The sequence below is a fragment of the Mesocricetus auratus genome, unplaced genomic scaffold, assembly GCF_017639785.1.
Source record: "Mesocricetus auratus isolate SY011 unplaced genomic scaffold, BCM_Maur_2.0 Super-Scaffold_100028, whole genome shotgun sequence".
Taxonomy (NCBI): domain Eukaryota; kingdom Metazoa; phylum Chordata; class Mammalia; order Rodentia; family Cricetidae; genus Mesocricetus; species Mesocricetus auratus.
In genome coordinates, this window is record NW_024429209.1 from 12820060 (window position 1) to 12892148 (window position 72089).

Consider the following 72089-nt stretch of genomic DNA (forward strand, 5'->3'; position numbering starts at 1 on the left):
AAAACAAGTCAAGGTCGTGGGTTGGGGAAGGCCAGGTTCCAAGAGCAGCTCAGCTCCTACAGTAAATAGAAACTTATTAATACAGCATAATGGCTTCTGCCTACAAAATGGAGTCAGGCAGGTTCCTCATGAGCACTCACTCAAGGTCCCCTACAGGGTACTGATGCAGGATGAGCCAGATATGTGTGTGGGGGGGGGGTAACAGTGGAACATGTGACCCAGTCCAGCCAATCACCTGGAAAATTCCCCTGACCCGGAAGTAGATCCCATGAGTAGATGACAGGAGTTGGGTCAAGCAGGTGAATGCGACTCTAGAGTAGAAGGGGCTTGAGTGATGCTGGGGCAGGCGAGGCTGGATGTCCCTTGAATGAGGGACAGTTTCCTGTTTCCTGTCCTTTACAGTGAACTCTTTCTAGTCAGAAGAACCAGAAGAGCATCTGCTGTGGGAAGATGAGAGCTGTGCCTGGCCAGTTGCCTTCCCTGGATGCTGTCCTGTGTCCCGTGTTCCCTGGATGCTGTCATGTGTCCTGTGTTCCCTAGATGCTGTCATGTGTCCTGTGGTCTCTGGATGCTGTCATGTGTCCCATGTTCCCTGAATGCTGTCATGTGTCCTGTGTTCCATAGTGAATTGTGCAAATTCAGGAGTACTTTGTTCCTCTATATTTTTGCACCTGATACATTTATTTATAACAAACTGCATTCTGGCTAAGTGGAACTTCAAGAATGTGTGCCCCTGTCCTGGAAGGGCCCACCCTGAGGGAGGCACAGGCAGGGGACACAGGGAGAGGAGAAATTGAAGCCCTGTACCTGCCAGGTTCAGGGTCACTGCTGTTGCCCCGGCCACTCTTTAGACATTTCTAAGCTGTTCTTGCTTCCTGACTTGCTCTAATTGGGCTTTTGACTGCTCGCTCTATTCCTGTGTCCCATCTGAATTCTTTTTGAAAGCAGAATAATGGAGACAGCTGATGGGGTCGAGACCGGAGGACACCGGAGACCTCCCCACAGCACGGCAGCCTGGTACCCTGCCTCCCACCAGTTCTTTGGGGGTTAGCTGTCTTTCTCACATCAAAACTTCTAACTTCTGCCCAACTACACTGCCCATGAGGAAAAGTAGGACTGACTGGATAGTTCCAGCCTAGCAAAGGAAGGATTTAACACGTTGCAAGGCAATAAGTAAAAGATCTATCAATCAATAGAAAAACGGATAAAGAATATCATGGGAAGACTACAAATAAGAAATACAAACAACCAATAAGCATAAGAAAAGATGAAAATGTGGTTTTTAATTAGACAAGTGAAAATGGCTATTAGATTCGCTTATCGGATTGGCAAGGCACAGCGTGCCAGGCTGAGAGTAAACAGACATTCCCGGGGGTCCTAGCTAAACAGGTACAGACGTTCCGACAGGCACTTGGCAGCAGCCACCAAACTATAACAAGAATTCTCTGTCTTTCATGTAAATCAGCTTCCAGGCAGGAAAATGAAAGCTGCTCTAATACAACAACGAAACAGCCAGACTCAAGCCCAGAAAGATGATGCAGACACACATTCTCTACTCTTGTTATAAATACAACATAATAGGTAATGTTGGTTGTGAGGGATTACCTAGAGTAGGTTAACTGAGATGGGAAGATCGACTTTAGCTGTGAGCGGCACCATCCCGTGATCTGGGATCCCTGACTGGACAGAAATAGAGAAAGAAATAGAAACAGAAATGAGCTGTGAACACCAGCATTCATTCTCTCTGCTTCCTGACTGCAGTGCGACATGACCAGCTGCCTCACACTCCTGCCACAGTGGCTCCCCCACCATGATAGACGGTACTCTCAACCCAAAAGCCAAGTAAGTCAGCCTGCCTGCCTGCCCGCCTTCCTTCCTTCCTTCCTCCCTCCCTTCCTTCCTTCCTTCCTTTCTTCCTTCCTTCCTTCTTCCCGTCCTTTCTTCCTTCTTTCCGTCCTTCCTTCATTCATTTTTGTTTGTTTTTATTTGTTTTTTTTTTTGAGACAGGGTTTCTCTGTGTACACCTAGCTGTCCTAGAACTCACTCTGTAGACCAGGCTGGCCTCAAATTCAGAGATCTGCCTGCCTCTGCCTCCCAAGTGCTGGAATTAAAGACATGCACCACATGCCAGGCTAAACCTGTTTCTTAAGTTGCTTCAGTCAGGGGGTTTTGTTACAGCGACAAGAAAACTAAGTAATACAAGCTAAGTCCCCTGAAAATGAGGCCTTGGAGGAAAAAAAAACAAGACTCAGAAAGTGAGAAGAAGGCAGACTGGCAGGGATCTGAGGTAGGAGCCCATATCCAAACAAGGCCCAAAACTACCAGATAATACCATGTGCTTATGTTCAACACACCGAAGGCCACAGTTCTATGCACCCACTCCAACAAAGCCCAAGGGAGGAACCTGGACTTCTCTCTCTACCTTGAGCACCCAAGAAGCCACCAGCATGATAGCAGGGAGGCCCGATGGGCATCCTGGCTGCGTATCAGCCCAAGCCAGGAATGAAGCTGTAAGGAGACACATCTGACCCTCCAACCGTAAGCTGTCCACAGAGACACAGTAGAAGCTGAGTCCCCAACCCTGCTCCACAGCACTCAGACACTCCTGGCCCTCAGTGGAGCCAGAGGAGAAACCAGGACCTCATCCTGGCTATGACTGGACATTGTTACCCTTCTCCCCAGCATGACACAACAGGAGGAGTAACAACGCTAGAGGCCGTAAGACCCAGACCCTACCTCCCAAGCACAACAGCTAGCACATGAAAGATTCCACTGAAAATTGTTCATCTTTCTAGGAGCCAGGAAAACAAAAACAAGAACTGGAAATGCCCCCCCCCAAAAAGCTAACACAAACAACACAGATGTCACATGATTTCACTAGTCTTCAGTGAGCAACTGCCACTCTGGAATAAAATGACAGAGCAGTCTCAGCAAGGAAATGGGAAGTTCAGCAGAAAATAGAAGGCGCAGTACTCGGAAGATGGCCGAGTTGACAAAGTACCTGCATGCAAGCATGAGGACCTGAGCTTGGCTCCCACCACCCAGGTAAAAGCCAGATGTGTGGTGATGAGCACCTGTAACCCCAGCACTGGGGGAGACAGAGGCACATGGATACTTGAAGCTTGCAGGCCAGCCGTCTAGTTGAACTGATGGGCTATGGGTTCAGTGAGAGACTCTGTGTGGTGCTTTGAATGAAAACGGCCTCCATAGGCTCATAGGCAGTGGCATCCATGGAGGTGTGGCCCTGTTGGAGTAGGCGTGGCCTTGTTGGAGGAGGTGTGTCCTTGGGAGCAGTCTTTGAGATTTCAGAAACTCAAGCCAGGCCCAGTGCCTCTCTCTTCCTGCTGCCTGTGGATAGAGATGTAGAACTCTTGGTTCTTTCTCCAACACCATGCTACCTGTGTGCCACCATGCCTCCTACCATGATGATAATGGACCAAACCTCTAAACGTGTAAACTGCCCTCGATTAAATGCTTTCTTTTATAAGAGTTGCCCTGGTCATGACTTCTGTCTTAGGGTTTCTATTGCTGTGAAGAGACACCATGACCATGGCAACGCTTATAAAGAAAACAATTGATTGGAGTGGCTCACTTACAGTTTCTGAGGTTCAGTCCATTGTCATCGTAACAGAGAACATGGCAGCATACAGGCAGACATGGTACTAGAGTAGTTGCTGAGAGTCCTCCATCTTGGAGGCAGCAGGAAGTTGACTGAGACACTGGGTGGTATCCTCAGCATAAGAAACCTCAAAGCCCACCCCCAAAGTGACACACTTCCTCCATGAAAGCCACAGCTCCTAGAAGCACCACTCCCTATGAGATTATGGGGTTCAATTACATTCAAACTGCCACAGTGACTCTTCACAGCCATGGAACACTGACAAAGACACCTGTCTCAAAAATTAAGGTGCCAAGTGATGGAGAAAGACACTTTATGTTGACCTCTGACCTTCACAGTCACATTCAGCTGCACACACAATCGCATACATGAACATTCACATGCACCACACACACAAACAGATAACACACAGAAGAAACCAACTAGAAATTTTAGAACCAAATAAAAATGTAACCACTAAAACTGGACAATTCCTGGGTAGTTGGGCTCAAGGGTAGAATGGGACAAACAAAGAAAAACATCAACCACACCACTGCCTGGTGGGAACACAGTAGAAATGTCCCGCTCCAAACAAGAGGGCAGATACCGCACTAACGGAATCGGCAGAGCCCAGCGCCCACCCACCATTCCTTCTGCTGGCATCAGAAGCAGCCCTCTTGTCATACCTCGAGAGTGTTGTTCTGTCTCTATAGATGGAAATAATGTGCCTGTCGTCACTACTGTATTTCTGTGTTAAACTTTCCCTGTCCCCTGACTTGTGTGACACGATGGCAGGGCTCACCTGCCACCTACTCTTCCCCCTGGTAGAACCACATGGACTCCAGGCCAAGTTCATGGAACTGGGGAGAGAGTGCTCCCAAGTGGCCCAGGCAGTGTAGACATCTGCCTCACTTCTGCAGTTTGCGCGATTCTCTGGAAACAAGGCTATTCACTCCCCTTGCTTAGTTTCCTCCATTCCCTTCCCTAAGTTCTCTCCCCGCCTGTAACCCACCTCTCCACCACCCACTCGGGAAGAGGATGGTTTCCTGTCTTCCTTGGGAACACCCTGGGGAAGGGCTGCTCTCATCTCTGCCTCAGAGCTGCACCTGGAGATTTCACACATGTGTGTGTCAGTCCTTAAGACTGTGTCCTGAGTCTGGGATCCCACAGTGTCCTCTTTAGGACAACTTCTCCTCCCACGGCTTACTGAGAAAGGCCTCTGCCACCCTTCGGGTCTGCAGTGACCTCGCCTGACCTCACCCTCGACCTCCAGCAGGCTCTGCAGTCTACTAGGAAGCATGAGCCCTGCTTACTTCCGGCTTCCGGCTTGTCCTGTCAGTCCTGGTCCTGGTTGGAGCTCAGCTCCTTCCCTCTGGAGCTGCCCGCGTTTTCCAGTTCCCCCAGATCCTCATGAGATCGTGGCGATGTTCCCAGAGCTGTGTCTTTCTATTTTAATTACTTAAGGATCTTAAGGGGCCCAGGACATGCATCCCCTGTGAGTGAAGTCATGAAACTTAGTTGTAAAATGCCCAAACTGTCAGGAAGAAAAGGAGACCCATGTTGTCCCACGTTGGTTCTTTCCGTCGAGTGATGTGACCCTGGCGTGGCAGGTTCGTCGTCATCAGCACCTCCCTGGATGGGACTCAGGACCTGGAGCCACTGTGCGGAGAGCTCTCTTACTGCTCCTCCAACCCCAGTGGGCTCCCAGGAGACTCTCAGACCCCTGGCCCTGTCACCTGCACGGGGTGAGGCAGGCCAGGCCAGCACTCCCAGGACACTGAAGCCTCTGCCTCAGGTGACCTCACAGGAGCAGCCCTGGAGACCTGGGATCCAGCCAGCCCCTCAATCGTCACAGGAGGACCTCGCAGCCCCCACAAGCCCTTGCACCCCTTTTGGCTTGGAACATCCCTGTTTTCCCTTCACTCCTGAGGGCAGGGAGCCCTCCAACAGCCTGGAGCCAGGACCAACCTATTGCTGCCATCTCTGAAACCACAGTCTCTGTGGGACAGACAGCCATGTGCCTTCTGTGTCCAACAGGAGTCGGCCCCAGCAGGGATTTGGGATCCAGATGACCGAAGCGATTGGGAGTCTTTGGATCCACAGGCAGACGAGGCTCCTTCTCCTGCTGCCTCAGCCCTGTCTTGAACTCTTCTTGCTTGAACCGCAGAACTGAGTAAACACAGAATGTGTGGATGGATCCCTGACTCCAGTTGGTCTGAGCCCCAGTTGCCAAGATCTACAGAGTTAAGATCTTGGCAGGAGGACAGCCAAGACCTCTACCAGGGTAACTGGAGAAAGCATAGGTCACTCGCTGAAGGCATTTATTTTACAATTTCTTACCTTGCATTAACCACCTAGTTGCTGAGCTCTGGGCTCCATAGTATCACTTTCAACTTCTGACTTACTCCCTGAGCACTCCATGTGATAGGCTATTGTCTCTCAAAGGCAGGTCTGGAGCGTCCTAAAAGTGCAGACTCTCAGGGCTGGAGAGATAGCTCAGTTGGTGGAGTGCCTGCTATGCAAGCGCCAGGACCTGACTTTTATCCCCGCACACACAGAACAGCCCAGGGGAGCAATGCATCCCTGTGATCCCACCACTGAGATGGGGAAGCACGAAGACCCAGGGCCTTTCCATCCAGGCAGTCTAGTTGATCGGTGAGCTCCGGTTTCAGTGAGAGACCCTGTGTCAAAAAATAAGGAAGAAAGAGATTGGAGAAGATACTCAATACAAAGCTCTGACCTGCAACACCCATCTTTTTTAAAAAGCTACCACTTCCACAAGCAAAGTTATTTTTTAATTCCCTAGAATTATGTGACCTGGATATTGTATTATTTGTGCCAAATAATTTGACTCTCTATGTAATAGTACTATAGACAAAGCTAACCCTTATTACTGATTCATGTATTCATGTTTAAATTTCCCATATACACAGGACACATATATATATACCACACACACACCATACATATACACCTAGAACACATATACACGAAACACACACACACAGCACATACACACCAATGCTCTTGCACACACACATGCCACAGACAGACACACATCCTTTCTATTCATTTGTCATGTGTCATCTCATTGACAGCCATTTTTCCTTCTGCCACAAAGCTCCACTTACTGTTTATTTATGCAAATCTGCTGGCTATGAATGTTCTAGCTTTGCTTGTATGAAAGCATTTATTTCTTATTCACTCTCCAATGAGATTAGAGGAGAGCTGTGGGGGTGTGTGCTTATGGAGCCCCGAGGTCAGTCATGGGTGTCATTATCAAAGCATCTCAGGCTGTCTGGGATGCTGGTCAGCAAGTTCTGGCAGTCTGAGTCACTCTCCACTGCTTTCAAATGGGGTCCTCTCCCCCCGCCCCAGCACAGTTATAATTATTCTGTCAGTCTTCCTCGAAGATGTGACTCTTTTTAAAAGCTGCCTTCATGCCTAGCTAACAAACACTAAATCCTCTCCTTATTAGAGTCTCCTGGAAGCACACAATGGGGACCTCCCAGGGAGCAAGCCTTGGAGCAATGCTCCTCAACCTTCCCAATGTTGCAACCCCTTAATACAGTTCTTCATGTTACTGTGCCCCCCCACCATAACATTATTTTGCCGCTGCTTCATAACTGTAACTTTGCTGTTATGAATCATACTGTAAATAACTGTGTTTTCTAATGGTTTTAGGTGACCCCTGTAAAAGGGGTATTCGACTGCCCCACAAAGGAGTTAAGAACTGCTGTCTTGGACCTTTGTTGAGCCTCCAGGTTTTCAGCATGCAAGCTGTATGTTTGCAGAGTATTTTAAACTCAGGCACCTACTTGATGTTGAAATGATGCTTGAAAAGTACAGAAGAATGCCAGAGTATAACCCAGGTGGAAGAGTGCTCACCTAATGAGCAGGCCCTGTGTTCCAAAAAATTCCCAGCACAAAAACAATAAAAACAAAACAAACAAACAAAATCAAAAGCCCCTGAGCTGACAGCATACACCTGTAACTCCAGTGCCCAGGAAATGGAAAAGGAGAATCAGAAGCTCATGGTCATGTTAGGCCACATAGTAAGTTTGAGGCAGTCTAGGCTAGAGACCCTGTCCCAAAAGGAAAGGAAATGGGAGGGAGGGGAAAAAAAGAAAATTAAATTGTTAAGGAATGTAGCATAGATATTAAAGCATACGTTCTAAATCAAGACATTCTGAATTCCCACCCAGTAGGCAGCCTTTTGAAGGTTATCTAGCAAGCCTTGGCCAGAGTTTCCCCATCTGTAAAGTAGTAATGATGGGGTCACCTGTCCCATAGGACAGTTGAGAAAATCTGACAGATATGTACACATGAGACACAGACTCCACTCCCACGTTTGGAAAAGCATTTGTTAAACACAACCGGCTTGCAACACAGCACCCTCCTTTAGCCTGGTTCAGCCCACCGTCACTGTGTCTAATTGTCCATCTGGTCAACCTGCCTTATGCTGCTTGTGAGGTTCAGAAGTGGGTGTGGTCTGCTCAAACACACAGGCAGCCTGGTGGATGTGAAGTGGGTGGAGGACTGGGCTTCTTTTGCGTCCTGCAGCCAAGCAGCTCCTCTCCATGGCAGGCAGAAGGTGAAAGCTCCCTCTGACTATAGAGAAGGTTGTAATTGGCTCCCAGCCCTGACCCCCTTGTAGTCATTAGCAGAGCCCCTCACGCTCTGCCCGTGAGGGAGAGGGCACCCTGACATACCATCCCTCATCTAAATGTTTAATAATGCCCCACCCTCAGCTCACAGGGTAACCAAACCCAAGCCAGCGGATCCTCAAAGCCACAGACTAACGAGGCCATGAAAGGGAAGATGCTTCTGTAATGAAAATTTCATCAATGCAGATTTCACATTGAATATCAAGGTCTCGGCATGAAGACAGCATCAGAGTGGACGCTGCTGTGACATTGACCTTCATCCCTGGAGACAAGAAAAGAGTAGGGCTGCTTCGATCTTTTGTGACAACATAGCCACAGAAAGGAGGCTGTGGGGTGGGGGCGTCAGCGAGGCCCCATCCCATTCCTCCTGAAGGAGCCTCTGCTGGTAGCGTCTTGGCTTCTCCCCCTGCCCTGTCTGCTCCTCCTGGGTGCCCCCACCCTCCATGAAGAGACCTGGGTTCTTGCAGCTGATCAAATCCCTAGGCATCCTCTCTGCTTTATTCACGTTCTTCTTCCTACCTGAAGTAATTACTTTTCTCATTGCTGTGACAAAATACCTGAGGAGGAGCAGTTAAGGACGGAGAAGGTTTCTTTTGGCAGTTGGAGGGGTCTGGTGGGGAAGGCATGGCAGTAGAAGTGTGAAGCTGCTGGCCCTGCTGTGTCCGCTCAGTCCCTATCCTAGGGTGTCTCCCCCTCTCTTAGAAAGCCTGCCATCCTGTTCTCACACTTAAGATCCCCACTGGTTCCCCCAGCGAAAGTGTATTGTGCACAGAGGATGTGTTTATGGATTCTGCGTCCCCCCCAACTGGAAACAACACTGGAGGAACATTTTCAATGGCACTGAACCCCTGAAGTGTCTTGTTCAGCTCACTCTAGACGAGGCATCCCATGGAGTTAAAGCTAGTCTCAAAAGGGACAGAAAAAAAATCTGGACTGGACCTAACTTTGGATCTCATGGTAAAGGAGAGAGGATCTGGGGACTTGTTCCCTCACTTGTTTGCTTGTTGAGACCAAGGGTGGCCGTGGTGGCGCACACCTATCTGCCACCACAGTCCAGGAGGATTGGGAGTTCAAGGCCAGACTCTGCTGCAGATGGAGTCTTCGTTTCAAAAATCCCAAGCCACAGAGTCTAGACATAACAATATCTGTGTTGACGTTTCAAACAACGAAGATTTTCATCTGTATCCTCTGCCAAATAGTAATAACTAAACACATAATATTTATCATGTGCATATTGTATTAATAACCGTATGCACAATATTTACTTTTTGCCTTCGAGGACTAGATGAGTGAGGATGAGACTAATCACTTCCAGGTGTGGCCCAGCTTCTGGGGACTCCATAGTCACAGTGGGGCATTAATTCAGATCTGTGCAAAGTCAGAGGTTCATCTAGCTAGCTCACCGTCATCCAGACCGCAGTCCACAGACATGAGAACACCACCAAGACAAGGCCCTCTTGGTCCCAGGCAAGAGACAGTGTTCTGCCTGACCAGAGCAGATGTTCTCTGTGGGGACCTCCACGCCGGACTCTTTCATTAGTAAGCTAGCATCAGTGAACGCATCTCAGACCTTGACTGGAGTAATCATGGTAATCTATCTGTCCTGACTGCAACTGGCAGACAAAATTAAAATTACTATGAAGAAAGGTGGAAGGAAGAACCGGTACCTTGTGTGGCTAAGAAGTCCAAAGGTAAGGTACAGTATCAGGAAGCAAGCCCTCCCCGCTCCCCCCCCCCCCCCCCAGCCCACTCTGCCCTCAGTGGTTCCCCTCACAGGTTAGTTCTTCTGTTCTTGTACCTGCTTCCGTTTTCAGGGTCCCTGGGAGAAAGACATTTTTTTTTCTACCACATAGTTTAAACCTAAACCCCAAATATAAATCTTACATGTTTGTTCCTAACCCAGTCTCTGAAGGCAAGAGCATGGCATCTACCAAGGGCTCGAACTCTTTGCTATTGTCCAGAGAAAACCCAAATTCAAACTCTTGCAACAAACAGTCTAGAAGGAGGAAGGAGGAGAGACAGCTGGCCAGGTTCCATGTGCCCTTTGATGATCTGGCCTTGGAGGTGACATGGGTCCCACAGATTGAAGGAAAGAGGATACACGCCCCTTTCATGGGAGGCATATCGAAAGCATTCCCTAGAATCGCAGTCTGCGGTGTCAGCTCAAAGCGTGTCCTGATTGACCCTTCGGTTTGCTCCCTTTCGTGCAGGATTTGTTGCGGTTCATGATCTCCGCAGTCATCCTGGCAGGGAAGGCATGGTGCAACCCATCCGTGGTGGGACCCTCCAGGCTCCTCACGTGCCGCTGATTCGGATGGAGATGAGTTCTAGGCTGAGCCTGCTGCGGCTTTGTGATTTGGAAAGAGAAGGAAAGCCACATGAGCCGAGCTCTGGTGACCATGTGCCCTCTGCTTTTCTCCCCAGGGCGGCCGCTGCCTCACCCACCACAGACTGCTCTCCGCCACTGGGGCTGCAGCCTTCCCTGGACCCTGCACCATTTGGAAACGCTTTTTAATTGCTTTTAACTCCTCTCTGAATTTTCTGATCCAACGGCATGTGTGAAAGGAAGATGAAAATGGCCCCCTCTTTTTACTTCATAATCCTCTCATTCCCACTCGGCAGGCTCTGGTTTCACTCAAACCCCCTGCATCTGAGCAGGCCCCATTAAAAGGAAGTCCCCCGGGAGACTGGATTGGCCGTCTGGGTTGTGAGCCACTCCATCCCTGCCCACCTCAATCATGTGACATCCAAACTGCACACTGGTTTCTTTCAAAGTATTGGCAGGTGACAGGGGTCACTCCGGGGCTCTGGTTTTTCTCTCTTTTCTGAAAGATTCAGTCAGTGACGTTTTTGCCTTCAGGGACATTGAGCTTACTTGAAATCTCCACTGACTTAGAAATGACTTTAAAAACATCCTCTGGTGGATTAAACATGTCTTATTCAGGAGAAACAATTTTTCATAAGTTAATGATAGTGTAATCACCACCCCACCCCACCCCCATCACAAAGACCCCAAGAACTCCCAAGTGAACAGTTAAGGCACAGATACATGTCACCATGCTAGCTAGACAACTACACAGCCTCGGAATGGCCCTGTGAGCTGAGAGAGTTCAACAGTCTTCGTGTCAACACAATGAGTGTATCGTCCATGTAAAGGGGAAGACACTCTCTGAGTGTACACGGTCTCCTCCCAGTTTCCTCCCATGTAGCCCTCCCAGTTTCCTCCAAGGAAGGTCCTGTTCTCATCCACCACAAGCACCAACAGGGAAACTGAGTCCCAGAAGTCCCGTGTCACTGGCCGGAGTGTAAGCTCACCCTGAGCTCCAGCTACGCAACTCAGAGCAGTATTGGACTCAGTGAAATGGAGAAAGCATGCTAGACACCGGCATTTACCTGTCTGCTCTCTGGCTGCAGAGAAGGTGACCAGCTGCCTCATACCCCAGCCACCATGCTCTTCCCACGGTGATGGGCTGCACTCTCAAGCCCCTCCTTCCTTAAGTCCTTTCTTGTCAGGCCTTTTGTCACAGCAATGAGAAAATTAACCAGCACCACACGTGTCTGACGTGGCCACGTTGAAACCAAGCAAGACCAAGGACAGAAGGCCCCGCTCGGAATGCATGGCCACTTCTGGGAGGAAAATGGTGACCATGGCCCTGTGAGGAGGGCCCCAGATACTCAGTCCATGCCACGTTTTCTTAGAGTTCAGGAAGCAGCTTCAAAAGCTGTCTCAAAACTTCTGCCTTATTCATGCTTTTTGTGTGCTATTTACTTACATTTTTTTCTTTGACTGTTTTTACATAAGAAAGGTCTTCAAACAGAAAACTTGACTCGCATCTGTGCAAGTAAAAACTAATATGTCACAGTGGATGGGCAACATGCTTCAGAGACTGTTGATTAAAAAAAGATGTTAGGTAAAGTAGTCCTTGCTAATGGTTATAAAACATGCTTTCTACACTTTAATATCATCTGCCTATAATTGCAACTTCTGAGTTATTTTTAAGTACTCACTAAATCTTGGTGCTGAGCGTGGCACTCGGGGGGGGGGGCACCTAGGGGATGGCAGACAGGGGATGGCAGTCAGCGGATGACACCCAGGACCTTAGACACTGCTAGGCAAGATCCCCTAAGCTACACCTCTACCCTTAGGTTTTTGTTTACTTGTTTGTTTTTTGAAACAGAGACTCACTATGTAGCCCAGGCTGACCCCAGATTCATGGTCCTGGGCCTCTGTCTCCCAAATGCTGATAGTGCAAGCATGCACCCTCATGCTCATCTACCTAAATTTTTAATTGAAAAGACTTAACCAGCTGGAAACACCCAAATACAGACCAGCCCTGACAAAGCAATATGGCACTTGGATCTTTGTTGGGTTCTAATTGGTGGGTGCCTTAGGCATGTGCCTTTCTGGGATGTTACCACAGATGTGGCTCATGTGTGACTGTATTTGAGAAAACCACTTCCTGGGAAGACACACATGTGCATGGGGGTCTGTGGTCTATTAGATCATTGGTACTGATCTTGCATTCTGTGATACATTTGTAGGCTGAGCCTCTCCATCTCTAACCTTCTGGGGCCCCACAGGGACATCCTGCCCACTCACTTCAAAATTACTTTGACCAATGAGAAGACTCAGAAGAGCAGAGCAGAGCGTCTATACCACGGCAGGACCTTGCGATCAGGCCTGCAGTATTTGCATCCTGGCCGTTGCAGCTCTTCCAGGCTCCACCTCAGCACGGCTGACTCTGAGATCCCAAGTGAACCCACTCCATTGCTGGAGCTAAGCTCAGCCACTCTCCACCCACAGCCACAGCTAACCAGACAAAGCCAGCCGGGATCTGCTGGCCCACAGTGTGTACTGAAGACCCTTGAGTGTGGCAATTCATGCTTACTGTTCCAATCATTTCAGACTGGTCTGTGAGACATCACCATAGGGACAAAATCAAATATAAGCTCCCTACTCAGATTCCCACTCTTTTCTTGTCTGTCCTAATGGAAGACTGGTTCCCAGGACCCCCTCTCAGGCCATGCTGACTCGGGGGTGTGCAGTGAAGATTTCCTCTGGCTGTCAAAAGGAGAAATCAGTGCCAGAGAGATGGCCCACTGGCTAAGGGGCTTGTGGACAAGCCTGGTGAACCAAGCTCAATGCCCAGAGCACACGGTAGGAGAGAACCGGCTCCCCAAAGCTGTCCTCTAGCCTTCACTCACATTCCTATGGTACTGGCACATACACGTGCGCACACACACACACACACACAGGTGCACGAGCACACACACATACACACGCGTGCACGCACACACACATACACACACACGCAGGTACTAAATAAAAATTTTTTAAAAAGTTAAAGGGGTGTAGTGCGTAGAAAATAAAAACAAAGAAAAAATGAAAACGAAAAAAAAAGAACCCACAGGTGTGTTCACTGTTTAACATTGCTCTGACCTGACAAGCAACCGCTTAAGGATAGAAGTGTTATTTTAGCTCACAGACTGAGTGGGTGCCATCTACCGTGGTGGGGAAGGCATGATGGCGGGGTCACAAGGCAGCTGGTGAGTTGCTTATACAGTTAGGAAACAGGAAGTGGGGCCAAGGTATAATCTCCAGGCCCACCCTAAGGCAGCCCACTTCCTCCAGCTAGGCTCTGCCTCCTGAACATTCCACCCCGTTCCGAAACAGTGCCCCCAGCTGGAGAGCAAATGTACAGACATCCAAGCTGTTCAAATTGCAGCAACACGCTTTCCTGGTTTTTACATCAAAGCCGGCCTCTCAAATTCACAGACCAAATGTCCCTTGAGGCAGACAGCGTCCAGCAGGCTGCCCGTAGGTGGACAACCACATCAGAGGAGATGGAGGAAGGGCAGGTCCCCGCTCGCTCCTTCCATCTCCGTGCTCTTAGATTTCAGAATAAATAACTCATGAACACTTTCATCTGGGCTGCCCGAGACGAGGTGGAGAGGAGGGTGTCAAAGAAAATATCGACCAGACACAGCTAGTCTGCACTGCTTCTCTTCTGCGGAGGCTGCAAAGAGGGCCGTGATCATGAAGTCCGTGGAATACTAAATACAGCTGCATCCTCCGGCAACACAATGGCTTCCCAAATAACCCCAAAGGAAACAGATCTTTGATGACACATTTTCTGATTGGCAGCTCTACCTCCAATTTCCAGCTAATTTCCATTCTAGAATTTTCTGTCTCTCCCTTTTCCTTCCCTGTGGCAAGGTGTGCTTACTGCTGGCCTTCCCCCATGCTGAGTTGTCTCTTTTGCATTTGGCTGTTAATTTTAAAGCCAGAATCGATGAGTTCTTCAGTGCTGAGTCACTGCCATGGGAGCAGCCACGTTTTCAGCTTAACCAGGACGGATATTGGTGGCTGGGAGACAGGTGCTCAGCACACCCCTGCGAGGCTGACAGCCCACAGACAATGATTCGGTGGTCTCGGTTCAACTGGCTGCTGTAGCTTTTTCTGAGAGCCGAGACTGACATTTCTGGACACCTTTCAGAATCTAGAGAAGCCAAAAAAACATTTAACGCATGTCCTGGGAACATTTCGGGACTTTTGGAAGAAACACAAGGAAAAAAATCTCTCTCCTTGGGGCACTTGTATGATTTAGACACAGACAGGATTTTGAAACATGTGAAAGATGTGGTATCTTGGGCCAGATGAACATGAGGAAGTTTCAGATTCCTCCGTAAAAGCTGCAGTCGTAAATTGTGTTCTAATGAAGTTTCCTAGCTTCCCCCATGGAGGCCATTAATCCATCCTCATCTATGGCAATCTCCGCAGCATCTACTGATGGGGGATAAGAACCCCCGAGAACGTTTAGTGGACACTTTATGACTCTAGGAAGCCAGAGAAGAAAGATGGAGGATTAAAGAAAAGGAAAACGGGACTGGAGAGATGGCTGAGGGTTAAAGGACTCTTGCTGCTCCTGCCGAGGACGTGGGTTCAGTTCCCAGCACCTGTCTATGACTCCAGTCCCCAGAGGATCTAACGCCATCTTCTCTCCTCTGTGGGCACAGGTACACACATGGTGCACACATGAACATGCGGACAAAACACTCGTACACACCAAACAATAAAAATCAAATCTAAAGGGAAAGAAGGAAGGAAAACCTTTGCACTGTAGAAATCTCTGTGTCACACCATCGAGACGGCTGGTGACGCTGAATGGAAGAGTTTCCTAAAGTCATGAACACAGGGAGGGGAGGAAGAATGTATTCAGACACACAGCGAGGATCAGCCGGTGAGTCCCGGAGAGGAGAGTATGCTTCTAGAGGGTAGGCCTTCTGATATTCTTTAAAGGAAAAAGGGCTTGGTCCTGCGGGAACATTCAAGGGAGAATGCCAGTTTTCCTGCCCTCCACAAGAATGCTAAGGCAGTTTATCAACCTTTACACCACCTCAAGGGGGCGCCCTTACATGTCCATCAGCCGCAAAACTTATTTGTGAAAATGAGCGAGGTCATGGGAGCTTGGGCCCAAATGCACATTCCTTGTTTTAAGGCTCCTCACACAAGGACCAGGCTTCCTCAGACAATAATGTTCTCCATGAACCAACGAGCGAAGTGTGATAAATGCCTGGTGTCAAATCCAAGAGTGACACGAATATAAACTTGAGCTCAGCTTTCAGTCTGCCCCTGGCCACGAGAAGCTGCCCAGTTCCTGATCGTCTGATATGATTTGTGTTCCCACAGAGAGAAGCCTGCAGGAATACGTTAATGCTGATTTTTGGAAGCGTCCACAGGCTCCTGGGCATTCTCCACACTGAACGGATCAGAGCAAAGAGCTCTATCACAATGTGGAAACAAATAAATAGATTCTCCATAGCTGGCTGGGCGATACACAAGCGCCCCAGGCATTTGGTACCAAACAGAACCAAGAATGAAAGCTGATTCCCAAAAATCTAAATTTAAACCAGGTGTGGTGGTGCTTGCCTTTAATCCCAGCACTCAGGAGGCAGAGGCAGGAGGATCTCTGTGAGTCCGAGACCAGCCTGGTCTACAAAGAGAATTCCAAGACAGTCATAGCTGTTACACAGAGAAACCCTGTCTCAAAAAAAAAAAACAAAACAAAACAAAAAAAAACAAAAATTAGATTTAAAAATAAGATTATTAACAGGAATAATCCACATTCAGCTCACACGGCATGGTACCCGTGCACTATCTCCAAGCCACGCCCCCTCTCCCATTTCCCCACTCACAGCCCCCCAGACACACCACCTGCCTCCTCTCCGCCAGCCTTCCTGCCCACTCCTACCATACTCCTAAACCTTGGGCAGGACATAGAAGAAAAGCTGTTCCTAGGCATAAGGTGAGGAGGAAGGCACAGGCCATTTTCCACCTTCCATCTCCACCGAGGTCTCTGCTGGTTCTATCCAGGACCTGGCCCTGATGCCCTGAGAACTGACTCCTGGCCTCCAGCTGGCTCAGTCTGAGAGATCAGAGGAGAAGAGACTGCAATGCCCCAGCCTCTCCCCATGCTGTGTCCTCTGGCCTCAGTCCTACAGCCTGCATTCTGAAAGAACTCCCCACCCCCACCCCAGGGCTCACCAAAAGCTCCCTGAGGCTGCCAGCACCTCCCTGCCATCTTTTTGTTCCTTTTATGTTTAAGCACCTCGGTCCTTGCCTCTGCTAGGGCTGCATCTGATCGACTGCTCAATTCTGAGGGCCAGAAACAATTTGCTGTGATTATGAGGAGCAAAAACCCGGGGGGTTTCTAAACTCACAATTTTGCAAACAGAGGAACAAAGTTTAAAAATTATAGCAAGAGAGGGTATGATTGCTAAAGAGACCAGTGTCCCCCCAAAAAGGCTTTGCTCGGGGACAATGGGTAAGAAGATTTGAAGGCACTTCAGGAATTGGCCAATTCACACAACTCTTCCAGGCTCAAGGGCATGAAAGCATAAATTCCTTCAAAGACTGGTTTGGGAAGAGGCCCAGAATGTCCTGCTGGCTCGGGGATCATTTCCCTCGTGTTTATTTGACTGTGTTCAACCATCCAAACACTCAAAGATCGTGGTAGCCATCGTCCAAACACATCTGGTTGCTGCTGCAACTGATGGGAACTTTGATGTCACTCCTGTAGTGACTGGCTTTGCAAGATGAAGGATGCTAAGAGCCCTGGCGTCACGGAGGCTTCCACCAAGTCTTCCAAGGAGGTCAGGCAGCTTGTGATAGGGCCAAGTGCCCTTTGGGCAGCCCCTGAGAAGGTGATGGGTAAAGCTGTGAGGGGAAAGTCTACGATGAAACAGAGACCCTGGATGCTGGAGATGAAGCCAGAACAGCAAGGAGAACCAGTCCAAGGGAGACACCATGTGGACTGCAGCCATCAGGACTCATCAAGACACTGCCACCCAGGCACTAGACCCAGGCACTAGACACGGAACTGTAAAGTTTAATATCCACCCGTTGGGTTTTGGATTTGCTTTTTAAGCTCTTGTGCCTCCCTGTTTGGATAGAAACGTCTGCCCTGTGTCTGTCTAACCATGGAAGACGAAGTGTGTAACGTGGCTCTTTATTTGATTCCTCACAGCGATTTAGACTTGGACTTTCACAGTGCAGGAACTGTTAAGAGAGGGGTCTTGGCAATGTGCTAGCCTCATCAAAGAATAAATCCACTGATGAGTTCATAGCTAAATAGATTATTGGAAAACACAGGTGCACACACACACACACACACACACACACACACACGCACATGCACTCGCACATGCGCACGTGCGCGCTCACGCACTGAGTTTCCTGTGGGTTTGCCATGTTATTAAGTTGGGAAAACTCTCACAAGGCATGTAGGTTACTCTGCCTATAAAAGAATCTCCCTTTCAAGATGTAGGCAGCCTCTCACATGCCCTCTCTTTGACCCCCACTGGGGAGAAGGAGGATATTGCTTAGAATACGCAGGTTGCCAACAGCAACATGAAAGTCAAGCTGAACTAAACAGTAAAGGGAGTGTATTAGCCTTTGTATGTGGGTAGGAGGACTCCAGGCGTGTATTCAATCAGCAGTGTGTTTTATATTTCTCTGACACTAGACACTTCATTCCTGTTGACTTTCCTCAGAATGGTCACTGCTGCCCCTCACTGTTGTCTGTAACCTCCACTCTCCTAAAGAGAGAAGCTGTTTCCATTCCCCAACTATATTAGTCAGGGTCCTCTAGAGTAACAGAACTTATAGAATGAATGGAGAGAGAGAGAGAGAGAGAGAGAGAGAGAGAGAGAGAGAGAGAGAGAGAGAGAGAGAGAGATGTAAAAAAGGGGCTTATTAGAATGACGTACAGGTTACTGTCTAGCTGCTCCAACAATGGCTGGCTATGAACAGAAAGCCCAAGAATACAGTAGTTGCTCAGTCCACAAGGCTGGATGTCTCATCTGGTCTTCAGTATGTGCTGTAATCCCAGAGAAGCAGACTCTAACTCAAATGAAGGAATGTACCTGCTAGCAAGGCGAGAGCAAGCAGGCGAACGAGAGAACTTCTTTCTTCCATGTCATTATATAGGCTTCCAGCACAGGTTTGACCCAGGTTACAGGTGGGTTTTCCCAGCTCAAAAGATCTGGATTAAAAGTGTGTCTTCCTGCTGGGCAGTGGTGGCACGCTCCTTTAATCCCAGCACTTGGGATACAGAAGCTGACAGATCCCAGAGAGTTCAAGGCCAGCCTCACCTACAAATCAAGTTCCAGAACAGCCAGGACTCCTGCACAGAGAAACCCTGTTTTGAAAGAAAAAAACAACAACTTTCCAACTCGATATCCAGATTAAAGAAGGTGTGCTTTCCTGCTGCAAAGATCTGGGTTAGGAGTGGATCTTCCCACTTCAAACTAAGCAAAAATCCCTCACAGCTGTGCCCTCCAACTTGGGGCTCAGTTAATTCCAGCTGTACTCAGGGTGACAACCAATAATAGCCATCATGCCTGCCAAGTGTTTCCTGTGACTGCATCGGCAGCTGCAATGGAGTGTGATACAGTCCACATCAGTGTCACAAATCCCCGGTCCCTCTTCCCGGGACCCAAGAAGACTGCTAGACTCTGAAAGATGTGCCGAGACACAAGTCTGTCCCCCACAGGGGAGACTGAGTCAAGCTAGAGAGACCCAGGCAGGCATGCCTGAGCATCCAGCAAGTTATGCGCCCCCAGGAGAGGTGATGTCCTGTGGGAACGGGCACTGCCCTTAGCAGGCACCTCAGGACAAAGCCAGCTGTGCCTCTTGCTTTCTGTGAATGAACACATTCTGTGTCTCAGTTTTCTGAGCTGCATAAATGACCCTGGCACCTAATGTTAGACCCTCCTAGCTGCCTCTCTGTCTCTTTCCCAGAGATCAAGCCACACACACACACACACACACACACACACACACACACACACACACACACACTGCAGTCTCTCCCTAGAGATAAGAAAGCCTGCCAAGCTGTCGCCTGGCAGCTCTTGCCCTCCCCTTTGCAACCACAGGATCAGTTCGTAGTCATGCCTAACACCTGGCAAGTAGACTAGGCCACAGTAGGTCACGTGCTGTGGAACCCAGCCCCTGAAAACCTGTAAGACCCTAGAAGCCATGTGGTCCTACAGAACTGAAGGCCTGCTCTCTCCCCTCAAAAAACCCATCATGCTGCCTCTGCTGTGATGATGTTTCTCTTCTAAGCCACACCCCCTTCCAGTCACAGTCATGTCTGCCCTTACCTTGAGGCTCATCTGAAGGGTAATTTTGTCTTAGATTCCTTTCTGTGGATGTGCTTTCTTTTATAAATTATAACGTCTATCATGGAGGTTAGACGGTGCGAGGAGCTCCTGGGATAGGAGCTAAGGTCTCAGAGGGTGCGAGGGAAGACAGCCGCCACAGAAGGCTCTGCTCCTCGTGGCATCTGCTGGGGTTCTCTGGTGCCCAGCAGCCATCAAGTGCATGAGTGTCTGCAAAGAAGGAAGTTTGAAACTAGTTGATCTGAGAAGCAGCCGTCCCTGCAGCGGGCCTCCCTGGGACAGAGGAAAAGCTCTGAGCTCACTGCACTGCACCGCCGGACCGTGCATGCACAGCCCAGGCAAGAGCTCTGTTACCTGCAGAGTGTGGGCAGAGGGAGAGACACGGCCTGATGCCTGATTGGCTGTGGCTGGGGCCTGCCTCTTTAAGGCATCGTGTAATAAGGTGGCTGACTGGGTCTGGCTGAGAGTCAGCTCTGTGTTACAAAAACCGCACTCCTGAGTTAGGTTTCCACTTATTTACCACATTAGGCTATGGGTTGTTGCTTAGCAGCCACAGGGCAAGAAGTCCCATCCCATCCTGTTCCAGGGATGTGGGCTCCGCATGCAGACACAATGCAAGTGTGAGGTGTGTGGCTTCTCTGCGCTGAGCTGTCCCTTCACTGCGAAGAACACTCCATGTGGAGTGGAGTCGACGCAGCACCTCTCCCAGCTGGCTCCTGTCAGTCGGCGAGAGGGCAGATGTTGAAACAAGCAGGAATGAGGAGTCAAATGCTGAAATGCAGTTATGTTGCTATGGTGATATCTGTACAAAAGAGGTATGACCCTCATCCTGAGGCATGTTTTCTATCCAGGGGACACTGGCTATTGTCTATAGACATTCTGGTTGTCACAGCTGGAGTCAAGTGTTCCCAATACTAACTAGGCAAAAACCAAAGAGTCTGTGAATGTCCCCAAAGCACAGCTGTTCCCCTGCGGGCACACTCTGCACCAACTGCCAAAACAAAGGCCAAGGTGGCAGGGCCATCACACTGGGGCTGGCGGAGAGGTGGGGGAAAGGTGTTTACACTCAATCTGGAAGGACATTGGGGTTGAAGGAGCAGAATGGAGTCTGGAGAAGCAGTCACCTCATGCAGAAGGTAAGGAGGGGGGGAAAGCTGCGTGTTAGCAGCCCACTTAGATGGTGGTGTGAGGTTATTCCGTGGGCCTTGTCCCTGCCTCTCAGAGACCCGGACTTACAGACAGGCTCCACTCTGTCCCTGTGGTCACCACAGGACTAGCAGCCAAAGTCAAGCACCTACTCCCAGCCCAGAGTTTACATACCAGCAACACGGGCAGATCCCAATCCAAATCATAGATAGCGACATGAGAACCCAAAGGCAGAAGTGTCAGTTCTGTTCCTCTAGAGAACCCTAACTAATGCACAGAGCTGCCCCACCCTTGCCCTCCATAAGCAACACTAGAGCCCAGAGAAAGTATCCCCCAAAGCAATGCTTTTTCATTGCCTAGTGTGTTCTTCATTGAGTAATACAGTAGGCCAATCTACTAACATGAAGAGCAGACAGAATGCTGGGCTTTCAGCCCCAACCTAGCAGTAGCAACCAGAAGATGGCTGGAAAGTGACCCCCAGGACCATAAACACTTAGGATCACTCAGCATCCAGGAGGCAGCTGAGGAGTTCTAGAGAGTGGCCAAAAGCAAGGACTGTGGAGACCGTGAAGGGCCACAGCACACTATTCTCTGGAACTTCTAGAAGCTTCTTGAAGTCCATATCTTCTGCCTCTTGCTGACTAATGCAAGCTCCTTGACTTCTAATACACTGGGAAGATTTTTGCTCTTCTCCAAAGATGTACATGATCATGATAATGGTGAATATGACAATGATAAGGATAAAACATTGATGATGATGATGACAGTGATAATGTTAATTGTGATTGATGATGAGGGTGACAGTGTTGATGGTCGTGATGATGACAATGTTGATGGTGACAATGATAAAATACTGATGGTGATGATGGTGATAATGTTGATGGTGATGATGGTTAATTAGTGATAAACCCCACAGCACAAACATTGGCAGGGGACATATCTGGATGGTCTCCAGAAAAGATGCTGTAAATAAGATCAGCTTGCTCTTTTTTTAATCTTAATTTGGCAAATGGAGAAAGGACAACTAAAAAATGGAGAGCAAGCCAACATGCAGACATCCAATGGGCTTTCTCTATACCAGAGACCACAGTGGCTTTCACTGTCTAATGACAGAAAAACAAAGCAAAAACACATAGAAACTCTACCCATGCACCACAGCTCGTCCCCTGAGCACAGCCCAGAGGCTTTTGGCCTAAACCCATGGGAACCCATGCCCAAGGGAACCGTTGCCAGGGTGAGCAAGCGAAGTGTGAGAACAAAGTACTGCTGAGCTGAGCCATAGTTCTCAGGAAGAGAAGATAGGAAATAGTCGCTGGCCCCAGTTAACAACTTTGGAGGCTTTTGTGTGCTGTTTTTGCCTGACTCCACCGAGAAAAGCCACACTGACTTTGATGCTAAAATCCCACCCTTGTAGACAATGCCCCGGCCCCTCTGGTCAGTGTTTCCCAGTGCTGAAGGGAGCTGGCTACATAGTCTGCTCTGTGGCTGACGACATCTTGTGTGGGGTGCTGAAAATAAACTCTCATGTCAGCTGCAGACTCTGTTGTGACTTTGGTCACACTCTGGTCAACCAGTTGTCACCGCAGCATCAATGAACACTATTTCAGAACATGATAATCTCAAATGCTGGTGTTGAGTGAGAAACGGTAAGGGAGCAGGGGACCTGCTGAGTGCTCAATCCTGGAAGCTAGAACCGCAACACTTCCAGTCATTTCTGCAGGCCTATTGGAGAGTCTCCGTTGTAAATCTGTGTCCAAAGACACAAGAAGAAGCAGGCGTGTGATGTCCCCAGGCAGTGACAGCAGAGGTGGGTGCGGTGGCCCCCAGAGAGACAGAAAGTGTCCATGTGCTCCCGCTCCCCAGTCTATTGATGGTGTTGCCCATATTCAGGGTGGGCTGTTTCCTCTGTCACTGTCCCACATGTCAGTTTTCTCTGGAAACCCCTCCACAGACACACTCTAGACATCTCTCAGTCCTGCTGGGTTGATAGACAAGCCCACTTTCACAGGTCCCAAAGGTGCTAATTCTAATCTTGGCTTTGACTGAAATCTGACATTCCCGTGACCTTCAGATCCGCACAGGCTAAACTCAGCTTTCTGTCTACTCGATTGTGTGACTGCAGAACCTCCCAGGCTTGGCTTTTTCATCTGGAAAAATGGGAACAATGACCAAAAGGGTCTCCTATGCCCAACAAAGTCACATGAGACATCTCAGGGAGACCCGTCAAGCACAGAGGAGCCCCAGCCAGAGCCCCAATGATACCACTGCAGTCACGCCAGGGAGAGAGGGACACATGAGTGTTCACCTGTACAGAAGGACGTAAGACAAGTCCACGGGTAGACGGGGCCACCTGGGCCAGGAAAAGAACAAAGAACAGTTATCTCAACTCTGTAGACAAGCAAAGACAGTCGCCCTGCCGCCTTAGACCTCCCAACTGCCCTCTCTCTTGGCTACCACAGATAGCTCAACACGGAGCCATGTGCTGAGTCCCAGAACACACAGACTGTCAACACCAGAGCAGCCACCATGCATGAAGCAGAGTCTGCAGAAGCCTAGGGATACTGACTGCTAAAGTAGGGAGACCCAACCACCCAGCAGGAAAAACACCCCAAACCTGAATTTGGTAACATGTCGGACAGGTGCTAGCGTCCTGAGTCTTTAAAGCTAGTTTCTAAGGTGTAGTCACCTGATAAATCTTCCTCCCTGTCCTCTCCTGTCTCCCTCCTCAGCAACTGTAAGTGTCCCAAGTCATTTCCCAATATGTACACAGGCATATACACACCCTGGAAGCCTTGGGCAGGGCTTTGGTAATTCCCAGTGTGTCATGGGTGGGCCACGACAGAAACAGAGATGGACACACATTTTCCATGATGCCCATGTTATGTTGAATATCAGTATATTCAGAAGCTGTGGCATCTGTTGTCTGAAATTCACTAACCCTCCCACCTTCGCTTGGTAGAGCAGGCCTCTTCAGCTTCAGTGACTATATCAACTCTTAGCTTGCACACAGGCTTTTCACACGGGTATCTACATGGTTATCCAATGACTGTGAGAGGGTTAGAGAGGCTGAAGAACTCAGAACACTGTCCTATAATCAGAGGCAAAGAACCTAAACAGAAGGAAATGTCTTCATGACACCCGGTAAGATTTTACTTACCATGGCACAAGATCTCAGGCTCACTGCTGTCCATTGTAGAAACGGGCATGCAATTTCGACTGTCATTTTGAGGTAGGCTGTGTGTCATCAGCATGGAAAACTATTACTTGAGCTAAAGCTTGAAGAAAGACATGGAAGTTCTTTCTTAAGACAATTTTCCCAGACCAAGAGTAACCAAGTGGTGACTTAGTGGGCCTACCACATCTCCCAGTGTGAGGGTTTACATCTGGTACAACTGAGCTCACAGACCTGGTGCATCTGATGCGGTTTTGATGTGCCCACATGTCTGTGTGTTCCTGATTTAACTCAGTAAGCTCATAGGAGGTAAAATTTTATCTATGTAAATAAATTATGCACCATTCAGTACTTCATAGTTTGCATTGAGCAGATAGCAGCTGTTGTTCTTAATTTTTTATATTGCATTTTTATTTATTGATTCAGTGTGTATGCATGCGTGTGTGTGTGTGTGTGTGTGTGTGTGTGTGTGTGTGTGTGTGTGTGGTGGCGTGCCCATGCAAATCAAAGGACAATTTAAGGAGTCAGTTCTTTCCTTCCAATCTGTAAGTCCTAGGAATCAAACTCAGGTCATCATGACTGGCAGCAAGTGCCTTTACCCCATGAGCCCTCTTGCTAGCCCTGATGGCGGTTATTGCCTTGTTATTCTGTCTCAGGATTTGCACTCAGAATGAAGCAAGCTGCTGCTTTACAAATTGGAATCACTTAAGGCAGGGCCCAAACTGATCTCCACCAAGGGCAATGCCTGTCTGCTCTGCTCCTATTGGCTGGTGATGGTGCCACCATCTCAATGCTTCCCATAGGACACACTCAGAAGGCATGGGTTGGGTTCCTGGTCCCCTCAAATATCATTCTAGGAGCCCCAGCCCGGCTCTGAAGCCCATACTCCCCTCAGTGCTCAGCCATTGCCTCGGGAACTTGTGGCTAGGATGGTTGAAGGAGTTTAGGGGAAGCACAGGGCCCCAGAGCTGCCGTGACATTAACAAGCTCCTGGCTGGACTGTGATGTTTGGTAAAGGGATCATTAGCTGCTGGCAAACACCATGTGCTGAGGAAGGGCCTCGGGCTCTGACAAATGATAAATGAGAAAATTAGAGGCTTGGAGAAAATGTAAATATCATCCTTTGTAAGTCTGTCTCTTGGCAGGGAGCGAGAAGATGTTTCCTCAGAGCGCAGAGCTGGTTCTTCTATTCTCTCCTCCAGCGGGAAGACACCACAGCGACTGTTTAACAGGCTTACACACTGTGATCTGTCTTCCCGGACCCCAGCAAAGGCTTCACACTCCATGGAGAAAAGGGATGTCATTTCAACCAATTTCCCTCTTGCTTAGTGTTTCCTGACCTTTATTTGAAGATCACTCACAGGAGTCTCATCAGTCTGCTCCCCTCCTAAGCAGGCTCAAGCCTGCCCGGGGTGCACATTTCAGCTAAAGCCAAACTGGCCAAAACCTTCCAAAGCCGTCCAGAAGCCTCTAGGTCACTCTAGAGGTACAGATGGAACCTGTCCAGGCAGAGAGTGATCTCAGTCGCAGAGGCCACCTTTGCTGAGGCCCTAAAGGCCAGGCCTGGTGGATTTACTACCTGGGACATGTGACCTCTTTCTTACCCTGGTTTCAGGACCGACAGTGCCCAGGCTCCAATTCTGCGTGTGTCTTCACCACACCGGCCAGCTGCCCCTCCCCACTGTAACAACAAGGATTCCGTCACAGCTCGTGCCTCACAGCACGGGTTAGAGAGTATGTGAGATGCAGTCATGTAGACGAGTGCCCAGGACGTGGTGGAGGACTTGCCATGCCCGCTCTGTCCCCCTATGAAGACAGTGTGTCCTGCTCCACCAGCTCTATACGCTCAAGCCTCACTGCTGGGGCCCAGGGTCCTTCTCAGGGTGAACTTAGCCTAACCCATTCCTGACAAAATTTGGACCTAATGGGATGTTTGTTAGTTTCCTTCCATGGATGAACACTCCAGAGACAGCAATCTGAAGTCAAATGCCCCTTTCGGGAGAGAATTGTCCATGTCTGGGATGTTTCAAATGCCCATCCCACATCACCCACCCATGTCTACAATGAGGGACTGCCCTCTTACAATCTGGAATGTCAGGAAATTGGAATCTACCCAGATATCCTGGGACAAGGGAAGGGCATGAACCACAAAGAATCCTCCTGAAGAATGCTAACACGGTGGAGGAGGGAGTCCTGTGTGCACAGACCTGTACAGGGTATGACCATGCATAAACACCGACACATACATGTTCAGTGTTAGACCCACACTAGAGGCCATGCTGCCATGCCTCAGATGTAGTCAGATACACCCATATACACATGTAGTCAGATACACCCATATACACATGTAGTCAGATACACCCATATACACATGTAGTCAGATACACCCATATACACATGTAGTCAGATACACCCATAAACACATGTAGTCAGATACACCCATAAACACATGTAGTCAGATACACCCATATACACATGTAGTCAGATACACCCATTTACACACAATTTCCCGAGTGTCTCTCCAGTCTACTTGGATCCAGCAGGTACTGACATGTCATGCCGGCTGTTCTCTGGCCCTCAGTATTCCTGTGTGCCCCACACACCCACGGTCACGTACATACTGCCCATCATCTGTGCCCTGGACACAAACGGTATTTCACTGCAGGCCTCGCTCCTGCTGTCCCTGCTGTCCTCTAGATGGGCTCAGACACACCGTCTACTCAAAGCCACCTCCTCTGGGATGTCTTCCTGACATTCTGCTCCTCACATCCCCCATTTCTTACCCTGCTCAGGATCACCCAACCAAGCTTTTGCCTTGCAGAGGCTGAGATCAGCGCCCAGTAGGTACTCAGTGAACATCTTCCCAGGAAATCTGTAAAACCCAAACAAGGTTTCCCAGGCAACCTACAGGGACTATGCAGTGACTGCAGGTGGCAGTCTCAGGAGGTGACTTGGGGACTTAAACTCATCCTTTAGGTCCTGGTTTTGCTACAGAGGGATACTCTTGTGTAATGAAAAAAAATAATTTTAATTGAAAATTCAATTTCGTGCAATACTGGTTTCGCAATATTGTGAGAGAATAGTTTGGTTTGTTTAATTGAGATATGGGATGCCGGGTGCTCTGTCATCCTGAAAGAACCAACTCCACGTTAATTTCTTTGGGGGTGTTGAACCATCACAGTAGTTATCACACTGTCCCTCTACCTACAGCAATCAGCTTTGTGGGCCTCAGAACACTGAATGCCCTCTGACCCTCAGGACAACACAACAGAACTGTGGGAAGTGTTGTGATGTCACTTCCCATTTGGCCAAATGAGTCATCAACCCCCCACCCCCACCCCACTATGGGCACCTGGTCCTTCTCCACCTCCCGTCCGACAGTCCCGGGGGCTGACCCCACCCCCGGCCCGAGGAGCAGGCTATGATTGTCCTGGTCCAGTAAGCCAACCCCATTTCCCACTGTTCTTGGTTCCCAGTGTTGACACATCACGGGCTTCACATCCCCACCCCACAGGAAACTCCCAACGGGCAGGAAAACCACTCTGTAAGGAAAAATCATGAACACAACTCAAGTTTCTAGTCACCTAGTGTTATGGCTTTTCTGTACTGAAGCAGAGGGCTTTGGGGAAATTATATTTATTTGGTCCCACCACCTTCAAAGATTGTTGTCACACACACCCATCTTGACAGGATCAAGAATGGAGCTGAGCTCATCAACACACAGCTGACTGTCCCCAGCTGTCACGTCCCCCTGAGTCCTGTTCTGGGTTCTCTCTGTGGTCCTCTCTTCCCACCTCTAAAATAAGGAGATAAGATGGCACTGATGTGCATCATCCCGGCCCCAAAGCCTGGCCACCAGAGAAGCATCCATGGTGGAAGTTTGCAGTGCGCTGTCCAAGGCTGAGCTGGCCTGGCTCAGCGTCCCCTCACTGGGAAACGTTCCATCTTCAGGGACACCTGGTAGCCTCCCTTCCCAGGTGACAGCAAATACTTCAGGCCTGTGATGCTCTCGGGCAAAGAAAATGCTGGAACCAAGAAAATAGCTGCAGTTTGAGGCCACTGTAGAGTGCTGTCTGGTTTCCGCTGAGCTATTATCGGTAAGAGCTCGAATGATGGACACGGCATCGACTCTTTCCATAGCTGCAGCAGCAGCAACAGTCTCTCTCTCACATCTGCTCAGTCAGGACGGGCTAGCACACGCTGGGGTCCTTGGAGGAGACGTCATCTAAACCTAGTTTTTCTTAATGAGACAGAGATGAAAGGCAGCCTCTGAGGTAAACCATGAGAACGACCACCGGGCAGATATGTGTGAAGTCGAGGGGCTTTCAAACCCCAATGACCTGTGTTCAGATTAGGTTCTGCCTTGCACCTTTCGTGGGGCCCTGCGGGAGGACCTCAGCTTAAGACATCCCAAACCTGGCAATGTCACACATCTGAAAGTTAGTGGTCGTTCACCCTACCCACCCACCCAGGGGATTCTCTTATCTGAGGGGTCCCTTGGGAAGACCAAATCATTTCAGGGATCTCACCACTCCCTACAGCAGAGGGAGAACCTGGAGACAGCCCCTTCTAGAATCATCCCCCTGAGGCAGCTGCTCTTTTTCTAGGTGGTAATTTGGGGATCTGGACTTTGGGTGTTGTTGGGGAAGTCCTGTTATTTGCCTGTTATTTGTCAATAAAGTACTGTTGAGCCTATAGGAATCTAGATAGGTGGGGCTAGGAGTCCAGGAGGATTCTGGGAAGGAGAAACACAAGAGAGTCGAGATGTAACGCCATTGGGGTAGGAAGCCCGGAAACCTCTCCGGTAAGAGACATACTTAGATTAACAATTATGGGGTAATTACTTAAAGCAGAGCTAGCCAGTAAGAGACAAGCAAGGCCAACAGCTTCATAATTAATATAGCCTCCTGTGTGTTTATTTGGGACTGATGCGGATCTGGAACCAGGCGGGCAAGAAGGCTTCTCTCAAGGAAAAAGCTTCTCTTAACAGGGTGTGACACAAGGAAGGGCTGGAGAAGCCTGAGCCTGGACCTGTTCCATCTCTGCAAGACCTGGTGAGCAAATCTCCCTCCTGGAGCCCTGGTGTCCCCAGCTGTGAAGGGGGGACTCACAATGGGGGCTGTGATGTTGTAGCAAGATGCAGCACGTCACAGAGCTTGACACTTGGGCCACTGTCCTTCTGGAAGGAAACCAGGAGCTCTGGCCTTCACGATTCACACCTATGACCCAGAGGGCAGCAAGGCCACAAGGGCCACCCCTTACGTCAGCTTACGGTGCCTTTGAGGTCACAGCCCCTTCCCTCCCCTTCCTGCTGCCTGGACTCGGGGTTTCTTAACACAGTGACGACTTGGCAGGGGATGGGGACTGCCTAGGACAGGTCAGTAAGCTAACTGAAGAGACACAGCCCGCAAGAGCAGTCAGCAGCGAAGGGCGAGGTGGTCGAATACTCACGGGCAGTGCCACCAGCAGTGACTCAGGACACCTCACGACGCGCCCTGTCACCTGCCAAAGCCAATTTGAAGAGCTGGCCCTTTGAGTGCCAACGCCCCCAGCTACTTTAATTGAAACTGTCACCCTTCCCAGGGTCGCTCAGTGTCCACCTGTCCTTCCAAGGGGAAGCAATTAAAAGGCGACAGGCGCCATGACACAGCAAAGGAGTGGTCCCAGATGTGATTCTCCTTTACACACAAGGTTGAGCCGCCCTTGCCCAACTCCTGGAAAAGCAGCCAGTAGAAGGCATTTGGGAGCTGCCTGGGGCTCTCCACGACTTAGAGGCCATCAGGATCTTGCAGAGGTCTCAGAAGACAAAGCCTGAGCTCTGGGGTCCACTGTCAAACAGATCCTCAGAGACTAGGGAGAGAGCAGCTGGGCCAATCCTGGTGGCTGTGAATCCAGGCTGTGGGTACATGAGGGTCACCTTGTTCTTCTGGCTGGAATAGTGACTCCTGGTGTCTCACTGTGCTGATTTGTTTGTTTGTTTGGTTGGTTGGTGTTTTTTGTTGTTGTTGTTGTTGTTGTTGTTGTTTGTTTTGAGGCTGCATTTTACTTGAGGAAGTGTCTCTAGACACTGACACAGCATGGGCTACACACCTGCTCACCTAGCTGTCTGCATTGTAACCATCAGGTCAGGGCAGTCACAGGGCCTGGACACACAAGTGTCAATGACGCCAAACCCTGCATGTTCAAGACTCTCCTGCCTCCACGTAGGGCAGGGATTTTATGTGCTGCCACTCACTCGTCACAATAGTCACCAGCTGACGTGCACGGCTGAGCAAAGGCAGTGGGGCCGTCACCAGCCCTGTATCAAAAACCCAGGGCTGCTTCTGAGCAGAAACAATGGCCACCCTGGCTCCTACGGGATGGCGATTTCTTCCTGGAATGGCCTCCAAATGCTGGGGAAGGTGCTGGGCTCTGTAGCCAACAAGGGACTGTGGCACTTCAGCAAGTCTGCTATGGTGGCTACATAGACTGAGATGCTTGGAGCTGGGAGCATGGTGATAGGTACCCCAAATGAGTTGGCCCATGTGTTGTTAGGAGACTGTGTATAGTGGGTGGTGATTTGGGGGTTCCTGCGGCATATGCTGGCTGCTTGGGGTAACGCAAGCCCAGGTGTATTTTTTGGAACGGGAGCTTGTTGTGAAGTGTCCTCCATCACTCAGAAGCACACCTGTCTGGGGAGATGGGCACAAGGTTCTGGATTAACATCTGTACACAGGGAGGTCAGCCAGATTATTAGACTGTGGCAGAAACTGCCATGCTCTACCCATGTGACCTTGTTCCTACCAACAGGACTGTGACGGGCACGGTGGCTCTGTGTGTAATGTCCAGGCTCTTGGCTCCGCTGAGTCATGTGACACAGTTCTAGCCAATGGTGGAAGCAGATGGCTGTTTCTGAAGAAATAGGCTTCCCTCCTTAGCCTCTTCCTTGTCTCTCTCTTCCTCCTTCCTTCTTGAAAGAGGTTGACAAGAGACCAATGGCCTCAGGAGTGGAGGTCATAGGTGACACCAAGAGGCAGCAACTTGGGATGGAGTGGAATGTGAGAAGTCCTTGGACCTGACTGATGTCCTAGGCCTCCCCCATCAATGCCATTCCTGTCATGGTGTCTTGTTCCTTCACCCTGTCTGCCTGCACTTGGCCTGTCCAGGCTCCAACTCTTATCCTGTCACCAGAATGGAATGAGGCCCGGTCTCAATTTAACTACCACATCCATGGCTGCCTTAGTGTGCTTGGAAGCAAAGATGTCCCACAGAACCAGTGTAAGCTTCCCGCCCAGCCCCTCATCATTGCAGGTGACCCCTTTCTAGACCAAGGTCGTGAACACTCGGGGTGGTGAAACTAGGAGAGGTTAGGGAGGGGCTTCAACTGCTCCCCTGACTCCCAGGCCATGAGTTGCTTGCTGGTTCCTCTCCAGGGATGGTGGACAGTTCAGAGGGCAGGTGGAGTCAGGGAGTTTGGGAGATTTCAAGCACAGATGGACAAAAAAGACTCATTCAGGTCTTGTGGGCAAAGGAGACTCAGAGGCCAAGCCTACAACTGTTACTCTGTATCCCATCCATCCATACCCAAGGCTGCAGTTCCGAGAGTCTGAGGACAAGCCCCGCCTGCCTGGAATATTGTTCTCACCCAGATGGCATGAGGTGGGCTCCCTGGCAGAGACACACTCCCCCCAGCAGGAAGAAGACGGACAGAGGAAAAGACTTTTGTTGAAGGGCACAACCTGGTAGTCAGAATGTCCCTTCCTTCCTACTGACCAGAATGAGCCTGTAACCGGCTCAAGTCATGGACAAGGGGGAAGGTGAGCTTCACACTGAGAAGCCTGAGGTTGTTAATGACACCAGATAAGGGCATGCCGAGGGGAATCCGGATGTCTCTGCCCAGAAACATTTAGCTGGGAAACGCTCTCACTACTGGGACACCCAGACCTTGCCAAGTTTAAGGGAAGTTAAAACAAACCTGGCCTGCGGAGGGTCCAGTGTCCCAGGGTTCATCTCAGAGGGCCAGACAGAAGTTGGTTCTTTAGACTCTAAAACTCATCTTGGCACACACCTACGGGGACAGCGTCCCCTTGTGCACCAGGGCGCCATGCTGCTAGTAGAAATGAGGTCTTGCTGAGGAAAAATGCTCTGGGCCAGTTTGGACAATCTCCCGAGACCCCGAAGTCCTCTCTAGATGAAGAGGCAGAGACGTGTCTCCACTCACCTTGGTTGGCAGGCTGTAAGTCATCCTGTTAGGACTATGCACTCATTCTCTGCAGAGTGCCCAACTGTGTGGATCCTGGGTCAACTCCTCAGGTTCCCAGGGCGATCACTGGACACTTCCCTAACCTTGCTTTCCTCATCTGCGGAATGGGGTCAATGATGGTCACAGATGAGAATCAAATAGGGGCTTTTATCTGACAGCTGCAGAGCAGAAGCAGACACGAAATAGGCATAAGCGATCAGTTAACAGTGATCTCTGTCTATTTCTGTTTCCTCTCTGCTTTTCTATGTGTGTGTGTGTGTATGTATGTATATGTGCCTGTCTGTCTGTCTGTCTGTCTGCCTGTCTGTCTGTCTGTGTGCCTCCAGTTCCATTCCTGGGGCTACAACAGGACAGCCCTAGTCCTCTGGACCCTAGTGTGTCTAAACAATGTTTGACTTTGCATCACAAAAAGCACCCTGTGATGTCAGGGAGCCATGAATCACAGTGACAGCTCCCCTGGTATCCAAGAGACCTCCCCCTCCCACCCACTGTGAGAAAGTCACTATGCCAAGCCTCAGCTGAAGGGCCTGGATTCCACGTGGAATGACCCACATTGTGTCCGCTATGGTCCAGTCAGACTCTGGCTAATTTCCTGCCTCTCGATGTCCTGGGAACCCGTGCTGTTTGCTCCCGTCTGGAGCCTCTGTGGCTGGGGCTGAGCCCTGGTTGCTCTGGCCAGGGTTTCCATAGCCGCCTCCAGGCTCCAGACTCTGGGACCAGGCTGCTGCAGACTGTGAATGAGGCCTCTCCTCTGCCCTCTGTGCCCCCCATCTGAGCTCCTCTGTCCTGCTCTTTCGTGTGTCTCCTGTGGAGGGTCAAATTATTTGCCCACTGACAGTGACCTAAATTTGGCAGCAGCGTTGCTAACAACTGGGAGCTAGGTCGCCACACTTGATGGGGACAATTCCAAGGGTGTTCGACAGCCCGAGGATATAAGGATAAAAATTACAGCAGCCTCCAGCAGTGACTGTAAGAGGAGTCTTGGCAGAGGAGGAATTGCAAGATAAGAAGAAAATCAAGGAGCTCTTGCTATGAAAACCTGACTCAACTCAGCGGAAGCCCTCAAAAGTCCCTTCAAATGAGGTCGCAGGCTCCCTGGAGAAAGGACTACTTCTGTGACTGCATCTTAGGAAGACACTCTCAGTCCTAACAGTTCTCAAGTGGCGTTTTAGCAACAATTTCAAAAATTCATTTTCACTTCAGTAAAATGAAAGTCATAGGTAGTATAATCAATATACTTAAGATTTATTACTCTGTGTGTATGTGTATGTGTGTGAGTGCACACTCTCATGCCTGCCAGCAGGGGGCAGCAGATCTTCTGCGATGTACTTAGCAACCTTTGTGAACCACCCAATGTGGGTGCTGGTTCCGAATTCCAATCCTCTCAGTTATCTCTCTGGCCCCATACATGATTTTATTTTGTTTTGTTTTTAAACTTGATGTCCAAACTGTAACATTACAAAAAAGTAGGGATGACATGAGAAGTCAATGCAATATGGAATATATTTATTCACATACAAGCTGAGAGGGCAGAAAGCATGGCAGGCTTCCAGAGGAGAAGAGAGAGTTTCGTTTTCTCTTTCACTTCCTTTTATCCTCACCTGTGCTAAATTTCCCTATCCCCGCCCTTATGGGTGTGAAGAGTTTTGTGGGTTCACCCCTACATAGGGAAAATGATAGAGGTGAAGTAGTTTGCACTGTGACCACGTCTCTCCCCACTGTGCAGGCACGAGTGCCCGTGAAGAGCAGATCAGCTTCCTAGCCAAGACCGGTGACCAGTGTCCTGAGTGGGTACCCCAAATGCCTCAAGATGCGTGTGGACTTCTTTTCAGTGCAGGAAGTACGAAGGCTAGTCCGCCCTGAGCTGAGAGGTCCCAAAGTGTCTAGGGGAATGCTGCATCTTGCCCCCTTGCTGCTAACCATGGGACCATCCTACAGATGGCTACCTCAATCCAGGAAACCATCTTCTACAAGCTTGAGAGGCTGTCTTCCCACATAGAAGCCTTAAGACCGGTGGAGGCTGGAGATACCTCGGGCTCAACAAAGAATTCCAGGATCTTCATTTCCAGTCACGGGAGACCAGGTTGATGCAGAGGTTGGCAGTGGTGGTTGCTAGAAACATCCCCCACGGGCTCACGTGTCAAGTTGGTGGAGCTAACTGGGAAGGTTCCAGAAATGTGCGAGGGGTGGGAGCTAGCTGGTGAAGTAGCTCACTGTGGGTGGATCCTCAGGTTATCTACTCCTTAGTCCCCTCCACTCTGCGCTTCCTGGGAGCGAAGACGCCCTCTTCTGCACATGCCCAGTACCACATTGTTCCCTCAGGCAGGTGGAGCCAAGTGACCCTTGACTGAATTCTCTGAAGCTATGAGCCAAAATAGTAACTTTTTAACGATGAAATATTTAATGGAGGAACGATTTGTTTTAGCTCATGGCTTAAGACAGTCGAAGATAACTTTAGCTCTCTGTCAGCAAATTCCATCTCTCCACAATCTGATGTTTTATTTAGCCAAGGTCAAACGGTCTGAAGGATCCTCAATATAGTTGTGGCTTCTTCAGAGAACTCCAATTCCAGGGCTCAGATCATTGCAAGTGAGGTTTGCTGACTGCCAGAAGCAGCTGGTGGGCCATTCCAAACTGGAGCTGGCTGCAAGCCTGCCTGGTGTGGATCCGTCCTGTGCACTGGTGCGCTCTGTCACCCAGCAACACTGGCTCCCTCCCACCAACTGCAGACAGCACCCTGTTCCATCACTGCCCCTCTCAAGGGGCAACACCCCGCCTCCCCCACTGCCCACACGTGGCTGCATAGTTCCAGAGGCTAAGGCCTTCTGATGCCTGTCTGCTCAACCGAGTTCCTCTTACCCTGTGCCCCTGGCTAGTTCTCCACCCTGCCCAGGACGAGGGAGAAACCCAGGACACAAAGGCTTCCTGGGACTGGCTGCCCTTGCTCAGGTGAAGAGGAACAGAATGTTTATCTCCTGAGTGAGCCAGCACACACACCACTCACACACAGGCACACCACACTCATATATGTATAGCATACTCCCACGCACACTGTACACATACACACATGCACACCACATACTGCACAGACATGCATGAGCACACACACACACACACACACACACACGCATTAACACACACACACGCATTAACACACACACACACACTGCATACACATGCATGAGCACACACATGAACTCGTGTGCATGTTGGGTGATTCCTGACTCTGTTCCTCTTTTTCAGGAACCCCCTCAGAGTTTATGGACATCAGTCTACAAGGGTCTTGAGTTTCTCCACTAGAAGCTGCTTCCTGGATATTTAACTGTGTGTCTGAGTGTGTCAATGGGTGCACATGCTCATGTTCAACATGTGTGTAGATTGCTTATGTGTTATCTGTTTTTAAAGTACATCAAGACAACAATATTAATCAAGATAGAAAACAGAATTGGCAGCCAACCCTCATCTCACTGACACAGCGTATTCTTGTGTTCAGTCAATGGCGTACACGTGCACCAGGGTGGTCCCTAAAGACAGCATTGCCCAGTGACACTGCAGCGTCAACACATAGTGCCAATGGCATTGCCCAATGGGGGTGCAGTGCTCCGAAATACTTTCAGGCTCTATGATCAACTATAATCAACCATGATCAGCTTTGGAATAAATACCTCTGAATATTTATTATCCACAGCATATGTATGCATATATATGCGCATACATATGAGCCTTGGTTTCTATGGGACACTTTCCTAAAAATAGGACTACTTTGGTGGAAGAATATGCATATGTTTAAGTTAGAGGTTGATGGCTTCTGCCTGGGGCAAGACAAGACAGGGTTCTGGGAGAAGGAGCCATCTAAAACTGTTTTGAAAGAATGAGGAGAGCCTGTAGTCTGAGGAAGGGTCCCGGGAGTGACCTGCAGTCTGAGGAAGGGTTCCGGGAGTGACCTGCAGTCTGAGGAAGGGTCCCGGGAGTGACCTGTTAGGGCACAGGTTAGAAAGAGAAGCTGCAGAGGTCCAGTGGGATCAGGGAACCGTATTGACCCTAACCTTCCACAATGAAACGAATCACAGTAATAACCACAAGAAGAACAGCAACTGGAACAGCGGAGTTAGCTCAATCGGGAAAGCACTTGCCTTGAGAGTATGAGGATCTGAGTTCAATTCCCGGAACCCATGACAAATTAAGAATAAAAACTGGGTGTGGTGGCCCACACTCATAATCCAGAGTGACAGATGGCAGCATACAGATTGGAAACGAGAGAAAATGTGCATGCGGTTGGTGAAGTAAGGGTTGTGACAGTGAGGCCTCAAGGTTGTGTCACTTGGAGTCTACAGAAGCCCAGTCTATCTGGTGAGCTACCAAGACCCTGTCTCAACACAGCAGAGTGGACAGCCTTTCTGAGGACAACATCGGAGTTTGTCTCCAGCCTCTACATGTACTTGTGTGCACGTGTGAACTTGCACACACACACAAAGGCATGTGTGCCCACATACATTCAAACATGTGTACATACACATACAGAGACAGAGAGAGAGAGAGAGGAGAGAGACAGAGAAAGGAGAGAGACGAGAGAGAGAGAGAGAGAGAGAGAGAGAGAGAGAGAGAGAGAGAGAGAGAGAGAGAGAGAGAGAGATGCTGGTGCACTACAGTGCTGACTTGGCCCTGGCAGGGTCCTAAGCACTAGATCTCAGCAGCCTCATGGGAGAAGTAGATGCCCCCCCCATTTCCAGAGGAAGAAGAAGAGAAATGGAAAGATGACAGACCAGGTGGAGTTACTCAGTCAGTCTGGGCTCCTCCTTCTGCCCTTGATGAGGAACCCCCCAAGGAAAGGAGGCTTACCTCTAAGGCCCCCAGACCCCATATGGAGCTGTCCCTGCAGGACACACAGATCGGGGGCTGTACGACAGGATGTGTTCACTGCCAGCCCCGAGCCAGGCCCCCTCCTCAGAGCTTCACACAGACTCTTCACGGCAGCCCCAACTGATGCCAACTGATTGTCACCACAGGGCAGAGGAGGACACAGACACCAGAGAGTTAAGTCATCAGTGAGGTCATGGGTCAGTGAGTAGCTGAGCCTGACCTCAAATCCTGGTCACCGGAATCCAGATCCCTGATCTTCTGTAGCATACATGTTCATTTACACATCAGCACACTCCTAACAGTATGTCCCTGCTCATGTGTGTCAACATGTGTGCACACATACAAACAAACATGTTAAGTGTGGTGTGGTTGTCCTCCGTGTATATGTTTCTCTTATTGGTTAATGAATAAAACACTGTGGCCAAGTGGGGCATTGGTAGCCCACGCCTTTAATCCCAGCACTCAGGAGGCAGAGGCAGGCGGATCTCTGTGAGTTCGAGGCCAGCCTGGTCTACAGAGCGAGTTCCAGGACAGCCTCCAAAGCCCCAGAGAAACCCTGTCTCAAAAAACAAACAAACAAAAAAAACCACTGTGGCCAATAGAGGCAGGGAGATAGGTGGGACTAGGAGAGGAGGATTCTGGGAAAGGTAGAGGAGGATTCTGGGAAAGGCAGGAGGCGGACACTGTCGCCATGTAGCCGCCAAAGGAGTTAGAGGTCCAGACCCTTCTCCAGTAAGCCAAGACCACATGGAAATACATAGATTTATAGAAATGGGTTAATAATTAAGACAGGGATAGCCAATAAGAAGCCTCAGTCATTAGCCAGCAGATTTATAATTAGTATAGCATCCGTGTGCTTCTTTGGGGCTGAGAAGGGCGGCGGGACCAGCCAGGACAAAGGCCGTCTCCTTACACATGTGCATTGGTCGGTCACTCACGTGCAGGCACTCAGAGAGAAGGGGATTTGAACCTGAGGTGTGTTGTGGGCTATTTGTACGCTGTGTGAAGATGGATTGCTGCGATTGGTGTAATAAAAAGATGAACAGCCAATAGCTAGGCAGGAGGTGTGGCCAGATTTCTGGGGAGAGGAAGGAAGGGGGGAGGAGTCTAGGCACAAGAGAGAAGCCAGGAGACACAGAGAGGAAACAGGAGTTGTGAGATGGAAGAGAGGTAACACCATATGGTAGGACATGGATTAATATAAATGGCTTGAGTTATAAGAGCTGGTTAGGAACAAGTCTAAGCTTGAGGCTGAGCTCTCATAATTAATCACACATCTCCATATTATGCGGGAGCTTGATGATGGGACACAAAGAGACTCATTAGGGAGGTGAGCTCCACAGCTTCAGGAGGGAGCAAGACTCATACATGGGTCCACATGGAGCTTCCCAGTTGGAGCAGGTGAGCACCACGAACCAAGTGTTAAAGTTACAGAGCTCGGGGCTGGAGAGATGGCTCAGAGGTTAAGAGCACTGACTGCTCTTCCAAGGGTCCTGAGTTCAATTCCCAGCAACCACATGGTGGCTCACAACCATCTGTAATGAGATCTGGTGCCCTCTTCTGGCCTGCAGGCACACATGCAGACAGAACACTGTATACATAATAAATAAATCTTAAAAAAAAAATGTTACAGAGCTCAGGACCCCATGCTGCTCGGGAGGCTCCGTCCACCCCTGTGGGTCCCTCTTCTGTGAACCCAGCAACATCGTGACCCGTGTGCATGTCTGTGGAGGACATGGGAACTGTGAAGCGCTGAGAGCCACACCGGGTACACCGTGAGAAATGCCCAATAAGCACAGAAGCGAAAATTCCCATGAGCACAGGGTTCTCCGACTCCCAGCACCAGGCAGACACCATGAGGCTTTGCACATAGCCCACCACTGCCCCTGGTTTCAAAATCACATCGATCTGGGCATCCAATGAAACGTCACCATCAGCTAGAAAATCGCCTGCCTTTGTTATTTCCCCATGCTGGCTGATCCTATCGGAGGCCTCATAATTATTTCCTTTGTCCCTCCTGTTCCCTTCTGTGGGCGTTGACACAGGATGACAGCTGCACCTGGACTTGTTTTTAGATTTCAATTTTTTTTGGTTTTTCGAGACAAGGTTTCTCTGTGGCTTTGGAGGCTGTCCTGGAACTCACTCTGTAGACCAGGCTGGCCTCGAACTCAGAGATCCGCCTGCCTCTGCCTCCTGAGTGCTGGGATTAAAGGCGTGTGCCACCAACGCCCGGCCGGACTTGTTTTTAATCACCTCAGAAATGCACAGGAAATTGTATGGTTTGGGGACAGGCGGGCATCAGAGGGGCAGGGAGTTCATAAGGACAGGCCAAGGGGAAGGCCAAGAAGCAGCAGAGAGATGCCCCCGGGGCGGAGTCGTCAAAAAACGTTCACAGTCCAGGTGAAGTGTGCTGGGGGCTTTATTCCTGTGGGAGTTTCCACAAAGAGAGGCCAGCCCCTCCCTGCCTCGAGTTGAAGATGAGAGATGGAGCCCACTGCGTCTCTTGACAGAACCGACTCCACCCACCAGGGCCGTCCCAACACTGAGTCTTGCACGTGACTCCCTGCTCCTCCCCACCGCGTTGCCCTGGCCTCCCTGCTTCTAAAGCGTGCCCGAGAGGACATCTTCCTGTCGCCACACACTGGCTGCACCCTGCCCTGGTCTCCTCATCCTCTCTCTCCTCACACAGGTCCAATCCAGGGGTCACGGGGCTTTCTCCTGCACCAGTGTGTGAAGAGGGCCTGCGTTCGTCCACTGTTTCCTCACCGATAACTTCCCTCATCAACCTGACTGACTCTAGAGTCACAGCAGACAACACTCAGAGGTGTGTCTCCTGGAGGGAAAAGCCCTTTCTCTACTTCCTGAATGTGACGACATGTCTTGCTCCTGCTACCATGCCTTCCTGCGGTGATGGACTATGCTTCTTCCTAACCCCTAAACTAAAATAATCCCTGAGCTGCTTCTGTCAGCAGCAGGAAAAGGAAGTAAATTGGTGCTGAGGGTGAGGTCGCGGGGTCGTTGCTATGGTAAATGAGCCATATTGTTTGTAGCCTTTGGGCCGGGTTCATGGAGGAATGACAGCTGGAGAAGCCCTGGGGTGCAAGAAGCTAAACTGAGAGGCACGTCTTGTGGGAGTGTGGAAGACCAGGGTTCTGAGGAGACGGGAACTGTAAAAACTGGCTCACAAGGTTTCAGAGGGGACCCAGGATGCCATTAGGAACTGGGCAAGAAGCCATGCGTGGCTTCCTGAAAAATGTGAGTGAGACTGAGTTCAAAAGCAACTCGGCAGAGGAAATTTCAAAGCAGCGCAGTGTCCAGACCACAGTGTGGTTGGTGACTGCTTGCTGCCGTGTGCTGACCTGAAGCGAGCTGACCACTTACTGTGGCATGGTGACCTGCGGCATGGTGACCACTCACTGCTTTTAGTCAGAGTGAGAGTGGCAGATAGCAGCACACAGAGCAGAAACATGAGGGAATGTACATTGAGGTCAGGAAAGAACTGTGATGGCCAGCTCAGCCTGCCATTTCGTTTTGAGGGGTACAGATGCAAAGTGTGTTGTTTATAAATGGCACTTTGGAAGGCTCATGGCTTTCACAACAAACCCAGCTTGTCTGCATCTTGCTTTGGGGAGCAGAAGACAAAATGGGCCACGTTTGGTTTTCCTCAGACAGGTGTAAGGCAGGGCAGAACCCAGCCAGAGCTGGTTGCAGCAAAAGTTTGGTTGTGGGGTGGCCTGTGATCTGGGCCTGGCTTTCATTACCTCAGTCTTTTTGTACTCATGTATGTTTGAAATTTTCCAAAACTATGAAATCCAAGTAAGAGGCTGTATTTCTGAACAGCGCACCAGGGTCCTTGACCGAAACTGCTCCTGTGACCCATAAGCTGTGTGACCTTAGGCAGGTTACTTCTCCCCTCTGTTTTCTAGTTTCCTCCTTTGCAAATGGAAAGGTGACAGTCCCCACACAGTAGGGCTGTTCATTTGCTAAGGCTGCTGTAACAGGCTGTCACAAGCGATGACTAAACAGCACATGTGGATTGTCAGAGCCCTGGAACTGGAAATGATCCAAAGGCTCTCCTCCTGGAGGACCCAACCCCCATTTTCCAGGTTCCATCTTCAAAGTCGTGGGTACAGAGTGTTGCCTGACCTCTGACCTCTTGCCTCCCACTCATAAGGACTCTTGGGATGGCAGTGAGTCCACCATATGATCAGGGATGACACCTCCAACCAGGAGCCTTAATCTTGTCACCACTGCGTGTAGCTTTCCCCATGCCAAGAGATGTAGTCACGGGTTTAAGGGACCAGAAGTGGACATCCAAGGGAGATCATTTAGCCTCTTTGGGGTCACTGTGAGGAGCGAGTGGGGAACACTTACGATTATACCTGGACGGCGGCCATTTTTCTCATTGCTATGACAACAACAAGCAGCTTAAAGAATGGTTTGCTCTGCTCAGTGTGAGGTGACAGATTCCATCATGCTCGGGAAGGCATGGTGGCACTGGCAGGAGGCTGTCACCATGCATCTGCCACCCAGAAGCAGGGAGGGAACAGAAGAGACACTGGGCTGAGTAACGTCAAGGGCCAGCCCCGGTGACACTTCCTCCAGCAAGGCTGGGAGGGGCATTTCACATTGAAACCACAATCTGCAAAGAGTCCCCAGCAGTTACTAATGTCTGATATTGTAATTATCATTCCCTGTAGCGTTAATCAAGCCTTAAAACACCGAATGAGGCAGAACCAGTGTGGTCTATAACAAGTCAGGGCGGAATTTACGTTAAAAAAGAAACCTGTGGTGTCTCCTTTATTCCTTTCTGCCATTTGACTTCTTCTCTTCCTAGTTCCTGCTGGCTGGAAAGCAGGGTATAATGATTGGAACTGGGACTACTATCTTATACCATGTGGTACCCAAAAGATAGAGGCCACTCACGTCAGGGCATCATCATGAGGAAATGGATGGACACATCCCTTTTCCCAGCACTGACTACCCCAGCCTGTCACAGCACACAGAATGAGCTCTCACTCTGCCTCAGCCCATTTTCTGAGCCTGGGTCACTCACAGCAGGATGTAATCCCACTGATATTTGAACTCTAATCTGTTTTTCACAAATCATAGTGTTGTGACCAAACTCTGAACCCCCAAATCACTGAGACCTGATCTGATGCAAAAGCAGTCTTTAATTAATTAACTCAGGTCCTCTGTCTGTCTGTCCAACACATCGGGTGGAGGAAGAAGGATCCGTAGAGACCAAGAAGCAGGGGATTTATTGGGGTAGAGCAAGGTGAGTGTCTGGGGTCCACAAGTCTCAGGATTTGGGCAGCCTGTCCTGTGTTGACCGGTCAGCTGCAGTGGCAGGTAGGTTACTATGACCTATAGGCCCTCTTAGGGTGGTTGCTATGCTCTGTACTCCACATCCAGAGCCTGACAGCTGACTTCTGATTGGTTCCTTGCCACATGGAGGGTATCTGGCTTCCTAGTGACTAGAAGGTCTGGCAAGGTCAGGAAGCTCGGCACGCGTTGCTCAATCAGGGGCCTACATCTTGCTGTGTCTTTTCTGCAGCCTGTCATGGCTGCCAAAGCAGGGGGCTGGGTGAGGGTCTGGTCCCTTCAATAAGAGATGTCAAGTGTGGGCAGAGGCCACAAAATGCGAAAGCAGCCTGTGTCCATTGGGCTTTGCTGCCCTTCTCAGTCCTCAGTAAGGCGACTGGTACAGTCACCTGCTCACTCAACAGGGGTCTCGGTTACATTTTACCTTCTTTAAAAAAATCACCTTTAAATGTCAGTCTCTGATGCAGGGAGATGAAAGTGGAGTCACAAAGTCCTGTCGGGGAGTGGACGGCCAGTCTAGGTGGGAGCGCTCAGTGACCTCTTTGACCCCACACCTAGCCTCTCTCCAATTGCCTTGGTTTCCTGAGAGTCCTGTCCTTTACTGTCCAAGGCCAACGTCAGCAGCATCCTGGTGGACAGTAGCCTGTGGGGCCCTTGACACTCAGTCACGAGACTGGAGGAGCATGGAGGTGCATCTGGCCTGGTCCTTATGCTCCTGGTTGCCATGACTGAGCTGATGGTTGTCACCTGACCTGAACTGATCCAATCAAGGTGAATTGTTTTTCTTCTTTTCCTAAAGTGTTTTTATCATCATATGTTAATCACAGGTATTAATCTGGCTCATTCTTGTATTTTCACACATGTATGTAATGTGTTTCATTCATGTTCACCCAGTTACCCTCTCTTGTTCCCTTCGCTCTAATGCCCTTCCTCTTCCCAACTCTCATGGTGTACATGTGTACGTGTGTATGCATGTGCACGTGTGTGCAGTCCTGTATGTGTGCACTTACCTGTGCGTGTGCTCTCATGTGTGTGTGAGTGGTGTGTGCATGTGTTTGTGAGTGTCCCAGTGAGTTTCACTAGTGGATACGCCACTGAAGAAAATGTCTACCCCTCACCCATCAACCATCATCCTCGAGAGAAGTGGAACCCCACGAGCCCCTTCTTGTGCAGGTAATCACCATGTCATGCCTGGCAGTGAGCATTTCACACTACTCTCCTCCCCCTCTGGCTCTTACCTCCTTTCCACCTCCTCCTCCGAAATGTTCCCTTGGCAGGAGACAACAGAACAAGGCTAGGAACACGCCCGGCTGATCTGAGCCTGATGACATAGAGGCCCTGGATCCAAGTAAGTCTGAAGCCAGGTCTCGCCACTTCTCCATACTTCAACCTGTTAAATTCCCTGTTCTTGAGAGGAAGAGACGAGCCAGGGGCTCTAACCCAGACCCAGCACAAGGGTGTGATGAAATGGGGTCATTTGGAAGCTGACACTAGAGGCACTAGTGGGGGAGTGAGGGGAGGGGGGAGCCCCCACACAGTGAGCGCTGGGCACAGGGCTAGTCTTTTGCCACAAACCCCTGTCCCTTGCTGGTTAGGATGTATTCTGGTGGGAGATCTGCCTGGTATTACCCCTTCCATCAAGGCTGAGCAGGTGTCAGCAGCCAGACTCAGGTCCTGGTCACCAGTCACGGTCCTGGTAGAAGGACACACTTGATTACATGGGACCCAGGATTCTGAGAACCGGGCCCGGGGCACTGATCCTGCACCTGCTTCTCAGCGAGTCTCGAGTTTTTCAAGCCAGTGTGACTATCCCATGTCCCCACAGTAACAGCGGGAAGACTCTGCAAAAGCATGAACCACAGGGTCACAGCGGCAGCACAGCCCGTGAAGTGGCTCGTATCTCAGCTGCCATTTGCTAGCAGTCTGGAAACATGAAGTTGGAGTGACAATTGGGTGAGACGGGAATTCTTAGAGCAGTTTAAGATTATAGAAAAATGAAAGAGACAGTGTGGGGTCCCTCTCGCTTCTCTGACTCGGAGATGGTTTCAGTTAGTGAAAGTTTGGAAGGCTCCAAAAGTCTAGACTGTTTATTTTATATTCCTCCCTTTGTGTATCTGTTCACACATCTAAACAGGAAATCTGTCCCAGACAGCACAGGCTGTCCTAGCCAACACATTTTAAAGGCAGAATGGGAACAAGGGGAAGGCTATGTCTCCATGACGGCATGTGCCAGAGGCTGAAGCAGGAGGAACGTAAGTTCAAAGCCAGCCTGGGCTATGTAGTGAGACCCTGTCTTAAAGGGGGGTGGGCTCAGTCAGATGGCTCATGCCTTTAACCCAGTATGAGGGAGAAAGAGGCAGGTGGGTGGTTGTGATTTTGAGGCCATCCTGGTCTACATAGTGAGTTCCAGACCAGCCAGGGCTACACAGCTAGACCTACCTCAAAAAAACAAAACAAAACAAAAAAACAAACAAGGGTTGAGCCTCAACAGAAAATAAGGGGGAGGAAGAGAGAAGGAAGGAAGAAAAGACACCCTCAATGCCCAATATCTAGCCCCCAAAAGCCAATACAGGGGAAAGGCTAAATTACCAGTACAGCCCACTTCTAACTCATTTAATCCAACCCCCAATTCACTCCTTTAACAAATATTTATTGAGCACCTACTGGATGCACAGAGACAGCCCATGATGTTGCTAGGCCAGAGGTGTACATGGGAGGCGGCACAAGGAGGTGCTTCCCACATGTGGTACTAAGTCCCATTCCCTATACATCTTCAGAGGGGCCCTGTCCATACTTCAGGAGTTCCCGTGGAATTCCAGTAGCTCCTGCAATGCCCATGCCCACCAAGCTCACACTGCTACCCACGGTGTCGGAACAGCTCTGTGATGGCACAAGAGGACAGGGTCACCGTGCTGCTCACAGCACTGCCTGCAGCTGCCACATCTCCCTCATCAGGGCTCTGGGCTAGCTCAGGAGCCCCTTGTTCCCCAGCATCCTGCTGAGAACCTTTTGGGTTTCTAGTTCATTGAAGAGTATGATTTAGAGTAGTGTCAGATTACAGAACGCAGAACAGAAGGAACAGGGCTCCCATGGTCCCCTCTCCACCCCACCGAGAGTGACATGGTGGCCAGTTCAGCTTCTCCCGTGACTGTCTTCAGCACTCACGACCCCCATGGTCCTCCAGCACGAATGTCTCAGAGGAAGCCAGCTTCTCTGCATCTCCAAGGCCCCCTGTTGTCCCCACACCTATCCTCTCCCCTGGCATCTCCACAGACTCAAAGCAGTGGTGGTCTTATTTTGTCTTTAAGTGTTTCCAGAAGTCTCTTTTGGCTGACAAGGTTGTGATGTCCACAGCCCGTGTGGAGGTGGAGGGCCATACAGACGCCTCAGTCTGGGCTACCACCTGAGGTCATGGTGATGTCCAAGGGCCACTCGGCCACTAGGGCCACACTAATCCCAGCGACCTGAGCTGACACCGAGGCCATGGTAATGTCCACGTCTGGGTCCCATAGCCCTACTGCAGCCAGGGTCTGGAGGGCTGCCACCGATCCCCAGAGAATTGGTCCTGGTGTTGTGGGCATGGGAGAGCTGGCCCTGAGACCCTCAACAGCCCCGTGAAAAGTGTTCTCCCCCTCACTGGCCACTACAAACGGAGAGCTGGCTGGCCCTGACCCTCACCTAAGAGGGGAGGTCTTGGTGGAGACCCAGACTAACCAACTCAGCTACCACCCAGGCCTGCATCTAGAGCTTTGAGTTGTACCACCCCAACATTACCCCCATTTACCTGCTGGAGTTCATGAAGGGACCAGTCCTGTAGACCCATAGCTGAAGGAACTCCCTGACTCAGGCAACAGCATGGTATCTGAGAGGAATTTCGATGAGGGTCAAGTATTGATGGTGTGCCAGAAGCCAGAGGCCTTGAACCAGATCAACAACTCTTTACAATGAATATCTGCAAGTAAAGCTGTTTGGGCAAAAGGGTATACTGTATGACACACTGCAGGTCTCAGTGCCACTAAGACAAATGATTACATGATGGAGAGACAGGAAAGACAGCGGAGCAAAGTGGTTCTTTTGGTTTGGTTTGGTTTTTTCTTATATTTTTTCTTATATTTCTTATCTTTTTCTTTTTAATTTTCTTTTGCAAGGGGAGACTATAAGGGTGGAGGATGGATATGGAATGACTGGGAAATGAGTGGGGTTAGAGTGCATGATGTGAAATTCCCAAAGAATTATGCTAATATAAAAATAATAAATTAAAAATAAAACCCAAATAGATTGCATGTCCTGTTCAGATAGGATCTGGTGGGCTTTTGGTTTGTTTTCTGTGTGTGTGTGTGTGTGTGTATGTGTGTGTGTGTGTTTGCTGGTTTGGTTTTGCTTTGTTTTACTTTCTGCCCTGCCAGGGATTGAACCCAGGGTATCATGCATGCCAGGCAAGCGCTCTCTCTACCAACTGAGCTGCACTCCCAGCATCTTGTTTTCACAACCTCATGGGTGCCTAGGGTGCTTCTGTGATACATGAGGAGGCTCCAGATGCCTGCTGAGGCATGCTCTTAGACCCCAAAGGAGCTTCCTCCTCCAGGGTCCCTCTTCCCTTCTGCAAAGTACATTAAGTGAGCCAGTGAGACTGACAGGTTCATTGCTCCTAAGAGGGAAAGAAAACAGAATATACAAGTCACTAATTATTTGGGGTAACCAGCATCAGGTAGACTAGACCCAGAAACTGAAGTCACATCTTCAGAAATCGATTGTTGTCGCACCTGCTGTGCAGCCTGCATCCCAGAATGTAGCGAGGTGGTCGGGATAGATGACACAGAGACCGGTCGGTTGCTTTAAGAAAACTTTATGCTCCCCAAGAGAGAAGTCTCTCCAAGAGAAAACGCTTCCCTTTTTAAGGACTTCTGCCATCCATCTACATACAATTCTCCAACAACTCTCCCAGACTTCTCACCCTCCTGGCTGGTGGTTTAATCTCTGGCCCCAGAATGGGGAGAAACAGCAGGGGGAACAGGAAGAAGCATCTAGCCTTAGGGGGTGTCAAAGTCATGGTGTTTCAGTGAGTAAGCCCTTATCTGAGCCCTATCAAGAGCTTTATAGCACTGAATTGTTTTCAGTAAACATTATCTCACAGCTGCCTGCTCCCAGGCTGAAGGGGAAGTGGGTCTCTGTTTAAGGTCTGGTGTCCTCACAGATTGTTTGGCACCATCTTTCTCTACTTGGTGGCTCAGTTTCACGTCTCCACAGCAATAGGTCCTCCTTTTTTTCCTCTAGCTCGCACTGTCCTGATCTGGGTCACATGACTATTGGTGAATTACTATGCCGAGGAGAAGAGGGGCCACAGATACTGGTTGACATATGAGCCCATATCCAGGCTACAATATTAGCTAGCAGGAGTCTAAGTCTAGAACTGGAGTTAGGAAGGCCAATGCTCCCATGTGCAGAACGGGTGAGGGTCCTAAAAGTAATATCAAGATTGGGCTTCCCAAGAGCCACAGCTGACCACAGTTGACCACAGTTGACCACAACATAACCCTGAATGAAAGAGTGAAGGACGCAGGAAGGAAGCCTGCATGGCGCCCCTCACACCGAAGACAACATCAGGGCAGGGTCAGGAAGGAGGGTGCATTTGTGGGAAAGCCAGCAGCACTGCTATCTGTAGGCGTTTTGTTGCTGTTATTTTGTCATGGAAAGAACCAGAGAGAGGCATAACAGGCAAGTGCATTAAATGGGAAAAGGGGTTCTGTGAAGAGTGAAGTATTATACAAACAAACAATACCCAGAAGTCATACCAGAGATGGAAGGCGGCCAGCCCTTTCTGCCACAGGATCCTGCTTTCTTTAGAGAAAACAGGCTTCATCTACCTTTTTTTAGACATTAAGCTTGCAGCTCAATGGCTTACCTCTTTGAAAGATTTATTTCTATTCTATGCATATGAGTGTTTTGCCTGCATATATGTCCATGTACCTCCTGTGAGCCAGGTGCCTAAGGAGGCCAGAGTAGGGTGTCAGATCACCTGGATCGGGGGTTATAGACAGTTGTGAGCTGCCATGTGGGTGTAGGGAATCAAACAACCCCAGTCGTTTGGAAGAGCAGCCAGTGCTCTTAACCTCTGAGCTTTGATGGCTTGCCTCTTTATTACAGAGAAGGAACACATGTTTTATGTAACCCACATGATCAGCCATATTTCTTCTGACGCTAACACACTCGTTAAACCTTCCCTCTGATTTGAGACGTGGCTGCTGACGCTCCAATGTATCTGTGGCCACAGAGGACAAGACTCAACAAGAGTCGGAAGCGAAGAGAGAGAACTGGGTGTCTAAAGTGACCCTCTCCTTTCTCCTGCTATGAATGTGGCTTGTGCTGCAAATCCCTTTCTACACTGTGAACCACAGACAAAATAAGAGCTTACAAACACAGTGTACTCGGCTATGGTCAAGGGGCCCCTATATAATAATTGATCTTGTAAAAGCGTGAAGATGAGCCAGGAACTGGAACAGACTGTTGCTATGTGTGCACTTGAAGCAGTCACACACCCAGGACCCCTCAGTCTAGCTGCCCTCAATGGACCCAGGAACGGGACAGGATGGCCTTTCTGATCACAGGGACAAATAAAGACAGCAGGGCTGGGACTCTCAGAGATCATACCCAGCTCCTGACTGCAGCCAGCCTCCAACCCCACAGGGTCCTGTCACAGCAGTTGCTGCCAGGAGTGAGCCTCGCCAGCCATCACCGTCACCGTCACCATCACCAGCATCTGCCTATGACATGGAATCACTACCTACATCTCCAAATACGTCTACAATCGAGGCAATAGTGAGGTTAGAAGGTCCATTAGAACACAGTGAGCAGTCAACTGACGAATGTCAAGGGATTGCAACCATGTCTCATGGTCAGCCATTATCCAGGATCTGTAGGAGGCTGGGGCAGGAGTCTAGGAAAAGAAATTTCTTTAGTTCAAAGAATGCAAAACCCAGAGCCTGCCACCTGGCCCGGGTTTCCACAGCCCAGTCACCCCATCACTGAGACTCCTAGGTGACCCCAGTGGACTCTCACCTCTTCAAGGAAAGCCTGACATCTCTTTGACAAGTAAAAGGCCAGACTGATGCAATCCCTGCTGCTAATTCATGTAGATCAGCTGTGTGTGTGTGTGTATGTGTGTGTGTGTAACAGTTTGCGTATATGCAGGAGTATGTGTGCATGTGCACGTGTGTATGAATGTGTGATTATGAGTATATGTGTGTTGTGTGCCTGTGAGTGTGTGTGCACATTGCTGTGTATATACATGACTGTGTGGTAGTGTCAGTCTATGTGTGAGTGTGTGTATGAGTATTTGTGAGTGTTTGTGTTGAATATGTGACTGTATGTGTGTGTGTCTGTGTGTATATGTGCATGTGTGTATACAACATCCTACTTATACACACATACACACATACAGCATAAATTAACATGGGAGATCATGTTATCTCAGGGCTTTAACCAACAAACAGGTATTGGGTTGGTTGCCATGGAGAAGTGAGGGGCAACTAGGATCACCTTGAACTCCCTTCTATGATAGGCAGGTCCCATGAGGCTCTGTGAGTAGGCCCAGCAGTAACAGGCATTTTAATGGTGGCTGACATGCCTGCCTCTGAGGAAGGATGAATGTGTGGTGTGTGTGTGTGTGTGTGTGTGTGTGTGTAGGTAAGGATGCATATTGTGGACGTGTGTGTGTGTGTGTGTATGTGTGTGTGTGTGTGATAGCTAATCTCAGTTGTCACCTTGGTCACCTGGGAGACCTGTTGCTGGGCTTGTCTCTGGGGGGACTACCTTGATTGCACATATTGAGGCAGGAAGACCCGCCCACTGGGGAAGGGAAAGAGATGGAGGTAGATGTCCGTTAAGGGTAAAGGTGCCAGGAAGGGTCATGGAAACCCAGAGAAGACGCCGCGCTCTTCCCATGGCTGCAGGAGGGTGAGCAGGGAGTAAGGCGGCATGAGAGCAGGAGCGGGGCCAGGGCCTGAATCACACACGTGACTGGCGCTTATGAAGAGCGCTGCAGAGCTCCCACCAGGCTTTCTAAATAGTTACATCTTGTCTGTAACATGGCCTCATGAAAATGCATCTGAAACCGGTTACTCTCTTTGCTGGAATAAAAGTTTTAAGGGAAATTTGATGATCTTGTTCTGCAGATGAAGAATAAAAATGTTACTTGCCATAAATAGAAGCCACCAAAACAAAGAAGCCATGGAAGTCACTTTGCCAGCAGGAGCCATTGAAGACCCAAGCTGAGGCCACACCCACTCTGCTTTGCAATAAAGGAGAGAGGCGGCCTGGCCATCAGGACCTCTGCACATGGGAGGCTGAGGCAGGAGGATGGCAAATTCTGAGACCAGCCTGGGGACATACATGGTAAGTTGAAGTCCAGCCTGAGCTATACAATGAGTTTTAAGTCAACCTGAGCTATGATACTCTGCCTCTAATAAGAATAGATGAATGAGTGAATGAATGAATGGGGTGAAAACACAGTAAAGGAAGAAGCAGATGGCATGGGAATCAAGGGACCAGGCCTGCTGCCAGGCGAGAGTTTCCAGGGGCACCCACCCCTCTTGGCTGCTGAGTCTCAAAACTTCACCCACTTCTATTTAGCACTCTGTTAGACAAACAGCAGAGGCACAAGCACTGGTCTGCTAAACAGAACTTTAAGATCATTTAGATCCACTTTTGTCCTACCAACAGGGAAGCTGAGACCCAGAGAGGAAGCTATCTACCCACGACCTCAGGACAAGGCAAGTTCCCTGAATATTGTCCGTGGTCAGTGTAGCCCAAATTGCTTTGTTCATCTTTCAAGACTCAGGCCAGCTATTCCTTCATGCATCAATCCATTCACACATACATACATACATACATACATACATACATACATGTATCCACTCACCTACCCACAAACCCAGTCATACGTGCATATATGTGTCTATCCATCCACCCCCATCATTCCGTTCATCATCCACCCATCTACCCATCCACTCATCTATTCATGCTCCTGGGCTCCTTGGTCGCAGGTTGGGTGTCTGCCAAGAGGACAGACTTTCTTCTCACTGAACTGAAACCACATCACAGAGGGCATCTGTGCCTACAGCCCAGCCCCCATCAACCCTTAAAAACACACTTCATGGGCCATTTGCCTGAATCTCTTTCTGCACCCCCAGTGTAATACAATGTTCCCCCACAGTTACCTGTCTGAACAACTGGCCCCCAGATGTCTGCTGTTCTGTTCAGAAGGTTGTGGAACCTTTAGAAGGTGGGGCCTCAAAGAAGAAAATGGATCACTGGGGATCATAGCCCTGCCCCTCCTCCTGTCCACTCTCTGCTTCCTGGGTATGGATGCAACGCCACCAGCCAGTCTGCCGTCTCCCCTACCATGCTTCCATTTCCTCCTTCCATATCTCCCCTTGCCATGATGGACCGTGGCCATTTCTTCTTCACAGAGGTGAAGCTGAGGGGAGAGTGATCTGGGGAGGACACGACCCTCAGAGGTCAGGTGCTAGGCTGTGGCATAGCTCTGGGCCCATAGCCTGCAGTCCTCCGCTGGACAGTAGTCTCACGATCCCTGGCTGATGAGGTCCCTGGTGGGAGACTTGTGATGACTTGGATAAGAAGTGTCCCACACCACTCATGTGTTTGAACACCTGATCTGCATGTGCTGCTGATGTTCTTGGTGCTCTGGAAACTTTAGGAGGTGGGGCACCACTGGAGGAGGCGGGCTGCTTAGGAAGGGTCTTGAGGATTAGAGCCCTGTGGTGGTTTGAATGAGAAGGGGCCCCATGGGCTCATATGTTTGGTCTGCACTTAGTGGAACTGTTTGGGAAGGGTTAGGAGGTATGGCCTTGTTGGAGAAGATGTGTCTATGGGGTTGGGCTTTGAGGTTTCAAAAGCCCACCACAGTCACAGGCTCTTTTTCTCAATCTGTAACTTGCAGATCTCATGTGAGCTCTCAGCTATGCCTCTTGGCACCATGCCTGCCTGCCTGCCACCAAACCCCTGCTGGGATGACTACAGACCCTGAAACCAGAAGCCAGCCCCCAATTAAATGCTTTCTTTGGGGGGGTGTCTCAAGACAGGGTTTCTCTGTATTGCTTTGGAGGCTGTCCTGGAACTAGCTCTTGTAGACCAGGCTGGCTTCGAACTCAGAGAGATCCGCCTGCCTCTGCCTCCAGAGTGCTGGGATTAAAGGCGTGCACCACCACCACCCAGCCTAAACTCTTTCTTTTTAAAGTTGCATTAGTCATGGTGTCTTTTCAGAGCAACAAACAGTGGCTAAGACAGACCCTATCCTAGGTTTGTTTTTTGGGTTTTTTGTTTGTTTGTTTTTTGCTTTGTTCTTTAATTTTGTTTTGCTTTTCCCCTGTTGCTGTGATAAGTACTCTAACAAAAGCAATTTACAGCCAGGAGGTGTTGGCACATGCCTTTAATCCCAGCACTCCGGAGCAGAGAAAGGTGGGTCTGTGTCAGCCTGGTCCACAGAGTTAGTTCCAGGACAGCCAAAGCTACACAGAGAAACCCTGTCTCAAAAAAACAAAATAAAGTAACTTACAGGACACAGCTACTTCCTCTTTCAGCATGCGGTCCTTGAGGGGGGATAGGTTATGTGACAGTGACGGCGATGGAAGAAGCATCCGCACTCAGCAAGTGGAGAGTGGGCAGGAAGTGGGGTGTGGCTAAAAAAAACCTTCAAGGCCCACCCCCAGTGACCCACTTCCTGCAGCGAGGCTCCACCTTTTAAAGGGCCCACAACCTTCTCAAACATCACCAGCAGCTGGGGACCAAGTTTCCGAATACATGAACCTATGAGGCACATTTCACAGCTGGTTTCCTGATCTGAGATGTGAATACAGCCTTGAATGCCGCAATGGACCACAACCTCCTATGCTGTGAGCCAAAATAAAGCCTACGTCACTGAGACAAGAAAAACAACGAAACAAGACCAAGACAACAGGGTTCTTTGAGGGCCCTGTCTTTACACAGACCAGGGAAACCCACTGACACCCGTTTCCTTGGGGTCCCCTGTGCCCTCTCTCTGAAGCTGCCACACAACCAAGCAGCATGTTCTCACATGGCATTTTATGAGAGCTCTGTGAACATGGAATGGGCTCTGTCCTCTGGGGAGCATGAGCTCAAACACTGCGTGCTGTTTCAGTCACTCCATGGAATTCCCTGAGTAAAGGTTGCTCAAAGCTCCTCACCTCTGGCTGCAACTGGTTCTGTGACAGACTTAATCCATTTCCATCCACTGGCATTTCCTACAGGAGAAGGCCATTTGACAGACTGAAGCTGCCACCCCACCCCTATGCCCGCCCAACTCACACATCTGTCTTTCTCTGATGCCTATTTTAGAGTCCTGGGTAGAAGGGGGAATATAAAGCAAAGTCTGTATTAGACATAAAGAACTGGGCTTCATTTGGTGTGTGTGTGTGTGTGAGTGTGTGTGTGTGAGTGTGTGTGAGTGTGTGTGTGAGTGTGTGTGTGTGAGTGTGCGTGTGAGTGTGTGTGTGAGTGTGTGAGTGTGTGTGAGTGTGTGTGAGTGTGTGTGTGAGTGTGTGTGAGTTGAGTGTGTGAGTGTGTGTGAGTGTGTGAGTGTGTGTGTGTGTGAGTGTGTGTGAGTGTGTATGTGTGTGAGTGTGTGAGTGTGTGTGAGTGTGTGTGAGTGTGTATGTGTGTGAGTGTGTATGTGTGTGAGTGTGTGAGTGTGTGTGAGTGTGTGTGAGTGTGTATGTGAGTGTGTGTGAGTGTGTGTGTGCGTGTGTAGGTCAACAGGCAACTTCACATATCTTCCTCAGTTGCTTGACACTTTATTTTTTACACAGTGTCTCTCATTAAACTTCAGGCTCTCTCACAGGCTAGACAGGCAGGTCAATGAGCGGGATGGGATCTGCCTGTCTCTGCCACCATCACCCCCAACCTAATTCTGTTGTTACCCATAAGGGCCACTGTGCTTTGACATAGGTTCTGGGGACCCAAACTGTGGTCTTTATGCTTCATAGCATCTCCCCAACTTCAACACTACCTTCTGAGAGAGGGCGAGAACTTGATTCCTCACAGAGGTGTGGGAAAGATGGACCAGCCACAGATTCTGAAAGGGGACATTGGTCTGGCTGTGTCTCCTGCTAGGGCACAGCTGTGCATTTCCCTTGGCATCTGAACTTACCTGGTGCACCTGCCTTCTAGACTGAAGATCCCAAAGGAGCTCTCCTGCTCCAACTACCTCACAGGCCTGGCTGCTGCCACTGTAACAAGGGAGACCTGGGTCTTCTGCTCCTGACCTCTCCTTGCACTGCCTTTCCCGCCTCCCTCAGACTGAATGTGGATTCTGTCACCAGCCACAACCCAAGCAACACCCCGGACTTATGTTCCAGAAAGTCTTGTGCCCTGGAAGGACATCATGGTGTAACAATGTGGCTCCACAAACCACAGGACTTTGGGGTTTCAAAAACATCGAGACTGGCATAAGGAGAACCCCTCCCGGACCAGAATGTAGAGAGCTGCAGGGACGTGGAGCAGGTGTAGGGCAATGTCTGGGTCCTGACATCTTGACTCAGGTTCTCAGCTGAGATTCCACCCCCTAGCAGCTGCCGCCAGCAGACACGTGATGAACTGCCCCGCTCTTGTCCTGGGCCTCCTGCCCACTGTGACTGAGGGCTCACGGGTTCTGCCCTCCTGCAGCAGTGAGTGTTGGCAGTAGGGCTGGTTTGCATGTCTGCCTGTAAGACTTCTTGGGCTGACAAATGGGCTGCAGACAACATCTCTCCCAACCTGGGTCATGCACACTGGGCTCTGTCCCCAGCAGAGTCATCTCAGAGGAGATTGGATTCCCCCACACCTGCAGAGTCATGTCACGCATCAGTCCCAAAAATGAGACAGGGACACTCAGGTCCCGGCCCCAGTGATCAGTCACTAGGATCCCACTGTTGGCTGGTGGGGGCGTGAATGGGCTGTGATCAAAATGGTAAATTGCAGCGGACACAGAACCCAGCCAATAGGCTTGGGACACTCGGGAAAACCGTGGGTGGGGGTGCTGCAAAGCTGGTGGTGGGGAAGAGACAAAATGGAGGCTGCCAGGGTGAGCGCGACAACCAGGAGCCAGATGCTAGCCACCCGCCAACCCAGACTCCATGCCAGAATTGCTGCAAAAGCAAGGATCAACTCCTGAGTTCCTGAGCAGAGCCGTGCCTGGTTTGGCACAGGGCAGTTGTGGCCACCACATCTAGAATGCACTTCTGGGGCTGCCTGTCACACCCTCTAGTTTAGTGGCCTCAAGACAAGTCCCTGTCTCATACTGAGGAGGTAAGACAAGGGGTCTACTCCCTACAATGGGATCTCTGAAACCAGACTACACAACGTGTCAAAATGGATTTGCTCAGGTCTTTTCTGAAGCATGCACTGTCCATGCCCTGAGGATTTGGTGGCAGGTGCATAGGATGCCCACCAGTGAGGTCACAAGACCCAGTGTTTCCAAAAGCCATTTGGAAAACATGGACACACTTGCTCCCTAAAGCACTGGCTGAGCATGCAGGAGTCGTCTTAGGGAAGCATCCATGAGCACAAAGGTGGTAGCATGCTCATTGCAGCATGAGGTGGGATCTGGACCAGCAGGTTGTCCTTCAGTGACAGAGACTAAGAGGGAGGGCGTTGAGATGAGAAGATAAAGAATGGAAAGCTGGAGTCAGGAGATCTTGTACAAGCTGATGACTTATACCAAGCAAGTTTGTTAAAAGGTACGGTATAAAGCTGGGCGGTGGTGGCACACGCCTTTAATCCCAGCACTCGGGAGGCAGAAGCAGGTGGATCTCTGTGAGTTCGAGACCTGCCTGGTCTACAAAGCTACACAGAGAAACCCTGTCTTGAAAAACTAAAAAAAAAATTAAAAGAGAGGTACAGTACATATTATGTACTGCCTGTGGGAGGAATGGGACAGAGTCAGAGAGCCGATCAAGCAATGGTGGAAAGAATGTCTCAAGGGCATCACAGAGCAAGCGCATAGCAACCTCGGGACTGATAACCGCAGACCCTTCCAGTAGGAAGAGTAAGTGTCTCAGGACCCAAAGTCACAGTTCCCTCAAGTCCTGGCTTCAAGCTCTGCCAAGCATATCCCTGGCTTTTCGAGAAGGAGCTGTGTTCTTCCTCCATACATCATGACCTCAGGGGAAGCCTCAGCTCAGTTTGCTCTCAACTAGTTGCAACCAAAAAGCTTAGACACTGCGGGTTGCAGATGTCCAGCCATGCAGTACTGAAAGCGCAGGGCAGGGACCCTTCAGATGAAAGGACATTAGAAGAAACCTTTGAAGATGCTAACATGAAATTGTCAGCATCACAGAAAATGCTGGTGTTACAAGTGGAAAAGATAGTGAGGAGAGACAGCCGGGGTAACGCACTCCCATCATAGACTAGAGAGCTGGTGAGCTCGACCAACATTCCAATAGAGCTGAGCGTAGTGGTGGGCACTGTAATGCCACATGGGAAGCAGGATGATGGAAAGATCCAGGGAAGTCTAGACTACACAGTGAGACTTTGTCTCAAAATGAAAAAAACAATCCAACAGCATCCACACAGTGGAGCCATCACAGTCTTCATTTTCTTCCTTGTAACTAGTGCACGTCTCCAGATTTCATAAAATATAATGGAGTCTTCCCAAATCTGGAGAAAAGAGTTGCTCAAAGTTACCAACAGCCACTTGCCATGGCCATTCTTGGTTGTCAACTTGATTACATCTGGAATAACTAAAACCCAAGTGTCTGGGTGTTGGGCCCCAGCCCCATGGGGTCTCTGTGAGTTGCTGGTCAGCTTACAAGTGCAACTTGTTTTCCAGTCCAAGTGCTTTCTGTTTTCTAGTCCTAGCTTACTGCCCTGGCCTTGACCCTCTGACATCAACATCTAGCAGGAAGAAAACAACGATCTCTTCTACCTGGGGTTTTTTCCACTCTGCTGTAAACTTGTATAAAAAGCTCCTCCCTCCTACAAGGGAGAGACCTCTTAGCACTTGCAATGAAGACACACACACTCTCCTGGTAATAAAGGCAACACATGCATTCTATTAGTACAAACAAGTGGACATTTGGTCTCTCTTTTCCTGATACCCTGGACTTGGTTGTGGCACTGGCGCGGCAATTGGAGGTTCCACTGAGATCCAGAGAGACTTGGAAAGACTGGGAAAGATCGGCCAGAAAGAAGACTCAGGGGAGGAGAAACTCAAGAAAGAAAAGAATTAAACAGGTACCTCAACTTCTAACAGTAAAATTAAATGGTCAAACCTCCAGGCTTTGCCTGAGAGATCACCCTAGGTTGGAGGGTGGATTGGACTAAATCTCCAGGCCTTCGCCTGACAAAGGTCAGGAAAGTAAGGGGACCCTGAGAGATTGCCCTCAGTTGGAGGGTGGATTGGATTAAATCTCCAGGCCTTTGCCTGACACAAAGGTCAGGAAAGTAAGGGGACCCTGAGAGATCACCCTAGGTTGGAGGGTGGATTGGATTAAATCTCCAGGCCTTCGCCTGACACCAAGGTCAGGAAAGAAAGGGGAACCTGAGAGATCACCCTAAATTAGAGGGTGGATTGGATTAAATCTCCAGGCCTTCGCCTGACAATGGTCAGGAAAGTAAGGGGAACCTGAGAGATCACCCTAGGTTGGAGGGTGGATTGGATTAAATCTCCAGGCCTTCGCCTGACACCAAGGTCAGGAAAGAAAGGGGAACCTGAGAGATCACCCTAGGTTGGAGGGTGGATTGGATTAAATCTCCAGGCCTTCGCCTGACACCAAGGTCAGGAAAGAAAGGGGAACCTGAGAGATCACCCTAGGTTGGAGGGTGGATTGGATTAAATCTCCAGGCCTTCGCCTGACACCAAGGTCAGGAAAGTAAGGGGACCCTGAGAGATTGCCCTCAGTTGGGGGGTGGATTAAAAGTGGGTAAACTAAAATTGGTAACAGTTAATAAAGGAGGTACTGGTATTAAGTAAAAGAAAAGGAAAGGATAAAAGTATATAGAATGGAAAATACACAGAGAGTCTGGATACTGTGTACAGTTGTGGTGTCTTTAAATTGTTTAATTGCTGAGAAAGGAACAAAAACTGCTAAAAGACAATTGATTATTAATGTTGCTAAATTAATCCAACTTGCATGTTTTGAAAATGCTTTGACTTCTAAATTTAAATATAAGGACAGGTTACTTGGGAAAAGAATTTCTGCTTTTGTTTCCACAGAACATAAAAAGCTGTGGGTTCCTTCCAGACTAGTATGGTTTGATGAAGCAAGACCACCTGAAGCAGTGGCCCAGGTGATCCAACACCTAAAACAGCTGAGATGATGCAGCCTTACAGACCACAAAAACAAGAACTTCAACAGGGTTCTGGGTTTGTTTTTTTTGTTTTTGTTTTTGTTTTTTTGTCCTGATGCCCATGGTATTTCAGCGCCCCTTAACAGCAGGAAGTAGTTTGGAAAGAACGACGCCCACATTCCCAAATATTGTTTATAAATATTGGTTTTTATATACTAAGATTAACATTAACATCCTAGTCACCTGAGATAGGCGCTAATTTATATATAAAGAAGGGGGGAGATGTTGGGCCCCAGCCCCATGGGGTCTCTGTGAGTTGCTTACAAGTGCAACTTGTTTTCCAGTCCAAGTGCTTTCTGTTTTCTAGTCCTAGCTTACTGCCCTGGCCTTGACCCTCTGACATCAACATCTAGCAGGAAGAAAACAATGATCTCTTCTACCTGGGGTTTTTTCCACTCTGCTGTAAACTTGTATAAAAAGCTCCTCCCTCCTACAAGGGAGAGACCTCTTAGCACTTGCAATGAAGACACACACACTCTCCTGGTAATAAAGGCAACACATGCATTCTATTAGTACAAACAAGTGGACATTTGGTCTCTCTTTTCCTGATACCCTGGAAAAAGAGTTGCTCAAAGTTACCAACAGCCACTTGCCATGGCCATTCTTGGTTGTCAACTTGATTACATCTGGAATAACTAAAACCCAAGTGTCTGGGTGCGCCTGTGAGGGACTTTGCTCTTTGCTTGCGGACTCTCGCTCTCCCTGGCAAGTCCATTCCTTCGCTGGCATTAGAGCCTATGTCTTTGAGATTCTGGTGTATACTGAAGACCAGCTGAGACACCCAGCCTTGGAGACTGAGCAACTGCTGGATTCTTGGACCTTCCATGGTAGACAGTTATTGTTGGAATAGCTGGACCATGGCCTGTAAGCCATCCTAATAAATTCCCTCAATATATACACAGAGTGGGGGTGGTTTTTAGTCTATCAGTTATGTTCCTCTAGGAAACCCTGACTAATACACCCCTCCCATGGAAAGCATGGTAGTCTCCAGCAATTTCTGCACAATGGAGGAGACTTCATAAAAGAGACAAGCCCTTGCTTTAATAATGAATGTTTTATTTTCAATAAAAAATCTGATATTGAAGTTTATAAGACAATTTAAGAGAAGGAGCACTTAAAGAATTCATTGCTGTGTAAAAACCAGATGTTTGTTCTTAACTCAGTGTCTCTCTTGTTTCGAGATGCTTGGGAAGGTTTTCTGATTTCTGCCTACCTTAAAAGTCATCAATTTCACAAATCTGAGAAATAAATGTGTCATCTTGAAAATGTATCCTTTTAAAAAATAGTGTTGAGTCCTTTGCAATTTTAGCACAGGGTGATTGAATATGCCCTCTCCCTGAGTTCTCAAACAAGCTTGCTCAAAGTCCCTTGGTCACCATTGACCTCCAACTGTTAGGCCCTTCCCAGTGACCTAGGATGCCCTCACCTCCCATCCACTGTGTTCTTGTCTTGCTGTGATGGTCACAGGTCACTGACCTGTGATGCTAGAAGGACCTCTGAGAGGATTAAAAGAAAATCATTTATCCAGCCTGGGCATGGCGGCACACGCCTGAATGTGGGCACTTGGGAGGTGGAGGCAGGAGGATCAGAAATTCAAAGGTCATCGTCAGCCTCAAATGGAGTATAAAACCAGCCTGGGCTACATGAGAACTTCTCTAGAAAATTAAAAAGAAAGAAAGGAAGAGGTGGGGAGGGGTGGGGATGAAGAGGAGGAGAAGGAAAGCGAAGGAAGGAAATGTAAAAACAAAGAATATATGTACGTATGTATGTATGTATGTATGTATGTACGTATGTATGTATGTATGTATTTCACCTCTTCTGTATTCCTAACCCTGGCTCCTGGGACTGAGCAAAGGGAGGTGTTCTTTTCAGAGATGCTGACCATTAAGGTTTCTGACCTTTGAAAGGACTGTCAATCCCAACCACCAGGCAACATGTACACTCAGACTGTGGCAATGGTGGGGACCTCCAATGGGTATCCCGTGCTGTCCAGCACACGTGCCAACCCTGCCCAACCTCAGTGCAGTGCTCACAGGACTCACTTTTCCTATGACGACGCTGAGACACTGCTGAGTAAAGTGGCCACAGCCAGAGCAGCAAACGGCAGGGCTGGGAACAGAGCCCACATGGTCTGACTCAGGAGCCAGTGTGTTCACCTCTACAGCCTTGGAGTCACACTCACATGGGTGTGATCACCTTCACAGCCTATGAGTCACACTCACATGGGTGTGATCACCTCTGCAGCCCAGGAGTCACACTCACATGGGTGTGATCACCTCTGCAGCCTAGGAGTCACACTCACATGGGTGTGTTCACCTCTGCAGCCTAGGAGTCACACTCACATGGGTGTGATCACCTCTACAGTCTAGGAGTCACACTCACATGGGTGTGATCACCTCTGCAGCCTAGGAGTTACACTCACACGGATGCTCAGAGACCACAGTACTGTTTTTCTGCCTGCACAGCAGCTGCACCTGAGTCTACTGCTGTTTCAGCCAGTAATTATGACTCTGCAACACCTGATCCGCTTCTCAGGCAGAGGCCTGGCAGGAATTCTATGCCCCGCCAGATTCACCTCCTGCTGCTGCCACCAAATGCAGTTTTTAACAAACTTTCTATCATTCTAATTATCAATAGGACTCCGGAGTCAGAGGCTGGGGTGAAAACCTGATAGCTCAGAGAGGTTGAGGAGCAACTAGCTAACCTTCGCTCTTTTCAGGCCTCTCAGAAAGAAACTGTCCTGTTCTGCCCCAAAATGGCCATCACCCTCAGAGTTCCTCCTCCCTGTTACTTCCTGTGTGGCTCTCTACCCATCTTCTAGGCTGCCTCTGACTCTCTATGGTTACCTTCTGTCAACTAGTTGCTGGCTCTGCCTCCTGACCCACGGTTGATTTTATTTAGTTAACACAAATGCAAACTCGGGATTCACAGTATGATAGAATATCCCACAACACTACAGTTGGGTGGGGTCTGTCCACCCCTTCTCATCCTAAAATGTTCTCTGGTTTTTCAAAGAAGCTAGGCAAGAGCAACTCCCATCGTACTTTTCAAAGTCTCCCTTCCCCTCCCAGGAATGGCAAGAAAGAAGAGTCTGGGCCAAGGGAGGAGGAGCTACTCTGGGGAGTTGGGGGAGATTCCCAGGGGCCACACCCTTGAACCATCCTCCCAGCAGCTGCATTGAGTCCTCCAGAACAGAGGGGGCACCAGAGATAGAGCTGGTCTGAAAGCAGGTCAACAGGTGTAAAAGAAGAGCCTGGAGAGAGACAGACACGCCCACTTGGCCCCAGGGATGGTGTCTGAGCCCCTGGATGTATCAATGCCTGGATTCCAGTTGCCTTTGAACTCTTCAGTTAGTTATGTGAAGCCTTTGTAGTCTTCCTTGCTTGTTTTGTGTTTTCACTCAAGTCAAATGTAATTGGGGGGGGGGTCTTCCTTTCACCACAAGAACTCTGACTAAGACAAGCTGAGAAACTCAGGGAATTTAGTCATGCAATTTCTTATTGAAGTCATGGCAATCCTCCCTGAGCTTATGAACTCTACAATTCACTGGGGGACAGAGGCAGATGATACCCTGGAGATTGAGGAACAAAAGACAAGAGAGGCCACCAGCAAATGGCCTGCCCCAGCTTGCCTCCTGTGAATTGACCTAAGGCACCATGGCCCTGAGTGCCTAGCCAAGTCCTTGTGAAGACGATCCAGCTTCACCCCTTCCCAACTCTCCCTTCCCTTCCTCTGTGACCCCTGGGTGCTACCTTCATGGAAGCATCCCGTACCCCCAGCCTCTGCTGAGATTTGGGGGAAAGATGTTCTGTCTTCCTCACATAGTAGCACATGTGGCTATAAGGGGACCTTGGCCATGATACCCAGGTAGGTCCAGGACTGGTCATCCCAGCATGTAAGGAGACCTTGGCCATGATACCCAGGCAGGTCAAGGAACTTCTTTCTCTTTTCCGTCTGTAGGATGCTTTTATTCCTTTACCACTTTGTCACCTCCTCTCCAAACCATGAAGACAATGAAAATACAATAGCTCATCCCACCTGAACCTCTGTTTGAGACAGGATCTACCTAAGTAGCCCTGGCTGGCCTGGAGCTCACAAAGTAGACCAGGCTGGCCTGGAACTAGAAGAGATCCACCTGCCTCTGAGTCCCTAGAGCTAGAATTAGAGGTGTGAGCCACCACGCCCTACAGCCTTCCATACTCTTTAAAAGAGACCCAACACCACCCATCAAGAGTTTCTCATACTACGCCTCATGGACTCTACCTGGCTCATTTGCCCACAGAGCAGTTACTCCAATGGCAAGCGGGAAAGCTGTTTTTGGCATGAACCAGTTGCTCTCCATTTGCTGGTGTGGGACTATTCATTTCTTCCAAAATCTGAGCAAAGCAGGATCAGTTTGGAAGGAAGGAAGGCTGAAGTCTGCACCAGTCCTTAATCCGGTGAACCATGAGGCCCCTCTCCAGTCTCAGCATAAATGAGCAATGAAGCTGGGTGTGGTGGCGCACACCTTTAATCCCAGCACTTGGGAGGCACAGATATCGGATCTCTGAGTTTGAGGCCAGCTTGATCTACTGATCAATTCCGGCACAGTCAGGGTGACACAGAGAGACCCTGTCATGAAAACACAAAACCAAACAGAATAAATGAGCAATGGACTTGAAATTGACAAGGAGAGAGCAGAGGTTTTGAGTCCCTCACCTGGGACTGCTTGCCGCTGACCAAGAGGCTCGGTTCTCCCCAGCACCCTCCCAGATGCTCTAGAATAAGGGTTTCCTCCAGGGACACCAAGCACTGTCACCAGAACTACATATTTGTCAATGAGGAAACGGAGGCACAGAGAGAGTAGGGGTTAGCCCAGCACTTAGAATATGTGGCAAATGTGGACAGGAGCAGGTGTGCATGGTCTTCAGGTCTCTCAGTGACATGTCAGTCACCATTTCCACTAATGCTTACATGAACTGAAGTCCATTCCCTGGGGACAGAGTGCGTTGTGGGGCAGAATCTGTAGGCTGTGCCTGGATGACTTTCACCTTCTGATAGAAGTCTCTGACACAAATTCCCAGGCCCCTCCCCCAGCTCTCTTGGTCAACACTGGTCTCGTGGGTTCCTGGGTAAGACTCACACTGGCAACACAGACTGCCCTGTTTGGGGGGGGTAGGGCCCGGACCTCTGACACCATCTCTGCACCCTGCCTCTGTGTGCTGATCTGACGGCCTCTGCCATGTCACTGCCACAAAAACTCCACAAAAATCAAAGGCAGGAGGAGGGGTGGCCCTGTGTGCCTGACACTCTTAAGTGGCTTCTTAATCACAGGCACAGAAGCCAGGACCTGGCATCGCAGACAGGCTCATACATCACCTGTTCCTTCACGAGCGGCACCAAGCTCCAATTTTCCTGATGGGCAGTTGATGCAGGAGGGAGAGGATGTCTGTGAATCTGAAATCGTGCTGTTTACCTGCCAAGGGCCTTGAACTTGAGATCGTCCTTCCCCACAGTGGGGCAGGTGGCCAGCATGGCAGGAATGCAGTCAAGCTATACACGTGGTCATCGAGAGACGGAGCTGGAGAAGACAAGGAGACCATGCCAAGCCCAGAGGCCTTTCAGGACTTCGGGGTCACCGAGAGAGAAGGCGTCAACAGTAGAGCTCCAGAAGAGACAGAAAGGAAGGGCCACGCTGGGGACAGAGGTCATTAGCGCGGGCAATGGGCAGACTCCAGACTCTGCAGGAGGGAAGCTCATCCCTGCAGCTCAGCATGCTTTATTCTGTCTCAGGAGCTATAACTTTCAGATGATGCCTCGGGATGAATCCTTCAAGGGCGATGGATGACCTGAGGAGGCTCAGGTGACAGTTCCTTCTCGGGCAGAAGAGGGAAGGTGGTGGCAATCTGCCTCCTTTGAGCAGAAAAGCATTGTTCAGAGACAATGTCACAGAGTTTGTAAGAATGAAGGCCAGCCAAGAAAATAGATGTGACTCGTCTTCTTCACAAATAAAATTTAATTAAGGGAATCTTCAGCAGGTCTTGCCGTGCAGCCGAGGGAAGGTGACAGGCTGAGGAATGAGCCTCCTTAAAATGCGGCCACCATGCGTTGCCCCTTTAATTATTCATGGGCATCCTTGATGCAGCTTCACTTACTTTTAGTTAACTCATCAAAACAGAAGTGTTCAGCTAATGTGTTCATTTATTTTCAGTGCCTGCGTGCATGCGTGCGTGCGTGCGTGCATGTGTGTGTGTGTGTGTGTATGTGTGTGTGTGCGTGCACATACGAGCACACACTCATACACATGCGTATAGGTTGGAGGACAGTCTTCAGGGGTCAGGTTTCCCATGCCACCATATAGTCCTAGAATTTGAACTCAAGTCACCAGAGTTGGTGACAAGCACCATTCCCCACTGAGCAATCTCCCCAGCCTTGACTAGTCCTTTGCCTCCCTCTGGCTGCTTCTTGTGCTACTTAATGATGTAGTTAACTGTGAACTTTTGTAATATGCAAAGGTCTCTTAGGAACTGAAGAGAAAGGAAACTGAGGCCCAGACAGAGCCAGCTCTCAGAAGAGCACACTCCAGCTTCCCAGGCTGGAGATACATCCTCTAGACAGAAAAACAAAAGATTCAGTGTGAAATTATTCCTAATAGTCCAGAACAAGAAACGAAAGTTATTCTAATTCTTCTATTTATTTATCTATTTATTTTACTTGAGACAGGGTCAAATGCAGCCCAGGCTGGCCTTAAGTTCCCTATATACATGCAAACATACACATAAATACACAGATGTGCACACCTAGCCATGTACATGGATGTCTTAGATGAGTCGTAGTAGTCCTCCAGATAGGATACATGACACTGTGCTACTAACTTTTGAACTAAGAATTTGTTGAAGACAGAGCTGAACCACGCCGAAGAGGCAGCACTGGGGGTGGGCCATGGGCCAACTCTGGTAGCCCGGCTTTTTACCTAACCTGAGAAAACCCAGCCACCTACAGCTGCTGGTGCTGACAGGCAGAACTGGTCTTGGGTCGTTTGTTTGTTTGTTTGTTTGTTTGTTTGTTTGTTTGTTTCAAAACTCCAGAGAATCATATCTAGCTAGAAGTGAAGAATGAGAGGCTTGCTCTTGCTCAAATGGGAAGGTATATGAGAAAAAACAGGAAACGAAAGCTGAGTGGAAAAAAAATGAAACAAAAAGGAAGGTGATGACTACTCCTAGGTATGGTGGAGAAGGTTTGTTGTACGTAAAAGGGGAGCATAGCCAGGGGCAGAGACATCTGGGAGAGTCCAGAGTGAATCTGACCCTGAGTCTGGCCCTGTGAAGAAAAGGGGGAAGGGAGAGGGGAAGGCCAGGAGAGTACAGGGCAGACAAAAAGACCAGGTAACCAAAATGCCTGGGTTATATAGGGAAGGGCAGCTGGGGGAAGGGCAGCCCAGCCCCTGGGTTGGAGAAATTTAGGGTGGGGGCCAGACAGAAGGATCTTGGAACAGGTACTGACTGAGGGATGCTGGGAGAACCTGACAGCCAGGTCCACTTTGGTTGTTACATAGGCACCTCAGTTAGCCCCGCCTTCCAGGTTTGAAATCTATCAGGCTGGCCCTTAATCCTTGGAAACAATTTATCTGGTGAAGGAATTGTTTTGTCTCAGGGTTTCAGAGGCGTGAGTTAGTCAGTGGGAAGAGCACAAGGGAAGGCAGGACAGCTCATGGTAGCCAGGGAAGAGAGAGAGGCAAAGAGGGCATTCTGGGTGATGGGGCAGCCGGGAGAAGAAGAAGAAGCATGTGTTCTTGGACTTTCTCCAGTTACTCCTTTCATTTCACCAGAGGCCTTTGCCTATGAGATGTTGGTGTCCACATGCAGAGTGAGTCATCCCCTTCCATTAACTGTGTCTGGAGACACCCTCATGGATGCACCTTTCCAGTATCCAGGCTTTTTAACATGATAAAAAAAATACATCTCTCTATAGAAATCAACAAAATAAAAGAAAGCCAGGAAAAACAAGAAACTGTATTTGTGTGTTTACTATGCAAATAATCATGTATTGAAAACCTCATCTTATGCACACCTGCTCCCTGGCTTCTGCAGGGCTTGGAGTCAGGACCTGGTTACACACACACACACACACACACACACACACACACACACACACACACACACACACACACACACACACACAGCCTCCTCGCCCCAGCTCCCCACAGCCTGAACCGGGTTCCTGTGGCCTCTCCATTCACAGAGCTGTCCAGCTCACGTTTTCCAAATGACATCAGCCCTGTGGGAGCCAAGTCTCTATTTGAAGCTATTTTCTTTGGCTCTTTGTTTTCCTCTTCTTAGACCCAGGAAGCAAGGAAGCAATGTTTGCTTCCCACCATGTTAACACCGAGCAGCCCCTTTCCGAGCAGAGACGCACGCGCTGCCTTAATTACGCGGTTGCTATTGAAACACAGAGTGAGAGACAAAGGCCCTCATTTGGGAGGAAAATTAATTGTACACAAACAAGAACACATTTCATCGTGAATTAGATTCTTCAGCACTCCCCTGGCGGAGAACTTTCTGGCTCCTTCTTTTGTGTCTGACATTCTGCTTTCTCCCGTCTACTCTAGGAGACTTTCTTGGCAAATAGACCAGGCGCAGAGGTCCCTGAGAGCTGCGCTGACCACTTCCCTTTACGGCCCCTTCCCTACACCGAGGCTGCTGTTACTCCAGCCCACCTCGTGCTGTGACCCTGTCAGCAGACAGCCCCTTCTCTTCAGCCTCTGAAGAGCGACGGCCCTTCAGTCCCCAGGGCCTCTGGTCCTCCCCAGTCCCCAACTTGAGAGGTAAAGGAAAGATTAAGTTTGATGAATCACAGGACGGGGAGGGAGCATGGGGAAAGAGCTCGCCTCCACAACTGCGAGATTGATTGCTGAGAGCCGCAAGTAATGAAACCATCCATCTCCCATGGGCTGGAAAAGGAACCCGGGCAAGTCTGAAAAGGGCAGTGAGGAAACCGGCCTTGTTGGAACAGTTGGTGGTCAGGATGTCCTATGATCTCTCTGCCCCAAGACGTGCCCTGGGAGTGTCCTGCAGAATGAACTCCCCTGACCTCTTAGATCTGCTAGAGGAGAAAAGGGGGTCACTGACTTTCCAACCTGCCACCTGCATAGACTCCTGGACTCTGGCCTCCAAGGCTCTCCTTTACAGGAGTCCTGTGAGGAGTGAGGGCCGGGGGATAGGAGGGGTGTCAGCCTCCTCCTCTCCAGGGATACACCACTTACCTGTTACTCATCCAGAAACAATTCAATTGCCCTCACATCTTGAGGACATCTCACTTACTTTCTCCGGAACTCACAAATCAGGGATGAAGGCACACCTGAGGAATGCCAGCATCCAAGACACCTTTACAGAACTTTCCATTGCTCTGATGATCTGCCCAGCTGTTAGCATTAACACTTAGAACTCGCATTGGCCAGAGTCACAGCAGCAACTGGAAATTGCAGGTTTCAAGTTTGGGCCTCTGCCACCCCAGACCCAACAGAAAGGAAGTGCTGCTCCTGCACCCACACACCACCCTGCAGCTCTGTTCAGGCCCAGCTCAGGAGCACATGACAGCCCACAGCCCCTGGTGTGTGTGTGCTTCACTCAATAACAGCATCCCCAAAGGGGTACCTTCTGGCTCCTGCACTGAAGTCCTGCACCCCAGCAAAGCTCTCCATCCTGTGTGACCATCACCTACGTGATCCATAACTGCAGTCTGCCCTATAGACAGTGGAATGGTGACCTCATTTGCCCCTGCAGATTCAGGCTCTGCCCTCCTCAACCCTGCTGGGGCCCTGGAAACTTGAGCTCAGTGGCCTCACAGGCTTCCTAGCCCTCTGGCCTCCACCGGGAATCTGGCTAAGGTTTGGGAAGATGACCAGCAGATGCGTGAGGCTAGGATGTCAATCTCCAGTCCTCCTGTTGGTCTGCAGCTTCTACAGTGGTTGCACCACCTCTGCCTCCACCCGGTGACCCCTCGGCTGAAGTATCACAGTCCCTCTAGCCGCAGCCAGCTGGGGGTTAGTCCTGGGTACAGATGACTCCCATGAGCCTGTCCCTCCTGCATTAATTACTGCTTCATTAACCTCTCTTCAACCCTCCTTCCGGACTGAGTTGCATATTTCCTGGCATTTGTCCCCTGTCTTTGGACAACTGACTATGTTGGTCCTCACTTATCCATGGCTTCCCTTTCCAATGTTTTCATTACCTACAGAAACCACAGCATGGAAACTGCAGCATGGAAAATTCCAGAAAAAAAAGTAACTCCTAATTTTTAAATGTATCACTAGAAGTTGTGTTACAGTGTACTCACATGGTATACACTATCTGGTAGCCATTTGTCTTATCAGATACATCAAATGCCAGGGAGCCGTGAAGGCTAATCTTGATTACCAGTTTGACAGAATTTAAAAACACCACAGGAACACACCTCCAGGAATGTCTGTGAGGACATTTTTAGAAATACATCATTAAGAAGGGAAGACCCACCCTAAATATGGGCTGAAATTCCAGACTGAATAGAAGGAGAAAGCAAGTTGAATGCCAGTGTTCATCTCCCTCTGCTGCCTGACTAAGCACACAATGTGACCAGCACCTTAGTGTGGAGACACCAGACCTTGAGCAGAAACCCACTTCCCCTTCGGCCTGGGAGCAGGCATCTGTTAATATTTACTGAAAACAATTCAGTGCTTTAAAGCTCTTGATAGGGCTCAGATAAGGGCTTGCTCACTGAAATACCATGCCTTTCACACCCCCTACGGCTAGATGCCTCTTCCTGTTTCCCTGTGGTGTCTCCCCGATTCTGGGGCCGGAGATCAAACCACCAGCCAGGAGGAAAGAATGGTATGTAGATGAATGGCAGAAGTCCTTAAAAAGGGAAGCTCCTTTTTCTTAGGGAGACTTCTCCTGAGACTTCTCTCTCCTAAGTGGACTTGGAATCTCCTCCTAAGCTGACTTGGGAAGCATAAAGTTTTCTTAAAGCAACCGACCGGTCTCTGTGTCATCTATCCCGACCACCTCGCTACATTCTCGGATGCAGGCTGCACAGCAGGTGTGACACCTTAGCACTTACGTTCATGTGGCCCTTACTCTGTCTAATAACAATCCCACAGTGACAAGCTGTCAAATTATTCATTATGGTGGCTAACCCCTTGTGGTCATTTTTGTTTGTGCTCTAACAAATAAAGATCAGAGGGTGGAGTTGGCCACTAGTCAACCATAGAGGCCAGGCAGTGGCGGCTCACACCTGTGATCCCAGCACTAGGGTGGTGGAGACAGAAAGTGATATGGCTGAGCAGAGAGAGGAATGTAAGGTGTGAGGAAACAGGAGTTCACTCTCCTTCAGTCTGAGGATTTCATAGAGGTAAGGGCTCTAGCGGCTGGATGCTCTGCTTCTCTGATCTTTCAGCTTTCACCCCCTAATGTCTGACTCTGGGTTTTTATTATTAAGACCAATTAGAACTCATGCTATACCCCTTGCAGGCCTAATCTGTAACACAGGCCTTACTGTAAGTGAGGGGAAAGACATAGCGTATTTAGGGTTTAGCTTTTCGAAGTCCCATGAATAAGGGAACTAGTGCATTTTTTTTCTTCTCCTGACAACATTTTACCCCTCAGAGATACCAGAGAATTTCATCAACTCCAAGTGCCATTGGATAGAACAAAGCCTCTTCCAATGGGGCTGGAACCTCCCCGCCTGCCACCATAGATCTGAGCATGGAGCTGGTGAAAACTTTGCAGCAATAAAAGGCTTCCATGTGCAATAACCCAAAATGAATTCAAAATCAAGTCCTACCAGCTTCTGACTGTGCTAGCTAGTGTCGCTTCTCTCTGGCTAGTGTTTGTTCTGAAGCCAGCAGGCTGACGGCACAGGTGCATTTCACATGAAGCTCATGCCACTGGATGGAAGCCAAGGCTGCCCAAAGCAACCCTGCTCAAATCTGAGGCCACCGTATGTTAGGAATTGTAGTGTTTTCATTTAACGTGCAAAGCTCTTTGCTCTTACAGAAACATACTCATTTAATTACCAAAAACAAGGACTTTGATATTTTCCTACTAGCATTCCTCAGGATATAAGTACCAAATTAGTACACTTTAAGATTACATTGTGTTAAACAGGCAAGCATATCCGTCTCATTGGTATGTAAATTTCCATGCATCTTTAATAAATGATAAAAACCACATGTATATCAAAGGATTGCCCTAAAATGAATTTCCTGATTATTTTATAAAAAGTAAAGGTTTCATCTGTGTACCTATAAAAATACACATTAAAATTTCTCAGGCAGAAAGGGGGGGTTCCACATGGAACTTGCTGAAGAAGCCCTGAGCCTTAAGACCGGCTTCTTACAAACTGCTAAGAACCACCCCGACAATGAACCCCAGCACATCACCATGGAGATGCATTCCAACTTCAGATATTAGAATATGAAAACAAATTGTGGTGTGTTCTGAATTGTGTTTCTAAATCAACAGAGCACGTTATGAAAGTGCTCTCTGTGCTCACCCCCCCCCCCCCCCTGTCAGCTCCCCACACAGCTCTTCATCTATTCTTTCCTGGTGTTTCTAGAAAGAAGGGATGGCCTCCAGCCTCCCTCAGCACTCCCGTTTATTGGGGTGCCTGCACCTCCTTCCAAGCATGTCCTACCCTCTCCCCAGCCTGAGCCCTAGGTGGGATGGAAGGGGACTTCCCAATGCATGACCTTCGTGTCTCTGCAGTCTCTGCCTGCTCCAGCCCAGTGTCCCAGCTGCTAGATGTCCCTGCAGGGTCAGGGACTCAGGCGGAAGTGGACATCAGAGTGTATGGTTCTGGGACTCAGTTCAGATGGTGAGTGGCAGCCTAGCATATACAAAGCCCTGGATTCCATCCCCAGCATACGTAAGCTGGGCATTGTGGCACATGCCTGTAATCTCCACACTCAAGAGGTAAGAGACGAGGTTAAGAAGTTCAAGGTCATCCTTGGCTGCATAGTTTGAGACTAGCCTGGGCTATGTTGTGGTGATATTTTGTTTATGATATAACAAATAACGT

At 49.4% G+C, this 72089-nt stretch overlaps 1 long non-coding RNA gene across 1 annotated transcript; it reads left to right on the top strand.

Moving 5' to 3' along the window:
• Positions 1 to 32999: 32999 nt before the first annotated feature.
• On the top strand, positions 33000 to 36174 carry LOC121134587. The gene is made up of 3 exons (XR_005871692.1): positions 33000 to 33730; positions 34237 to 34605; positions 35754 to 36174. It is a non-coding gene; the product is annotated as an uncharacterized LOC121134587 (long non-coding RNA).
• The last annotated feature ends 35915 nt before the right edge of the window (positions 36175 to 72089 follow it).